General features: G+C 36.4%; 3 protein-coding genes across 4 annotated transcripts in view; 2 read left to right on the forward strand and 1 right to left on the reverse strand.

Moving 5' to 3' along the window:
* Positions 1-3,764: 3,764 nt before the first annotated feature.
* LOC140324258 (guanylyl cyclase-activating protein 1-like) lies at positions 3,765-14,401 on the reverse strand. Its single transcript, XM_072401993.1, has 4 exons — positions 13,877-14,401; positions 12,023-12,172; positions 7,054-7,144; positions 3,765-4,644 (listed from the first exon to the last, which is right to left on the reverse strand). Exons 1-4 carry the CDS (start codon positions 14,072-14,074, stop codon positions 4,517-4,519), a joined length of 567 nt encoding a protein of 188 aa, XP_072258094.1. The 5' UTR covers positions 14,075-14,401; the 3' UTR covers positions 3,765-4,516.
* A 6,996-nt stretch (positions 14,402-21,397) lies between these two features.
* On the forward strand, positions 21,398-53,509 carry GOLGB1 (golgin B1). Its single transcript, XM_072401994.1, has 16 exons — positions 21,398-21,512; positions 27,181-27,284; positions 29,171-29,338; positions 31,725-31,838; positions 32,112-32,414; positions 34,674-34,784; positions 36,598-37,831; positions 38,430-38,491; positions 39,685-44,696; positions 44,824-46,612; positions 46,725-46,868; positions 47,691-47,822; positions 47,937-48,028; positions 48,784-48,909; positions 49,464-49,557; positions 50,349-53,509. Exons 2-16 carry the CDS (start codon positions 27,198-27,200, stop codon positions 50,478-50,480), a joined length of 9,600 nt encoding a protein of 3,199 aa, XP_072258095.1. The 5' UTR covers positions 21,398-21,512; positions 27,181-27,197; the 3' UTR covers positions 50,481-53,509.
* A 1,987-nt stretch (positions 53,510-55,496) lies between these two features.
* LOC140324261 (src substrate cortactin-like) overlaps positions 55,497-72,089 on the forward strand; it is a 23,216-nt gene continuing 6,623 nt past the window's right edge. Inside the window, exons 1-12 of one of the 2 annotated variants that reach the window (XM_072401997.1) lie at positions 55,577-55,638; positions 57,133-57,188; positions 58,884-58,967; positions 59,450-59,523; positions 60,456-60,585; positions 62,068-62,178; positions 62,428-62,482; positions 63,949-64,004; positions 65,774-65,828; positions 67,582-67,692; positions 69,344-69,454; positions 70,689-70,744. In XM_072401997.1, the coding sequence (XP_072258098.1) occupies positions 58,884-58,967; positions 59,450-59,523; positions 60,456-60,585; positions 62,068-62,178; positions 62,428-62,482; positions 63,949-64,004; positions 65,774-65,828; positions 67,582-67,692; positions 69,344-69,454; positions 70,689-70,744 (843 nt within the window). In that variant the 5' untranslated portion in view covers positions 55,577-55,638; positions 57,133-57,188. Of the gene's footprint in view, positions 55,639-57,132; positions 57,189-58,883; positions 58,968-59,449; positions 59,524-60,455; positions 60,586-62,067; positions 62,179-62,427; positions 62,483-63,948; positions 64,005-65,773; positions 65,829-67,581; positions 67,693-69,343; positions 69,455-70,688; positions 70,745-72,089 lie in introns of both variants that reach the window. The other variant, XM_072401996.1, reaches the window with a different exon arrangement.

Here is a 72,089-nt window from a genome sequence, read left to right on the forward strand (position 1 = left end):
TTTGGAGTTGTGTATTCAGAGTCCTAGTTTCTCAAAAAAACAGAAAGCTACTTTGATCAGTTTGTATAATATCCTGAAGCATTAGGGAGCTGCACAGCTGTTGCATCCAATTCTCCTTGCTGAACGGCTTCTTCTTCAGAACATGCACAGAAAATATAACATTTCTTTACATTTCTATGAAGAGGTTATCCACTGATCGCAGGGAGAACAAATGTGTAGAAGCCTGATCTGTTGGTGTAGTAGGGAAGGGGGTAACCTAATTAGTAACTGCACTATGGAGCCTAAAGTTCCCATTTTTTTGTTTTGTTTTCCACTTTTAGAGTCTGATTGACACTTTTAGAAATTTTAAAACGTGGTATCAGATTTTGTTTTTTAGGAGATCAGACTTCTAAACTTTTGAGAACAGAGGTACCATAATACCTGTAAATTGGTGATTAGAAACTTCATTTTTTGAGAAGTATACACAAGTCATACACTATTGTGGTTAAGTACAGTACTTTGTAAAGTGGCATTCAGGGCAATAATCACAATAAGGATGAAATAAACACTAGAGATCTCCACTTTTTTCTATGGCGATTTCTAAAGGTCCTTATAAAATGTCCATCAGGCCTAATCGTCTTGTTCTTAATATGGCCAATTTCATGAAAGCACTGGTAAATAGTACACACTGGTGATAATTTATAAATGTTCCTGCTAACAGCTGACTGCTATTTTATAATTATGGTAATTTCAATATTACTTATAAATAAAGTTACTGTTCAGGCAGATCACACCTTTATAAATGTAACCTAAAAAGTATATTTGTTCTTTAAACATTACCAATGAAATATTGCACACTTGCATTTTAATGCCAAATTCATACCAGCATTGAAGAAGTTAAATGAAGAGTTTGCCAAGCTCTTACATTTAGCTTTTCAATACCAAACACTGTTGTCATGGTAACTTCCCGGATAACTAACCTGACATTTCATTATCTAGATCTCTTTTCTGCAATCCCTCTACACATTGCAATAAACAAAATTATTTCATGAAATAGTTCATCAGTATTTTATGTTTACAAATACAATCCTGACTTTAGCACATTAAAGAATGTAATTTAAACCATTTCTGTATTAATAACTTAACCACTACATTCATAGGCACATACAATAAGCCTTTATTATAAAGTGTGAAGAGAAGTAGGTCTGTCGATTGAATACAAAGTCACCATTGATGCCTTTTCAGACCTTTGAATTATGGAAACTAATTTAGCTGCCAAAGGATTTGCATTTATGAGTATTACATGACTGAATAGAGCGATGCTTTATAATCTCCACCTGAAGTGATCTATTGACAGAAGATGGAGTAGGAACATTAAAAGTCTGAAACACTTGAAAATACACTTTGTGTATTTTTCTTTTAAAGTCTGTAATGCAAATGATGCATCGCTGATCATTTTTACTTTTTGGATGATCGTAATTATGTTTTTTATCACACTGGATCCTACCATGCAGGTAAAATCTTAGTTGGTTCCTGATTTTTGAAGTTTCGGGTCGTTTTCATACCGGTCTAGTGTACTGTGCAGCACATATGGCAAGGTGTGTTGAGCTATTGAGCTTTTCTTTTCACTATTGTGGGTGAAGCTGCTGGTTTAAAATAGCATTTTTAAATAGATTTTAAAAAACATTTCTGTATAGACTGGTTTTCTTTCAATAACATCAACTGTTAGGTTCACATCAACTAATAACATCAACTGGAAACAAACAATTTGTTATTTGTTTTTTTTTTCATTATAAAATTACAATTCCTTAAAACTTCCAACATATGTGTATAACTATTATACCCAACATTAGATGGGTAGCTTTGTTGTCTTTTTTGCTCTTTGGGAGGTACAGTTTGTGTGTTTTTTTTATTCTTTCTTTACATTGCCTGGATATACACTAAAAATGTTTGTAAATCCATGCACTCGCTTCCAGACTCAAGTCACCAGGCTTAATTACCTGTGTTCCCTATTTTACAGCATTGTGCATGAAAGTGATCAAAATACATTTCCAATGGTATCTGGTTCATGACCACATTGCCAAATTACACCTTCAGAGTGCCCAGCAATGGCTCCTGATTGGTGGTTTATCCCCAAAGTTCACAGATTTTTGACTAGACTTTTTAGTCTCATTTTCACTGTTACAGTGTTTGCATCTCTACATAGCTCGTATTATTTTAGCCAAATTTTGGAGCTCTTCTCTTATCCTTATGTCAAAGACAAACTCATTTGGATAATAGTAAATTATAACCTTTCCTATATTCTAAAAAGTTTCCCTGTTTTAAAGAATGTGGGATTCATGGATACACTATTCAGAGTAATATTTATGGCCTTACAAACTAAGCCAATGCCCACCCTCCTTTCCTATCCTTTATAAGTAATTTTGTCATCCCATGTGATTTTAGGTGATTTTACCATCCCAATTTTATATGGTTTGTGAATAGCTGATGTTATCTATTAGTTGTCCTCTGGCAAAATACTGCTGATTTACACCTTTTTCATACCTTTTTAACATTTTTATATACCAAGTACAGATATTTGAAGTGGGTGTCTATGTGCTTATTGGCAGACTCAAGGTTTGCATTTTTTTCTTAAAATCAAAACTAAAAACATTTATATTTGCAAGTTAACTAAGATTAGGAAATAACTGTTTAGTTAATGTTTATTCAAAGCGTCTCTTTAAATAATTCAAAATCACATGCTCTCCTCCTTCCTTTCATCCCTTTTCAGCTCATCTCTCTCCCTTTCTGCCAGTTAGCCACTAAACTCCATTTTATTGTTTGGTGACCTTTTAGCACTTTAAATGCATACAATCTCCACCTATCTTAGACCCTGCCAGTCCATCATTCCATTGTTGTAACTTGAGTCCCACTCTTGCAGTTCTTTAATTATTACCTTTATGACATGTCTGTAATTTGCAACCCCTATTTAATGTACAGCACTGCGTAATATGTTGGCGCTATATAAATCCTGTTTATTATTAATAATAATAATAATAATAATATTAATAATAATAATATTCCAGTGCATAGCACTTATCACAATATTGTCCTTCTCTCTCAGGAGTCGTTATGAATGAAAGTGGGAATTACTGTTTGCTTTTGAAATTTACTATTGTTGGCTCATGTTTCTTTATATATACAAAAGAAGGCAAAATGTATAATTGTTCTGATACAAAATCAATGAGCAGTTCTGGCAATATTAAATGCTGATGTAAATATAATGCTGACATTTTATGGTGCTGGCCCTAAAGCCGCATACACACTTGCAATTATAGTTGTTGGAAAGGATCTTTCACAATCCACGATGCATGAACGATGCTGTACATACATCACCGTTCTGGTCTATGCAGAAGGGAGGGGAAGAGCAACAGAGTGTCACCTCACTGCGCACTCTTCCCCTTCACTTGCATTACGATCGGTCATCATCCATGGATCCGCCGTGGCGGTTGTTCAGACGATGAATGACGCGCGCTGTAAACACTTCAGATTCTTGTCCGATATCGGCCCTGAGCTGATGGTTAAAGACAACCATTGCAAGTGTGTACGTAGCTTAAGTCTGTTATGTTTATCTATTGATGATTCAGTGAAGTCAGAAACAGCCAATATTTTCAGGGCTTTACTAGTGGAGCTTACATGTCTTCTTTAAATTAAGGGAAGGCTTGCAGCTGTAATAAAACTGATATTATAGGTATAGGGTTCCTATAAAAAAAAATTCAAGTAGAAAAAAATCAGGGACACTCACATGTCTTATATTTACATTTTATGTAATAATTGAGAAAGCAGCATTGTATATACAGCTTACAAAAGGCACCAACATAACAAAATAAGAAATCTGTACATTCCATAATACATAGCACTAGATGTAATTGCTGTGTACAAACAACACTGCTGTTTGTGATACAGCTTGTTGATAAAATCCATCTTGGTCATGTGGCAGTATTTACATTTACCTTACAATTTCTGCATATTTTTACTAAATTAATATTTTAAAGCTTAAATATTGGTTGTTATTCTCTCTATCATTCATTTTTGCCTTGATCTTTTATACAAGAATATGTATAAGCATTTGTTTCTCTGGTCTCTTCCTATTACTTACCGCACACAAGTCTGCATACAGCCACCAATACCTTCAGTACTTTATTCAATACATAAAATTTGCCTGACTTGATGGCACCTTACAAATTTCCACATAAAAATACCACATTCATCCTGTCATGTCAAACATTGGGAATGTTTTATACCAACAAATGTAGCATTTGGCCAGTCCTTGTAGAATTAGGAGGAATGGTGAAACATAAAATGAAAAATGTGTTTTTTTAAGTGTGCCTTTTGCTTTAAAAAATAAAAGTTTCAATGCATTTGGTTTGACTTGCAAAAATGTCAACCTATTAGCATATTGGTGGCTAATCTAACATGGATGTGTGGATCTTTTTCATGGTGGCAATACATTCATTGTATAGATGTAATACACAACACAATTTGCTGGCCATCTGACTTAGACACTGTGTCGTCGGTTGTTAATCATAGTCATGATGTGGGTCAGATCCAGACTTTTCATCATCACATCCATAAATTCCTCATCTTTACGAGCTCCTTCTACAAACTCTTCAAGAGACAGTTCCCCTGTGAAAGACAAAACTCTAGGTAAAAGCTGAAATGATGTTGGTAGTCACACCATGCAATACATGAATTAATCAACAAAAATATATTTTTAGGGAACACAGTAACTATTTATGTAGCTCTGTTATGTGCAAAGGGAGACCAATTAAAAATGTTCGGACACTAAAACCAAATATTAGGCAGTAGCTTGAGGGTGGAAAAAAGTTCATTTAAATGTTTTCAAATAATTTTAACTAAGATCCTTATTCAATTACATTAAAACACTAATACTGCAAACAAAACTATGTGGTAGCAGATGAAATTGTTGAAGATGTTTCAGGGCTTGTTCAGTCCAATAAATGCCAAGAAAATACCCCAGCATTTTTTATGTTCACATAGGCAGGGCAAACAGCTTGGTCCAATCACCATGGAATGTGACAAGATAGATGGGAGGTGTGAGGGTTGTGCAATCATCTTGTTCTAGTTGTATTGCCGGGGTGGAGATTTTAAAATGGCATTGAATATGAAAGACGGGTGGTGTCAAAAGTTTACACCCTTTTTCACTGATGGTTGTTTCAGCCCGATATAAATTATATTATTTATGTCCATGGGAACCTGTTGTCTTCTATTTTCAAAATATGTACCTCATTGTCCTGGAAAAAATGTCCGTTTTAATTGTATGTAAGAAGACTGCTGAGCCATGATCACACAGGAATGTACAATTTGTCCTCCTGTATTATTGGGCCATTTATTAGTTGGAACGTTGTTCTGTCCCCACAATGTACGGGTCCTTCCATTCTTCACTACGCTGCATTGCATATAGTGAGCTACTTTGTTTGTATCCTCTCTGGTATCCCACTAACCCAACTCTCTCTTCTACAATCTATTATGAATGCTGCACCCAGACTCATCCATCCTTCCCACAGCTCCTCTTCTGCTGCATCTCTTTGTAGTTCTTTTCATTGGCTTTCACTTCACCTTGGAGTCAATTTCAAGCTCCTGTACTTTGCCTTCAAATCCCTCCACAGTTCTTGTCCCACTTACCTTTCTGACCTGGTAGAAAAATACTCCCCTAGCTGCTCTCTTTACTTCTTCAATGACCTACTACTGACTTTCTCACTCATAACCTCATCACACGCATGGCTTCAAGACTTTTCTAGAGCTGCTCCAACTCTCTGGAATGGTCTTCCTCGTCCATTTCGGCTTGCTCCTACTTTCTGCTCATTTAAAAGAGCACTCAAAACCTATTTTTTCAAACTTGCTTATCCATCTTTCTCTGTCTTTTAAATCCCTCATTACTTCCACCACTACATATCTCCCCTCCTATTGTGTGTTACTTCCCCCACCTCCTAGATTGTAAGCTCTTCGGGGCAGGGTCCTCTCCTCCTCCTGTGTCACTGTCTGTATCTGTCTGTCATTTGCAACTCCTATTTAATGTACAGCGCTACATAATATGTTGGCACTATATAAATCCAAATTAATATTATTATTATTATTAATATTATTTGGGTGTTGGGTATTTTGGATGTGCAAGCTTCTACCTCAGCGTACTTCTGAGCTTAAAAGAAACAGGAATACAAAATTTGTTAAAGGGTCTGCTAAGATTTTTGACACTGTAGCTACATTACTGCAGTTGGAGGCGGATTACTATAGTACTTAGGTTACCCTTTTTCAGTTTAATGGTTCTTTGTCTTTTTCTAGATCTCTTGGATGTTTTAATAAAAGTACAGTCTGGGTGGTCACAACCTTCTAAAGGCTGTGGTTGTTGTTACCATCTAAATTCAATATTTCAGACTTCTAAAAATCCTCAATGTTCTAGTAAGTAATGGTAGCCAAAAATCAGATAATGTTCTGTGTGGGTAGGTTTACCATAGACCTCAATGTCCAAGTCACCCCCTTGCTGACACAGATCACACAGTCCATGAATGGTGAACTAGTGTTATTCATTTAAAAGAGTTCAAAGCTCTTTTTCATCTCCTCCATGTACTGATAGGCTACAATGGGGGATAGTGGTAATTATAGAGCACAGCAGTGTTTCTGTCTTTGGATGCTACAGGGAACATACTTAGCCTGGCCTGAATTCTGTTGGATGGCATCTGTTTTCCACATAAAATGCTTTTTGAACATCTCAACTTCAGCGATTCAACAACAATTCATACCTTCAATCATGTGGGACAACATTGTATATGTACCGGTATATGGTACAAATTTTACTCTATGTATTGGGGATTTTGGCCCTCTGGATGATGAAGAATAATATGCAATTATCCCCATATAAAAAATGTTCATATGCACGCTGTATTTGTGAGTGAACTTGTAATATTGAATCTGTAACAAGTAACATTTACAATTGTTTTTTTTCCTTTTTGCAAAGACAAATATTAATTGGGAATATATTTTATCTTACATATACATCAACAAAAATTCTCTCACCATCTCCATTTACATCAATCTTGTCAAATACACGATTGGTAAACTCTTCTGCTGTTGTGTCATGATCACAGCCGTTAATCGCTCGTACTGCCTATGGAAGAAAATAAAAAATAGAACTTAAATAAAAGTTAATACTGATCATGCAAAACAAATGCATTTATAATTAGGGAGAAAAAAACAAACTGATCACTTGCATTTTTTTATTTGAATATATGCAAAAATATTTGTTTAGTCTGCAAAGAATCAAAGTGTTTGTGAGTCAGAAATGTATGGATTTGTGTAAATTTCTATAGATCAAATAGATGTGCACAAAAACATTTAACACAAGAAATGGATTCTTCTGATTTATTATTAATTATCGATATATATAACTATCAATTCCTTTTTTACATACAACATGTTATTATTATTTTTGTTATTACAGTATTTATATAGCGCCAACATATTACACAGTGCTGTACAAAGTCCATAGTCATGTCACTAACTGTCCCTCAAAGGAGCTCACAATCTAATGCCCCTACCATAGTCCATATCTTGTAAGAGCCTGGCAGGGAGTCCCTGACAACAGTGGCCATCCTTTCCATAATCATGGACTCTGGAAGTAATACATTATCAGATTAACTGTCAAAGAATTCATCAATTAGAAGGAAATATGACTAATTAAACTACATGGGATGGGAGGTACACCAGGGAAAACTTAAAAACAACATTAGGGCAATAGTTTTTTGTCCACAGAGCCAGTAGATGTATTTGGCACAAACTGAAGACAGGATTTTAGGAGCAGAAACTGATCCGAACTTTAAAACATGGTGATGGAAATGATAAGGTTTGGGATTTTTTTCAGTTATGGGCAGCTTGCACTCCAGTCATCAATGAATAATATAAAATGCATTAAATAAAAGTGTGCTTAATAAGATGTAAATAAGAATGTGTATTTTACATATGTAAAATAAGTTTAAGGTTAAAAGGAAATTGATCTTTTAACACAATAATGGCCTGAAACATACTAGCATATATACCAAGGAATAGCCACAAAAGAAGTGATCCATGGTTATGAAATGGCCTAGTCAAAGCCCTGATTTGAATTCCACTGAAATATTGGAGTCTTGCCAAATTCATCCCAGGGAGCTCCTTTAGGTGTTTTAGGGGTTGTGCAGCTACAGCTACTTTCCTCCATATATGGTGGGAATGTCCTGTAGTCTAGCTTGTGGATATGCGTGTATAACATCTTGCGCACCATACTGCAAATTACCATACATAAGAATCCTTGGGAACTGTGGCCTTCTGACTTTTGTTATGTTTGTTTTTGTGCGTTTATTTTCTTTTTTATTGGCATTGTCTGTTTTGTAATGTCTGTATTGTTGAATTTTTGGAAAATTGAATAATATTTATTGAAATAAAAAAAAGAAATATTGGAGGCTTTGAACTAGGCAATTAGTAAAAGTATTCCCCCAAAACATTGTGGTTGATTTACTAATATAGCTTAGGCTGTTCAACTCAACAAAGTGAACAATTTGAAGGAAAGTTCCTTTAGCTTAGTAATAAAATAAAGTTTTGCTGACTTCAGTCACACAATTACCTGCAAGCAAAAATGTGTGATTGGTCATATACATGTGATCATTTTGCAAAGTGATTTTTTTCATTTCAGAGTAAATAGCTTCAACTCATTTAGTAGATCTGTCTATTGTAAATAAATCAATTTCACATGAAGCAGCAGTCAAAAGTTTCACCAAGTCAATGTCTTTTCCACAGTACACCATGGAATCTACATACATTTTTTTTGAATATTTGATAGCAAAGAAAATGTTCTTATTTTTATTAGATTATATTATCTATCTGTATGTACTGTTTAAATATAGGTTAAGATGGTGGCCTGTTTAAATATGTCAAAAAAGTAAATCATTTCCATGGCTGCATTTATTTTTTCATATGACTGTATACATAAACCACCCCATGCATCACTTTTTGTGGGTAATTTCTGGGGCTTGGCATTAAGCCTCTTTACTAGCACAGGAACATTGTTTCTGTCTGCACAGTTTATATTTAGAATGCATTGTAAACATGCCTGAACTATATACACAGGATAATAGCGTTATGTGACTTGTTTTTCATAACTGTCAGGCTACTGGGTCACTTCTAAATTAATCTCTACAACTCTGTCCTTGGCAGATTAATGCTCCTAATAGGAGATTAATCATAACTCGCCTTAAATCCAGCTAAATGGACTGCCCAACAGGCACCTTCAGACATATGTACACACATTAAGCAAGGAATAGATACCAGGGCAGACATAGGTGTGCCATTAGGCTGATGCAACAAGATGGTAGTAGAGGTGTCATAACCTATGAACAAGTAATCAGTATGAACTGTACTTGGTGAAAGGTGTCTAAAACAGTTAGAAACTGTATTGACATCCTTTTTGTTACCTTCAAATAGGTTTTGTATTCTGGTACAAGTCTATGGGAAATACAAAACCCACTTGACGCAGGTCAGAAGGAGGCCAGCTACAAGCCAAATGCACCCGTAATTAACTCTCACTGATCTCAGAAACATCTCAAACTAATGCCATCTGCAATAGTTTAAAGCCTGTTTATCTTACGGAGTTTGTGACAAATCTTTAAACACTATAATTACAGAGATTTCCTTTCACTTTCTGGTTTGTAGTCTCAACAAGTAGTGAAATTATATCTTTCCAATATGAGGGATATCCCCTCTTAGACAGTTGTCACATAAGAAAGTGTGCCCATTGGAAGATTTCCATTCTAATCATGGCAACTCAACCCTTACTATCATACTCAGTGACACTGGTGATCAGGACAATGCGAGAGAGTCAAACCCCCCAACAGGGACACAGGCAGCAATAAAAACCTTAGGGTAGCTCTAACTATTACCACTCTATACACTCTACATCTCACACTTGGCTCAGTTTATTATTATTATTATGATTAATATTAAACAGGATTTATATAGGGCCAACATATTACGCAGCGCTGTACATTAAATAGGGGTTGCAAATGACAGACTAATACAGACAGTGATACAGAGCTTACAATCTAGTAGGTGGGGGAATTCACACACAATAGGATGGGAGATATGTAGTGGTGGAAAGTAGTGATGGTTTCAAAAGACAGAAGAAGATGGGTAGGCAAGTTTGAAAAAATGGGTTTTGAGTGCTCTTTTAAATGAGCAGAATGTAGGAGCAAGCCGAATAGTTTACAACTCTGATAATATACAAATGCAGTAATGTATTTACATTCAGTATAGAAGAGCAGAATAACTAACATACAATGATGTGTGTTAAAGTACAACAATGAAGGTAATTAAAAAGGACTCTTATGATGAAGTTTGTTAGTTGAATTAACACAGCGGTTTCTGTTAATCTCCCCTCCCCTGTAAAAGTTTATTACCTGGTGAACCCAACAGTAGACCTGTGTTTTTTTATTTTTTTTTACCAGAGTCACAATCCGGTTTGTTCTGCAGTAAATTCACTGCAGTGTTGTCACCCTATGGACAGGGTTTAAAAGAAGTTTAAATAAGATATGAACAAATTAGCTAACTCCAGTAAAAATATTTTAACAGTTTCAATGTGTTTTTTTTGTTTGTTTTTTGTATAAAGGTTTAAACTATAATAATACAAGCTACATGGCTACAATGCACACCTATTATCTTTTTTCTGATCCTTGTTACTGTGATTTTTTTTGCTGTACAGCTTGGTCTGCAGGTAAAGGTGTAGGAAAATATAAATAAAGGCATATGAAATAGAAGAAATTAATTGACTGATTACCATCAGAATGAGTTTTAACCCCATGCAGCTACCAAAATAAACATTTTTCCCTATAGTGGGCCTTTAATAATGGAAACTGATGCCATCAAAAAGGTATAAAACCATTTGACAGTAGTAGTAGTAGTGATAACACAGAAAAATGGATCTATGCCATAATACATGATCAAAATGTTTGGCAATGACACATCACATATTAAGGAATGGACCTACTCATTAATATAAAAATACAACAAAAAATAGTTACTAAGTTTATGTATAAAATAGGAATAGTTTTGGAATAAGTTGGAATCCCTCCACTACTACCATTGTTCTTATATAATTATATAATACGTAACAAATAACATCATTATAAGAGTTATCAAGTCCGATAAGGCAATAATGTCCGGGTACCAGTACTGACTCATTACCAGGACTAGACTTTTTTTTACAATAGGTGTAGGCTACAGTTACCTAGGCACAGTGAAAACAGTGCAGAGTGAAACTGGGCAGGTAGCTCACAGATTTTCAAAAAATCACCTGTTTGTATCTAAGTACATGGTTTTACAAAACTTAGGGTACTTTTGTATGTTTGATATGATTTACAACATGAGGTGTATTATTTCAACAGTCCTTACAGGCAATCCCCTTTTTCCAGGTGGGTGACTTACTGGGCAAAGAGGCAAAAGCCATGCATTTAAAACCCAAAGCAGCAATGACATATCCCATATGCACAGTCCTTAAAAGCTCATTTTAAAGTGGACTTCCCACAAAAATGGCCGGTTCTTATACGTTTTAGGCTCTCTTCCAAAATCAATTGTTAGTTGGTGAAAAACATACATGAAGATAATAAAATGTAGAATTTTTCTTACCTTAATCCTGTGGAATGCAGAGCAGGCAAAATCTACAAGACACTGCAGTCCCTAGATTTTGGCTCCTTTATATTCCACGGGAATCTTTCTGGAATAATTATTGGCTAGGCTTTTTCTTACTTATTAGAAGTAGGTTGTTTGGGAAAGGGGAATTCGGCATAGACCCGTGAGCAGATCTTCCATTGTACTGAAAGGTCTTGTTGAAGGAATGTCCAACCCAGAATACTGGTCATTTATTAATATATATTATATATTGGTGCTTTTGAAAGATAAAGTCTTGAAACATAAGCATTCTGTATATATTATTTTTCTTGCAAGTTATGAGACAAACTCTAACCTTTATTATATTTAGCAATTCATGTCGGTCAATGCAACCATTTCCATCCACATCATAGAGCTTGAAATACCAGCGCAGCTTCTGCTCAATCTTCCCTCGAAGAACAAGGCTGAGTGCTGCAACATATTCCATAAAATCTATGTATCCATCCTGCAAAAGAAACATTATAATCAAAAGTAATAAGATACATTCTTTGATGTTTACTTGTTATAGCAGCAAAGTAAATTAATGTTTTGAGGTTTTGAACATTTTACGTTGTGGAGATCTCAAATCTAACTTCATTTATGCTTTTTGGATCTTGGCTCAACCTACTTTTTAAAAATCTGGGAAAAAAATGTATTATCCCATTTTTCCAAAGTATATCACACTCACATATACTGTATGTTATCTACTCAAGGTAAACAACTTATGAGATCATATTTTCTTCTAAAAAATAATGCAGAGGCATAGCTATCTGCAATGTTCCTGCTGATTCACAAGTCTGTAGCATCTCAATCAGAACCTGGCTACTCCTAGTCCTATCTGGACTTGTGCATCATCGTGTTTTAGTACTTGTTTTGACTGCCATATAGGTGCCTTTATTTGTAATTTTTGCATTTGAAATATTGAAGCTGACCACTCTTATGACTACAAATACATTTGCAGTGTTTTATGAATGCACAAGTAAGGTTTTGTTAAGCTTAAATTTGAAGTAAATGAAGTAAATGGAGAGAGGAGATGAGGACCAGGAGAGCAGACTCTGCAGGTGCTCACATTTATACATGGAACAGCAAATGGTAAAAGTTTCTAACCCTAACAGTGACTGGTCAGTGGCATCTGCAGGCATCAACAGAAACAAGGTCACTCACAAACCTGTGGATGCCTGCAGATGCTAATGGCTGGCCAATGTCAGGATTTGAAAACTTTTACCACTAACAATGTGATATGATAAATATTCATGATAAACATTGATCTCTTCACTTTAGTCCCTACATTGGAGAAGCTTACATAGTAATGTTTGTACTTCTCCCTGTACTGTCCATGTATACAGCTTGGACATATTCAACAATAAAATACATAAGACACTAAAGGATTCACATAATTCTCTCTTTTAGTCCTAACAGTAGTCAGTGCTTATATGTACAGTTTTTGAGTTGTAGTCTAGTTTAACCTATGTTTTATATCAATATAATCTTATATTTATGAATTCCTAAAAGTAATAATACAGCTACAGCTACAGCTACAACTGTTTTGTATATTTTTACTGTATGCACAGAAGGACATATCTTCTTTAAGAAAAGGGAAAAAAAACAGCTATCAAATCAAGAAAATTAATAATTGGACATAATACATTTTTGAAATTTTAAAAAATAAAGATTCGTGACTACATGTTGTTGCCCATAGTCTGACCATCATAGACCATTATATTAGAGACTGAACACATGCATACTCATCATTAAAGACAACCTCAGCCTGGGCTTGAGGGCACTCACTTCAATTTTCTATTCCTCCAAATTGTGTTATGTCCTCTTTGGCTAAGATCTATACAATCCAAAGCAGGCACCAATAGACCTTTAGAATTTCAGTGAATGGGTATCACCAATAACAAAAAACTATCTGTCAATATTTAGCTAGCTACCTGGCTTTTGAATTTTGTCCAAGTATAATTGTCTGAGCCCTTTTTTTGTGTTTCTAAATGATTTGTTGAATAGGGGAAACAGCTATATATGAACACCCACAAGGACTTTTCTTTGTGTATAGTCTGTGAATTAAAACTCTACTAACACACTTTATACTTGTTGATTTATTTACAAAAATAATTTCACTGTGGATATATACAAATCTGTGATTATATACAAATGATATGTTTCTCACCTTATTCATATCAAACGTCCGAAACATTTGCTCTATGTAGCTGTTGGCATCTCCACTTAGTCCTCGCAAACCAAAAAATTGCTTAAATTCATGTAGAGTGAGCTGACCAGATGGACATTCGATCATAAACTTCTTGTACCAGTGGTGAATCTCAACTGCTTGTAGGTCATCCACTGTGCTGCTGCTGGTGCTTCCCATTGTTGATTATTTCACAAAAAAATAGCTTAACCCAAAACAAGGTCTATGTCTTCTTTAGTTTCACTAGAAACTAGATGACTGCAGGTTAAGGTGGTAATCTTGGCACAACTCTTGTTGAAGTTTGTGAAGATAATCCACTTGCAAAATTAAACAGATGTATTTATGTTCTTTAAATCAAATTTTTGTTATCTATGTATCTCACTTTTGTGAAATATTCTCCTTTCTTAAAGACTAAAATTGAGTGTTCTTGGGTGATCTGTATTCTGGGGTCTCTCCTTTTACTGGCAGTCCCCTCAGCACAGTTCCCCTCTAACAAGTCCTCCTGTTGCTTTGTGTCAATGCTTTTAAAGTGACCCATGCACCTGTTGGCAGTCACAGGGTGTTTAATCCAGTTTGATACCAACTAAAGAATATCCTGAGCCTGTACAAGTCTCAAGGTTAATCTTAGACTTTGAGAGATTATGGTTTTCATATCAGAGCCCATGATATGTCGAGTGTCTTGGTAAGTCTCAACAAAAACAACCATCCACAACTATGTCTTTAGCATTCACTACATACTGACAATACTGGTTAAAGTTTTCTATTGTGCCACACTGAAATATTCAATGCCTTAGTGTAATATGAACCTCGACATTAAAAAAAAAAAAAATCTGTAAAACCATATATGTAATAAATGAGTTAAAAAACCTGTTTTACAAAATGCCATTAAGTATGTTTACCAATAAAAATATGTTTAACAATTTTGAATAAATCTGATTTAATGTATTTTTAATATATTTTATTTATTAAGGTCAACTGTTGAATTTAAAATACAATAGTAAAGAAATCATGTCAGACAGTACAAGATGTGTGATATACATGGAGTATAATCATTGTTTATAGAATAGGTAAATAATAAGGTTTGACAAGGTCTCTCCCCATGTTTAATGGTTATACAGACTATAGGGAATAGTGGGCTCCTTGTAAAGTACTATATTTTGTAAATTAAGTCAGGGTGGACAATTGTGTGATCTTTGGATGCCCCTGTAAAATGACCAATATAATTTATTGAGGGTCTCCCTCCATAATGCTGTATAAGAACCATGAGGGGTGGCAGAAGCAGTTATTTAATTGAAATTTAGTGCAGTGGTCAAAGGTAACTATAAAGCTCTCCCATATTTCGAAGAACAGTTGTGTTTTTAGATCCCTCTAAAGGGAGGCCTCAGTCGATTCAATTTTAAACTATTTTTGGAGCTTTGTTTAGAAATGACAAATTGAAGGTGGGGAAGGTAAGAATCAACAATGAACATGTAAAAATAATAGTAATTTTTTATTAATGTATGCTTTTAGCCACATGCTTCTTGGCCATTAAAAAGTATTAATTTTACGAAAAAAAAAAAACCTAACTATTTAGGAAACAAAGCTATATTAGACCATGTTCACATTGCTGTTTCCATGAAGGCCACTTATTTCCCCACAGCATGAACACCACACATTTAGTATGTTTGTCAAGTTGTTGTTTGCTTTGGGGCAACATTAGAGGACACAGGCAGGGCCCATATCTGTTTCCAGGAGGGTCTGAATTCTGGGCACTGGTCCTCCAGAACCACCAATACTCCCGGGCCCTGTTTATACGGTTAGGTCCATAAATATTTGGACAGAAACAACTGAACCCAATTGAGCATGCATTTCACTTGTTGAAGACTAAACTTCGGACAGAAAGGCCCACAAACAAAAAGCAACTGAAAGCCGCTGCAGTAAAGGCCTGGCAGAGCATTAAAAAGGAGAAACCCAGCATCTGGTGATGTCCATGAGTTCAAGACTACAGAATGTCATTGCCAGGAAAGGGTTTTCAATAAAGTATTAGAAATGAAGATTTTATTGTCAGCGTTTTAATTTGTCCAATTACTTTTGAGTGCCTGAAATGAAGTGATTGTGTTAAAAAAAAACCTTTAGTTCCTCACATTTTTATGCAATCTTTTTGTTCAACCCACTGAATTAAAGCTGAAAGTCTGCAGCTCAACTGCATCTGAGTTGTTTCATTTAAAATTAGTTGTGGTAATGTACAGAAACAAAATTAAAAAAAAGTTGTCTCTGCCCAAATATTTATTGACCTAACTGTATATTCCATATAATTTTCTTCTTAGAATTTTGCAATACTTTCCTTATTTATTGACCAATATTTTTTGGTTTCCAGTTTGGCTAGAATAAACCTTTGTTTTATGCGCATTGTTTTTGGCTTGCACCTATTATTACGTTTGTTAAAGCAAACAATGTTTGTTTTAGTTTTGGATCATGTAGAGAAAGGTAAGGCACTCAGTTACGCTTATACTGTTGTCTGTTGGCCTAATATTTTCCACACTGATACCTGTAAACTTTTAAGTCTACTTCTACCAATTAAGGCCCAATAGTCAGCCCATGAATAAAGAAATACATTTACAGTCATTTTATGTGTATTACTTACCTAACCCAAATATAGTCATATTCATAAAAGCCCAATGTTATAAATGTGTATAAAGGATAAAGGCTTTTTCTATTTCTCAAATTTTAATTCAAATTTTAACTAAAATAACCTTTTTCATATTGGAGTTAGTTACAAAATGAGTAAATCTTGAGTAAAAAGTTGATTCACACATTTTCTAATTGAATTCAATGTGAAAAATGTGTAAACAAACGTTGGGTGAGAGGGGAGGAAGTATATTTAAATAATTGACAGGCAGGTAAATTTGTTTTAATGCAGAAAAGACATCACCTGTCCCCTTCTGCAAGGAATAACTTGCCTGCTCAAATTTTTTAAAATTTTAGGTTTAGAATTTTGTTGCAAATTTTTCACTTTTTTGTTTAATTGCCATTCTTATTGACGTGTTTTCCCAATACCCATTTAAGTAGAACTAAACCCACTATACTCACTTGTCTACCTTCCTTCGCAGGGCGCCATCATCTTCTTCCTTCTTCTCTTCTTAGTTGCAATCTTTGGCCATATTGATAACCTGATTCAGGATGATGTAACCAGGTATTCTGAAGAACATGCTTGGAGTTTGCATGTTCAGCCCGTGTTTATTTGGGTTTCCTCCAGGTACTCGTGTTTCCTCCCACATTCCAATAAAACATGTGGTTAGGTTTATTGGCTTCTACCCAAAAAATTGGCCTTAGACTGTAATAAAGACATATGACTATGGTAGGGAAATTAGATTGTGAGCTCCTCTGAGGGACAGCAAGTGATTTGGCTTTGGACTTTCTAAAGCGCTGTGTAATATATTGGTGCAATATAAATACTGAATAAATTTTTTTTTAATAATATTAATAAAAATAATATCCTGGCAACCAATGATTTTGACATTTCCACAGCGTGTTTAGACAGGTAAGAATGCTTGTTACAGAAGGGACACTTTATCTGTCTCTTTGTGCAATAAAGCCATGCCTGATAAAAAAAAAAAAAAGCAGAACTTTAGTTCACAGACATCATTTTAAAATGCCTGGAAAAGCATTAATGGTGCTCATATGCAATTATCTAAGCACTTAAAAACGGGTCTATGATGGGAGAGCGTGCAGGTTTTGTACATATCGGGGACATGGTCTGGCCTTCAATACAAGGACCCCACTGGGGGGCGCACCGGCCAGAACCGCGGACCACCAAAACTTTCTTACGGACCTCCCGTGGCGAAATCTCTGGCATGAGGAAGTTTGCATGTTTCTATCATATACTATTTAATGTACAGCACTGCATAATATGTTGCCACTATATAAATAATGAAGAAGAGAAATAGAGAAGAAGAAGAAGAGAAATAGTGAGCCGGGTTTGTGACAGCTTTGCTGAAGCTCTTACCATTCCTCTGCAGTTCCTTAGCACCACCTAGAGCTGGACAAACCCAGCTTACAGTTCATTTCTTCTACCTTTCTTACTTTGATGAATGTACACATTTCTAGCTAATCTGACTGCAAGTTTTTAAAAGCAGTTATTTTCCTGTTAGTACACAAATACATTTCTGATGCATTTACAATGTATTTTATTCCAGCGAGTTGAGTTACTGTTATTTAGGGGTCCATTACTACAGCAGTGAGTCTGACATTCACTGAAACATTCCTGGCGGAGAATCAATTACTTTAATTAAACACATGGATCTGGACCATTCTTCATCAGAAAATGCACAAATTCACTGCTTTATAAAGAGACCTTACACTGATTTAATCTGAAGACAAAAACATACTGTGTGTCAACCAAGTTTAATCTCTTACAAATTCCCCAGGCATCTTGGACAGTTTGGCTAGGTGCACTTGGTGCAATGGTTCCCGTCTGATAATAGGCTAAGGGCCGATATCAGAGGAGAATCTTGCATGTGTAGAGTGCCCGTCGTCCATCGTCCAAACGACCGTCCTGTTGGATCCACGAGCGATGGATGACGAATGATTGTAATGGAAGTGAAGGGGGAGAGTTCACAGCGGGGTGCTGCTCCATCATTTTTCCCCTCGCCTCTTCATAGAGCGGAACAGTGCTGTTAGTACAGAGCTTGTTCATGCATCGTGCAGTCATTTGTCCTTGGAAAGGATTGTGAAAGATATATGTGTACACGTGTCTGACTACAAAGCAGTCAGATTAGTACTATAGAAAAAAAACCTTCTCCTCTCTCCACCTTAAACCTAAAAACAATTCAGCTTTCCATCATTTCAATAAATGTCTTATATCACCTGTAATGTATTTGCTTGCCTGCCTATGTAACCGCTTGAAATGTGTACCTTGCGGTGCAGTGACCAAAACTGTGCTCCATGTTTAAAATGTCTACCTAACAGTGCGGTGACCAAAACTGTGCTCCATGTTTAAAATGTTGCCATGCAATACCATATTTGCATCTAATTTTTTACCCCTGTCCTTTAAAGCAGAACTATATCTGAAAATTCAAACATTGAAATCTGGCCGGTCCGGACAGGCAATGTCCTTTCTGCAATAAAATAATCTTACTAGTCAAAGTGTAATTTTTTTAATACACTCACCAGTCGCCATTCTGTCATGGGTGCCACTAATTTCTTCCTCATCTCTTGTGTGTGTCCTGATCTTCGGCTATTTTGATTGGCCCAATCCGGGACGACATTCCAGCTGTGCATGGGCAATTCAGTCCAATAGCATGCGCAGATTAGTGTTATTTTAAAAGAAAACAGCAAACAGGCAAACGAAGGTCTGAATCCAATAAATACTTTGTAGTTTGTGGAAAATAATGGGCGTATGTTACAGGATTTGGTGGATAAATGTACATTAGCTCTTTTATAAAAAGGGTGAATAGTACATGCATACAACTTTTCTACTGAAGGACAAATGTTGGGTGAATTTTGGGGGTCTATTAATAAAGCAATGAATCTAATTCTCCCTGGTGGAAAATCAATGACCGTCATTGAAACACATGGACCTGGAAGATTCTCCAAATAGAATGTTTTAGCGATTGTCAGATTCACCGTTATATAATTGGAATGAAAACAGAACAGAATTTCTGCCGGGTGAATCTGGGAGAATGTTACTGATCCTTCAGTGAATTCTGCTTGGAAAATCACAATTTTATAAAGAGCCAATATTAAAAAGTGAATCTGGCTTTGGAGACAGAATTCAAGGCAAATTTGCTGGTGAAAAAAGTAGAAATAGTCCCCTTTGTCTTCTAAGCAGTTCAACGCTGATTTCCAATGTCCCATGAGAGTTCCATAAAATTTTTATTAAAACATTTTTTTTTAATACACTTATAAGGGTCAATCTGGGCTGATGGAGTTAATAAGTGGGGAACACATTTTACTTTATATGTTAGTTTGACGTTATCTTTCCTGGTCCCATTCTAACGGATAAAATAAAGCCTTTCTGTTTTCATTAGCTTGTTTTAGACCCAGGGACATCACCAGGGCGCTGTGGTTCCTTATGCACAGAGATCATGTCTGCTCGGAGAGATTTGCAGGGTGTTGTATATAGCTTCCTGAAAACATCACCGCTCCCTGCCTCACTACTCATCTCAAGATTCTTTAACACTGTATCAGGATAGAGGATGATTCCTGGGAAGAGTTCTGCAAATATGGGAATGCTTTGATTGGTGTGTCAGCCAGGAGGAGTGGGCATTACTGGGCATCTGTGTGTGAGCTGCCCTAGATAATACCCACATTTGATGCAGAGCTTCTATGAATAAGAGGAAAACCTAAAATCACAACCTGCATAATCCACCTCTGCCCTCCTCACACACACACGTTTATGTTACAGATTTAGGAGAATTTACTTCAAGGTCTGTAGTCCAGTGCAGGATCAGATCATCCACAAGGAAACCTGGGCAGGGAATATACCGGGTGAAAAAGCAAAAGCGGTCTTGTACCTATTGCAGTTATCATCAGTGTCAGTCCAAAGGATAGCGAGTGATATTCTGCCTCTCTTCTTCTCTGATCCAGAGACCCTTCTTTCTCTAACCTTGGCAGATAAATCTCTAATGCAATTGATTTTTAATTTTAGTGTCAGGTTTTATATAATAAATATATAAAAGAAGCCCTCACTTACCTCTGTAGCTGTCAGCACTGGGCGAATTTCATCCTCAAAGTTTCTAATAAAGGCACTAAAATCCCGACTTGTAACCCTTCCAATGTAAACAAACAATAAGTAAACAATAAGATCACTACTGCATTTCTGTTATATAGTGAGGATGAATTTCTCCACAGTGCCTGCAGCTGCATAGACCAGTGAGGGCTTTAAACCTCACTTAATTCTGAGACTAAACTGCTCACAAATTCCTGGAAGTTCTTGTCATAGCGCATGTCAATGAGTTATATACGCCATGTTTAGGTGCCCCCCCCCCCTGTGATTGTCATTCTGTTTTATGGTCTTCCCATTATAAAAAATGATTGGACATTGTCCTTCCATCTCCATGTGCTGACCTTGTATGCAGGTCTGTCATCTGCAGCCCCTATTCATTGTACTGCACTACATAACATGTTGGTGCTTTATAAAGAAGACCCGCCCCCAGCCCTCCTAATTGCACACAGACCCCAGCGAGGTCACACTGCCTCTTTGTTATTGGTCAGCCACGGGGCACACTGCCTTCTTGTTATTGGTCATCGATAGGACATGCTGCCTATTTGTTATTGGTCAGCCACAGGGCACATTGCTTCTTTGGTATTGGTCACCAAATTCGTTTAGCTTGCACTGATTGGTGCCCCTGGACCTCCAGATTGGCTCTCACTTCATACTGAAGCGAGCCTTTTATTTGGCACCTCGGATTCGATGCCGAAGGTCACACATGGGGCGGGCTAGACGTGGAGATGAGGCACTATTGGTGGAAACTTAGAAGGGGGCGGGCCGTGGCTGCAATCCGGAAATGTTCTGTTGCTGATGTGGCCGGAGGAGGAGTCGCTACTGAGAGGTAGAGGAGGAAATCTGTGATCACAGGGGAGCCGTGTACACCGTGAGGGGAGAGACCGAAACTGGTTCACGGTGATCCGGGGAAAGGTAATGGTGTCCCGGGAATGAGTGCTGGGCTGCATGTGTCCCAGTGCTCGGAAATCCTGCAGTGTTGTGTTTATTTACATGGAAGAGGTGGCTGCCTGCCAGCATGGTGACCCCCTGCATGTATAACATACACATCCTTTATTATAATATATATATTGTGTGTGTGTGTATTATACATTACTGTGTGCTGATATACCCCCCTGCATGTATACCATACACATCCTGCATTATAATATATATTGTGTGTGTATTATATGTGTGTGTATTATACATTACTGTGTGCTGATATACCCCCCTGCATGTATACCATACACATCCTGCATTATAATATATATTGTGTGTGTATTATACATTACTGTGTACTGATATACCCCCCTGCATGTATAACATACACATCCTGCATTATAATATATATTGTGTGTGTATTATACATTACTGTGTGCTGAGATACCCCCCTGCATGTATACCATACACATCCTGCATTATAATATATATATAGTGTGTGTGTATTATACATTACTGTGTACTGATATGTCATGTATAACATACACATCCTGTAATATAATATATATATAGTGTGTGTGTAATATACATTACTGTGTGCTGATATATCATGTATAACATACACATCCTGTATTATAATAGCTGATATACCCCCCTGCATGTATAACATACACATCCTGTAATATATATATATATATATATATTGTGTGTGTATTATACATTACCGTGCGCTGATATATCATGTATAACATGCACATCCTGTATTATGATATATAATATATATATATATATATATATAAAATGTGTGTATTATACATTACTGTGTGCTGATGTACCACCCCCCTGCATAAATAACATACCGTTCCTGTATTATAATATAAATATATATATATATATATATATATATATATATAATGTGTGTGTTATATACAGTACTGTGTGCTGATATACCCCCTGTATGTATAATATACACATCCTGTATTATAATATATATAATGTGTGTATTATACATTACTGTGTGCTGATATGTCATGTATACCATACACATCCTGTATTATATTATATATAATGTGTGTGTATTATACATTACTGTGTGCTGATATGTCATGTATACCATATACATCCTGTATTATATTATATATAATGTGTGTGTAATATACATTACTGTGTGCTGATATACCCCCCTGTATGTATAACATACACATCCAGTATTATATTATATATCATGTGTGTCTATTATACATTGCTGTGTGCAGGTACATGGTATCTCCATTATTGTGTGCTGATATATCATGTATAACATACACACCCTCTATTATAATAGCACTATATATGTGTATATTATACATACAGCACAATGCAGGTAACTATTAGAGACGAAATAAACCCAAAAACTACCCAAAACAAAAAAAAATCACACTTCCCTTCAATCCCACAGAGCAGTCAATCCGTCGGGAGGTTTATTCCATCGGGTCCCGCCTCTCCCCGGTATCCGTCTTCTCTCTGTTCTTCCTGGTTCTCCTTCCTGCGTCACCGGACGTATGCGCAGGATGGGTAGACCTAGATTGGAAAAAACTTTTCTTTCCCTTTTGGCAAAAGGGCTCCTTTTGCACATGCCCTAGATGCTCGGCATGTGCAGAAGGTGCAGCCCAGAGCCCCCGGGATGTGACATGGGTATCCGGGAGGCTCTACGCTCCCATTCATTCTCGATCGCCTAGGCCTTAAAAAAAAGCGTGTTGCACTTAAACACAAACTAACAGAATTTTTACCTTACATAAGTGTTGTCTACCCTTTTTGTGTAAAGTGAAAATTCTGAGTTTAGGTACGCTTTACCTATACCATTGTCTATACCTGTGATAAATGTAATCACTTAAAATGGGCCTAGATAATGGTTTCTTGGGGGCCCAGAAAAAAGTGGAATGGGGCCCTCCTATTGTGTGTTACTTACCACACCTCTTAGATTGTACGTTTTTCTAGGCAGGTTCCTCTCCTCCTCCTGCGTCACTGTCTGTCATTTGCAACCCCTATGTAATGTACAATGCTATGTAATATGTTGGCGATGTAAATAATGTTTATTAATAATAATAATATTTGATTGTTGTCAGAATGGTAAAAATCAGTACTATATGCAATAAATTCAAGAAAGAGAAAAAAGTTTTTTTTTTTGTGGCAACAAAAAACTTTTTTTTATCCATATATTATTTAAAAAAATAATCCATAACAGGGAAAACCCAAATTACTATAATAGTTTAGTCCTGGACCCTCATTCTCTCAATGGACTGCAAACTAAGTGGTGGTCTGCTAATAATCACATATATAGAAATTGGTTCCAAATGACAAAAGACAAATACCAATGATAGTGTATTATTATTATTATTATTATTATTATTATTATGATTAAACCGGAGTTATATAGTGCCAACACATTACGCAGTGTTGTACAATAAATAGAAGTTGCAAATGACAGACAGATACAGACATAGGAGGAGGAAAGGACCCTTAACTGAAGAGCTTACAATCTAGGAGTATTCAAAGGATAAACTGATCTCTAGTTTCGACGTGTTTCACCTTTTGTGTTTCCTCGGGATAGAGAGAGCCATACCACAGATACACAGGGACAGAGGAAAGGAGCCTCCCTGGGGCAATTTGATGAAATTAAAGTTATATGGCCTCTCTTTGGAGACCGATCTTAGTATATCTTCAGACGTTTATTCGGAAGGTGATTGGCCAGGGCTTCTTTCAATGACAGAGTATTGTAGGAGAACCTGAGTGATCCAGCAAACCTAAAATGGATCAGGTCCTGGATTGAAAATACTTGCAAAATAAGAAATCTATTCCAGATTTACTGGATTACCCAGGTATTTCCTGGCTAAAGGACATACAGCTTCATCTTTCCCTTTCTTCATTGGTTTTAATGTGCCCTTGCCTGGCCCTTCCATTTTTTGGAATGTTAGTTCTTTCAGTCATAGAGGCCTATTATCACTTGTGGTATAGAAATAGCTCCAGGCCTGACCATTCCTCCAGACTGACATCCACCCATCAAAGCATTTTGTAGAACTTTTCTTAAAAATCAGCCAATTTCTTACATCAGCACTCAATGCTCCAAGGAATACTGATATGGTTGATGTTCTTTGGAAGCTATATATGGGGACCCTACTTACCCTCCCACTGGCCATGATCTGCCTGCATTGCATAGAGAAGCCCTCTACAATAAGGTATGCAATAAAAGCAGGGTTCTTTAAAATGTTATTAATATGCGAATCAACAAAAAGAGGGGATACACGGGAAGACAGAATAGAAATAGGTTCACTCTCATATTTTCAGATAACTGGTCTGGGATGACAAGGGAGTTCATTCAGTCCCGATAAGTGCGTTGGGAAACCAAGATTGCAGCTCAGTGATTTTGACTGCCTGATCCCAATTTTTTTAAAAGTTCAGTCCCACTTTAATGGTATTAGTAATAAGCAGTTCAGGTCTTCTTTTGGCCATGCTGCTGCTTTAAAAAAACAAAAAAAAAAAGCATTTTTTAAAAAAGCATGTTTACATCGAATCTCCTGAATATATGACACAAGAATAATACAATTAAAGAGGAACTAAACTGAAAAGTGCCTTAAAAAAAACTGTTACCTTCAATCCAGAAGGGCGGTCCGATCCATCCTGGGGTATCTTGCATTGGGTCCTGCGTCATCCCGGCATCCGTCCCCGAGCCGGTACTCCAGGCGCTGCCATCTTCTCCTCTTCTTCCTATATCAACAGACCCAAGTGCAAGATCGGGTTATGTAGGATGGAAAAAAAACTTGCCAATCTCACTGTGCATGTATGAGATTAGCATATTTTTCTCTTTACATGAAAAAGCCCCTTTGCTCAGGAATGCGCAGAAGGAGCACCCAAGAGCCTCCTGGGATGTGTGAGGTAGGAATCCTGGGAGGCTTTGCGCTCCTATTCAATTAGAGGGCGGTGCTGCACCCTTTTTTAAAAAAAAAAATTTTTACTTAACGTAAAAAACTTGTCTCCCCTTTTATGTAAAGTGAAATTTCTGAGTTTGGGTACAAAAAATAGTGTGTGCTGTCACATGATCATTAACGTCCCTCGCTTCCAGTCACAAAGTTTTCTCTGCTGCGTTAAGCATAGACAACCTTTTGTAAGACCCCAGACTGCACCCTGTGACCTGCATTTAAATATTGGACTGTAAAATGCAGGCCATGGTGTGTAATGTGGTATACTGGTGTGTATTGGTACCATATGTGGTACACACCTGAGATCCTCACCCAATTTGAACAGTCAGGCGAGAATCAGAGGTGTACAGCTGTCACCTGATGTCGTTCATGGATCTGTCCTGACAGATCTATGAACTACCAACACAGAACGATCGTCCATAGAGAAGAGCATAGTGGTGTGCTGCTCACTCGTAGAACAGAATGTCACTGAGTGTACATCTGTCACTTTTTTATCTCTAAAAATTTTCATGTAAGATTGTTTCCAGCAGCAAAAATTGCAGACTCCTTCTTTGCAATGCAGGCAGATTATGATTGGTGAGAGATGCTGGCAAGTTGGCATATTGCTGTACATAGTTTTCTGAAAATAGGAAGATGTGTTAATACCCACTTGTGATGCTAGACATCCATGATTGAAAGAATCCAATTCATAAAAGTTGGTGGCTGTGAACAGTTAAGCTGGGAAGGAGAGGACAAGAGGATTCTGTATGTCCATCATGCAGGAAATAGAGGAATGTTTTGAACCTAGCTTTTTTTAGCTGTTGATAGCCTTACTAGAGAGGTTCCCCTAACTTTTACCCAGTGATATCTCTGCCACCAGGACCATCAGGACAAAGTTATAGTGGCTGTAATAATTTGCCAGTCATTGTAAAAATGTAAAGACACCTGCCTGCACCCAAAAAAAGCCAGTGTGTGCCAAGTACCCTGGGGTAACCTTTTTTGGGGTGTTTTTTGCCAGCACTCTCTAGTTGTGTGTTTGGTGTAATTTGTTTTCCAGATTTTACTGGGTCCATATATATTTTATCATTTGCTGGAATACAATACTGATAATAAATGTGGACAGCTGAAGTTTCCTATGTACCTGTTAGATGTAACCCCCTAGGGTGCCACTTGTTTAGAACCTGTACCTAGAGAATTGTTTCTCAAATTCTGGTCCTCGTGGGAGGACTGACAAGTCATAGCAGGTCCTATGTACAAAATACCTAAAAGTAGATCAGTTTGTGTTTTTCTCCTGGCAATACGTCAGCATTTTAATTTCTTAATTTAATTTGTCCTAGCAGCTAGATATGGAGAAACTGATTGGTTAGTGAAAAATGCAGACATTAATATTTGGCAGATCACATGAGGTCTGTTGTCTGCAATGCCATTACCAGTAAAGGTTTATGAATAGATAATATTTTATTGAATGCACAAAAGCTACAATCTACAAAATTCCCATGCGTGCTGTTTCTCTATGGCATTTGCACTTCGTTACCTCTGCACTTCACAATATTACAATGTCTGTGTTTGCTGCCAGTTCTATTATATTCACAACAATGCAATACCTAAACTAGCTAGACAATGATCACACTGCCAGTATTGTTGTCGCCACTATAAATTTCTAAATGTGCTCCTTTATTAACTCTTTTCTCTTTTTATATTGTAATAACTATGTGATTCTTGCTTTTTAGGCCGGATTCTACTCGTAATGCTTAGTCGTCTTTCTGGACTTGCTAACACCGTCCTACATGAACTGTCTGGTGATGCAGAAGGCTCTGAAAATGCGCAGGTGTCTGTGAGTAATGTCCTAAATTATGATTTGGTGTAAAATTACATTCTATTTTTGTCATGCAGAAATCAACTGAATTCATCATTTGTATTCCTCACTTACATTTGCCTTGTGGAAAGTATTTTCCGTCAAGTTAGTGCAGTAATGATTTAGTCACACATTTAAATTTCCAAACCATAGACAGTCTGGCCTATTCAAATAATACTCTTTCATGGACATCGGGAAACCATAACAAGATTCTCATGGTCTCATATGGAGAGTAAAGGAAAGCACTGCTTTCATCCAATAGGCAACATGTCTAATGAATGAAATGTAACAGAGGGCCTTGCTGTAGCTTTGGGAACTAAGGTCCCAATTGAAAACATAAATAGCATCTAAAGCTAAAAATCAAAGTTGGTTTAAGTCCAAAGTCACTTCTAATGTACATTTATAAAGCAGCAAATGTGACTTTTGCCAAACGTCAACTGCTTGTGACTTAATCAGTGTCATGTAAAACACATCTACCACATTCATCTTTAGTGAATATATAATGAAAGTCACAATCGCTGCTTTATAAATATCCCCTTCACAATGAACACAGACAGGGAAACTGTTGGATATAAAAGTTCAGTTTAGAGCTCATCAGAGCTTTCCATTCTTTTCTATGTATATGTTAGGTCTGTGATTACACTGTTAAGATATTTTTTTTTTTTGTTATTTGTCAGTTATATATTAACTTTTATGTTCTACATGCTTCCTGAAAGCAATGTTCAATATTTAAGGTGTGTGAAAAAAATATTAATATTTTCCTTCAGTGATTTAATTTTATAGCACACTCATATAACTTGTGGAATTATAGTAATTAAATATCAGATGGTTGTTAGGAATGGGATGTTCCCCTGATTAATGGCGACAAATTGGGCACTTTTCTGTGAGTACACAGAAACATTCCAGGTTTGCATTGATCTAGGTTCTTCCACTTCCACAGCACTGGTGGTGATTCTGCTTACTGTATCGTTGTATGTTATATCATGGAAGCATAAGGGTGGTGTATGTAAACTCAAAAACTTTTCTTCATTATGTTTACTATAATGCTTTACAGTATGTATAACTTTTTTTTTTTAAACATTCTTTATTTAAAATTTTTAAAACGGTACAATAAAAACCGGGGGCAAAGTTTTTTTTTTTTTTAATAAGTTTATCAGCCAATGTGTATACTTTTTTTTTTTTTTTTTTTACATTGTCTACCTCTCCTGTTTTTTTGTTTTGTTTTTATGGGCTCCAATCAGGTTCCAACTAGGGATCTAGGGACCTCCAGAATACATAGCTTACCTGACATAGGTGCTTTTTTTGTAAGGCATATAACTGGGCCCACCAAATAATTGTTCATATTTTCCTGTGAGCTTTTTTTAACCTTGGTGATAATGGCTAAATTGTTGCTGGAGGACGTGCCAGTTGTTTTTTGTATCCCTCTCTGAACCAACACATGATTTTGTTTAATACTGCAAGCCGAAACTTTTTCCAGGATGTCTTTTTTACCAGCTACTGAATGTCATTATTAAGCTCATATCATATTTTCGTTGTTTTCTGTTGAGCTGGTTAATTGATATCTGAGAATAGAAAGCCCCTCCCTATCTGTAATAATCTGTTTTTTTTTTTTTTTGATAGAATGATTTTATTTTTCTTTTGCACAGTTCAAATAGGATTGAACTATTTACATCTGTCCCAGTGGTTTTTCAGCTTGTTTTAGAGTCATCAGTTAATGAGATATCTTTATATAATATAAAAAATTGCACTACTACTGTAACACAGGGGAAATAAAAAGCAACAGGAATGTTTGAACTGTGTGTTTCTATAATGTGATGTTGGCAGAGAGCTCTGAGTGACAAAAGTCTTTGTTATGCATTATACAGGACCCAGTGGCAGAATCCAGTACAGGAGAGAAAATGTCAGAGGACCAGATGGAAACATTGGCTCACTATGAGCAATTGGTGATTCAGCTGAAGGAGCTCATCCAGCAAAAGGATGCAGAGATTCAGCAAAAGAATACTGAGCTTCAGCAGAAGGAGACACAGCATAAGGTACCAGAGTGAGCAGATCTTTAGAGTTATGAGGAATAGGAAGGTTTTATGCACCTAAACCTTTTCCTGTTTTATAAGTTCAATTACTTTATTTGTATTAGATTACTATGTATGTTTTTTTCACTTGCTAACATGAAGTAGCAGATGTTTCTCGATCAGTGGTTTGTTTCCTGAAAACTTCAATTTAAATCTATTGGTAAATACTGTTTCAGTGCTGAAAAAGTTATTGCCTTTACCTGGGATCTAAACCTATACAGCAAGACTGTCTATTGCATTCAATCAGTAATCATCACCTAAGGGATCTCTTGGCATTAATTAGACTTCTGACTGGACTCCATTGGTTTCTGCTTATTGCACATTGACAGTTGTGCCCATTTGCCTATATATACTAGGATCTAGTATATCACTTGTCATTCTTGCTAATTTTTTTACTTTACAAACTGCACACCCAGAAGCTGGAAATGAGTTAGCAGGGCAGCAACCATTTTTATTGTTTTGACTCTACTGGTCAGCACAAGTATGATGATAACCTTTTTTTCTGACTTTCCATTTCTGCATTCTGTACTTGTTTTAGGTCCATGATCTAAAGTATGGAATCCAGTAACTAATGCAAGGTGTACACTATGCATGTTTTCTCTCAGTAGTATTTTTGTTTCATCTTGTGATATCCATATCCTTTGGGACTGACTTCAAGTTTTAAGTGTATTCTGAATAATTGTGTTAAAACTGTTTTATTCTTACAATGTCCTTGCAGTGTAGTTCCAGAATTAAAATAAGAAGTGCATGGTGATGTCAGTAATATTAATGCACCAAACTTGGCTCGTTCCCTTTCACTTAAAATGCCCCTACTTTACCCCTTGTATCCCCTGTAATGCCCCTTTTTAACGCCTAGGCTCACTTTAATACATAAATGAGTGCTTTTGAAAAGTATGCCAATCTCTGTTTTATTAAGCATAACCCTTTCCTGGATAAACTAATGACTGTCAGAACACCACCCGGCTCTTTTGGGAGGTTATTGGAGAGTTGGGTCACAATACAGAGGCTGCTACCCGACTTGGCCAAGTGGAGAAAAGGAGTGAGAATTACACTAGTGCAGCAGCAAATATGATTCTAAGATCTATGAGATTTAGTCTCTTTTTCAATAATAAATAACATTGACCTTTGAAGGAAGTCCTTGAAAACATGTTACAGTGACTCCTCCCTCAGATTGAAGTTTCAGACAAATTGTGTGTTAACTCAAGCAGGTCTGTTATGTTTCTCTTTAGTTAGCCAGTAGTGCTCTGAGAATCCTCTGTCATTCGTATATTATTTATTTATAAAGCAAAATTTATATACACAGAAACATATATAAAATAAGTTTAAATATAGCTAAAATATCATATAGGTTTCCTTTTTATTTGAAATTCACCTTTATATCTATCATTTCATACACCTAATATAACCGAGGTAAAGCTGTGCAAATACTAGTACTTTGGTTTTACAAGCTTTTGGTTATCCGTATTTGCTTCACATACTGCTGTTTTTTTCCATCATATCCTTTTGTGTTGTTTGCATATCCTGGGAGCATTGTTTGCGTATTCTAAAATCATTCTTGCCTACTCTTTTGACACATGTTGACCTGGTGTTTGTTTTTTTTTCTTTTCTGTGGCACTTGCCTTGAATAAGGTTGCTTTGGTTGCACATTATATCCAATTATAGATCATATTGCTAATGTGCTGAACTAAGTCCTAACTGAAGATCCAGTTCTAACAAATGGCAAAATTTCCCCCACCAAATTTGAAAGGAAAGGAACTTATACTGTATAAATTACCCTCTAATTGACCCTAGGGTCTACAGCACATTATACTTTTTGCACTGTCTGCACTGCGTTTGTCAAGCACACAATCTTTAAAAGCCCCTAAATGTGACCCAGAGGATAGAAAGAAACTTCTGTGCCATAACTGTGTTTCAAAGAACTTGCACTACATATTGTAATTAGTCAAAATTGGATATGGGAGTTCAACAGATACCTTCTGTTACCACAGACACCTGCTGCCTGGTATACATTGGCAGGTTTAGGTTTTTTTTTTTTATCAATTATTTGATTATTGATAATATCCTGGTCCTGGCTTGGGAAAAAAGTTGCATAAAGCTCTGCCTGTGAGAGTTATGCCGGTCGAATGACTGTAATGGAAAAAGTGGGCAATACTTAGTCTTAGTTTGGTAGACATAAAGGCCCTATACCATAAGATTATCAGTCCTACCCTATTTTGAAGTTAGCCCAGGAACCTGATAACCACACTTGACCCATATATTCATACACTTTGGGGTTGTTTTTACCACTGGTAAAATTATAATTTTTTTTACAGTAGACTGTAATCTGTGTTTCATGTTTACTTTGTTTCAGTTGGAAAAAGAAGCTTCTGATGCAAAAATTACCAAATTAAAACTTCAAGCTAAGGCTAAACTGACAACACTAAACAAACAGATCGAGGAGCTCAAGAAAACCGCACTTAGTCAGGTATATGCTTTTCTCAGCTACCGTATCACCTGCATGAGCAAACCTTCACTGTATAAGCTTTGTGTTTATATTTTTTATAATTTTAAGTTTCATGTATAAAATGTCTGATTAAAGAACTGTCTGCATTTCTTCTTCCTAATAATCGGTGAGCTTTTTACCTATGCAGTATAGAATATGAATGGGTGATTCATTTCTAGTTTAATACACAAGTGCCCTCTTATTCTTCTCTCTGTCAGGCCAAATTGTTCATATGTTTCCATTCTTGCCATTCAGGTAAATACAGATGGAAATCGAGATGCTATTAGTGCAGGACAAAAAGAAACATTGCAGAGTGCACAGAACAATGAGGAAAGCACTTCAAAACTGCAGGAAAACATTAATGAGCTAACAAGACAACTTCATGACAGTCAGAAGAACGTTAGTGAGCTAACAAAACAGGTTTCTGAGAACCAAGAGGCTATAGCCACGCTCAACCATCAGCTTCAGGACAGTCAAGAAACTGTTTCTGATCTTAGAAAAGCACTTCAAGAAAGTGGAGATGCTGCTAGAGAGCTGCACAAGAAACAGGAAACCGAGGTAAGAATACCCTACATGAATGGATTAAAAGAAATCTGTTATTGCAGAAATATGGTGTTGTCATGGCCTATTGAACTTCAATCCCTATCCTTGAGTCACTGACCACTGAAAGGCATATATACAAATTCCATATCCCAGTACTTTATATGCACATACCTTTTCCTGGTCAGTGACGCATCAAGCAATGAATACAAACTAAAGTTGAAAACCTTGAAGCATTCACCCTCAAAAACAAGTATAATAAAAGCTAGAGTTTGTATAATTTTTAAATGAAAAAGCAGGTATTAGGATAAAAAATGTACAAATGTTGCAAGAGTTGTAAATAAAACTAACAAAAGTTCACATGGATTTCTGTAACAAAATTGTTGCCTATTTGGTGATATTATACTGATAACATACTTTTGTGCTTTACTAACAGAGGAACAGGTAACCACTGCAGTGCTGGGATATGCCTGTGTTTGTGGTTCACTCACTTCCTCCACAGTAAATTTTCTATGATCATTTTCCTGGTAGTTGAATTGTGGGCGTTTGAAGCAAAAAACTGTATTCAGTGTTCTCAGTAAGTGAAAACATTAGTGATGATATGAAGAGGTAGATGACCAAATTGAGTCATTAGAAAATGAGGCATTAGGGATCAATGATGGCAGAGATGGATAACTGAGAAGGTGGTAGGATTCAATGATGGTAGAGCTTGATGTGAAAAAAGGTGGCAAGGATTAATGAAGAAAGTACTGGAAAGAAGGTCTTGAAAATCTGTGTCCATTGAGAACGTAAGAATACAGCAGGGCAAAGGAGGAAGTGCTTGTAAAGCATAACCACGAAACAGCATGGGATGATGCACAATGGATCAGTGATGGAATATTTATATATATATTATGAGATAAATAAATCATTTCTGGAAAGCCACTGAACAGTGTTTCCCCTTAGTGATTGAAATAGCCTTTGGTATCAGTACTTTTGACTTGTGCCATGTAGCAAAATGTTCTTCCCAAAATAGAGATAATACAATCAGTCTCTGGACAGAAGTGTTCTAAAAAAAAAAAAGCAGTTGTAAGCCAACAATAATTTGTTTAAATCCAGTTCAGATACTGTAAAGTTATTCTCAAAATGGTTTCTAGTGTTTTAGGAGAGATGAGAAAATCCATTATGATTGAACTTTGCATTATGTAACTTGATAATTTACATCTTTATCACTGGGCCTCTTGTACACAGTCTGGAGCAATGGAAACTGAAATGGTTACCATATCCTTTATGGCATTTTTTTCTGGGCAGGCTTAACTGTTTTTTGCGGGAAAGAGCCACATTTTCTTCTTCATTCAAATTTTGTTAAAACACTGTTTGTATTAGATTTCGAAGGGTGGATGTAAATTCCATAAAAATTCTCAGAATTATTTAATATGATTTAAGAGCTCTTTCTGTATCAAAGAAGGGAACCCCGGACTAGACAGAAACACAAGCCAAAAAAAGTAATTTGATGTATCAATACTCCTTCAGCCTTGTGTTCCTTGCAAAAAAGTTGAACTTTCCTTGTTTGTTCTTATTTGGTAAGGCCAGTACCTGGTAAAGCGAAGCCTTCTTTTTCGTTGTTGGTCATGTAGTGAGGTCCAAGATGTTCTGAAGAGGAAGTGCCTTCTCTCCCAATTTTAGACTTTGTATCTCCCCTTAAATGGCCTAAGTGCATAACACAGCTTTATTCTTATTTTACTTGATTCTTTCTTTGATATCTCCTGTGGACAGTTACAGACCACAGGACCTGTTAGAATCCGTTGACACTTTGTTGGAATTCCTAGGTGTGCAGAAGGCTGACTGAGCTTAGATTCTTCCTCCTAATTGTAAAGCCCTTCTTTGGCATGTAGAGGGGAGCAAAGCATCGATTAGAGGAGTGATTACCACTAACATAGTTATGGAAGCTCTTGCTGAAATGGCTGTTAATGTGATGGTCACTGTAATTTTGGATCCAGTATGGACATAGGCAGTGATAAGACAGCAATAAATATTCCCTGCTTTTATATTGCCAAATAATAAGGTAAAGGTTTGCTCTATCTTTTCCTATCTACCATTGGAATTTTGTAAGTTTATGGTTCCTTCAATCGTTTTGATGTGCTTTGATATTTAATTAATTTGCCTTACAGCTGCACTGTATGGAGTGACAGTACTTTCTTCACAAGACAGCATGCATAACTGAAATAAAAGCCTAGACTCTTAGACACCTTTTTTTTTCTATCTGCTCACATCTTCCATGTTTACTTCTGTCATTAGATTCGACATCTACAAAGAAAACTTGAAGAACAGGATGAGGCCCTTAGCTCCCGCACTCAGGTGGTGCAGATGTTGGAGCAGGAGTTGCAAAATGCTGAACTTCAAAAACAGGTAAACAATCACATGTTCCTAATTACATTTTTGATTGTATATGATCGTGTCAGACGTTTTAGATAGTGAATTAAAATGTTTTAAATAATCAGTTGCTTCTGGTGAGCATAGCCTGAGGCTTTTCTGGATACCTTTCAAAGGGACATGCAGATAGGTGCATTAAGCAGCAGCCCTCAGCCTAAACACACATATTGATCTGTTTACATTTTACCAATTTAAGGATAAAGAAGAGTTCTATTTCATAGTGGCTATTGTGTTACTATTCAATCGTACATATAAATTGGTCTGTAAAATGAGTCCCTGGAAGGATGGACAGGGATGGACACAAGAAAGTACAGAAAAGTACTAGTTTATTTTGCCAGAAATGTTGGGTTCATGTCACTGCAGATGAACAAAACTCACTAACAGCAGCATTTAAGATCCAGCAGAAGTTCTTTTAATATTCAGGAAAGCTGTGAAGCCTACCACGTTCATGTGTGCTACCCAACCCCCTAATAACAGGAATTGCATGAACTATTAATTTTCAGTGGATTTGCAGGAACTACACCAATAATATTTATTGCATTTATTTGTAATTTGGTAATTATAAATGAATTTTTATTTAAAGGGGTTTTCTTTCGTTGTATTTGTGGTTATTAGGGGCTTGGGTAGTACACATGAGAAGGAATCACAGCAGGATTTACAGTTTTCTTGAATGTTTGAAGGCCAGCCTGTGTGACAGCTTTGATTCCTTTCATAGATACTGTAAATTGTTCTCTGTTTTGGGGATGTCTATATAAATTAATGTATATGTGTATATATATAATTATGGACACATTGCAGCAAGAAATAGACCAAATTATTCTTACAGATCCCTGCCCCCTCAAGGAGAGTTGAATCATTAGTAAGCAGGTTTGGGCAGGAAATACCACCAGGTGGTCAAATTAATAATATTATTATTATTATTAATATTATTATTACACAGTATTTAAATAGAGCTGACATATTATGCAGCACTTTACAAAGTCCATAGTCATGTTACTAGCTGTCCCTCGAAGGGAATCTAATGTTCGTATAGTCAAATGTCTTTATTATAGACTAAGGTCAATTTTTTTGGGGGGAAGCTAATTAACCTAACTACATGTTTTTGGAATGTGGGAGGAAACCGGAGTACTCGGAGGAAACCCATGCAAACATGGTGAGAGCCTGCACACTTCATGCAGATGGTGTCCTGGCCAAGATTCTAACCTTGGACCTAGCGCTGCAAAGGCCAGAGTGCTAACCACTAAGCTACCGTTGTGCATGTTAATAGTCCTCAGGCATCCACTCATGCCAAGGTTATCATTGTCTCTTTTCAGCAATCCCTCTGTTGTTTTAGGGTCTGTCTTAACAGACAATGATGTTTTGTAGTCTGCTTTCCAGGAGGCAGAGATATCCTTATATCGAAGTCGTATTGATATCCGTTTCTGTAACTTACAACAGATACAGTGAAGTGTATCCACCATCGGAAAGGACATGTTTTATTTGTAGAATTACCAGTTGAAAAATAAAGCTTAAAAAATGAGTTTTCCAGTCTTTAAGTGTGGTAGCTGTGTTCATTTTCCTATTAGACTTTTTTTTTAACCTGACAGTCCTGTGAATAACACATTTACTGTTCTGGAGGGGCAGGATTCATTCCACTATATCTGTCGAGGAAGCCATGATTGTCAAAGTAACCCTAGCACAGGATGGTTTCAAAGACAGCTTTGATGGGTGATAAATAATTTGGTGTTCTTGTGTCCTTTTGATTTACTTAATCTTTTTTTTTTTTTTTTTTTTTTTTTTTTTTTTTAAGGTTCTTGCTGAGCAATATCGGGAAATGGAGCATGAATTACTGCTTCAAAAAGAAGGTGCTCAGAAAACCATACAGGAAAAGGACAATGTATACCAAATCCTAAAAGAAGAGCTGGATAAAGAAAAAAGTTTTAACAGCCAGTTGGAATCTCTAAGAGCAGAAGCAGAAAGAGGAATACAGGCACAAGATGAGCTAGAGCAAGTCAAAAAAGATTTGGAAATGGAGCAGGAAGCCAGGAAGCAAATAGAAGAAGCAAGACAGCAGTTGGACATTAAAATACAGGATATGGAGCAGCTCAGAGTGCAACTGGAGAGAGAAGTTAAGGAGGAGTTAGAAACTTTGAGGGCAGAACTAGACAGAGAGAAAGAAGCTCGGGAAGAACTAGAGCAGCAGAGGTCACATTTGGAAGAACAGAAAAGATCTCAAGAAGAGGTGCAGGCAAAGAGTAGAGAAACTGATGAAGAGGTTCAACAACTAAGAGCCGAACTGGATGAAAGAAAAGAAGCTCAGGAACAATTGAAGATTGAGTTGGAACAGTTAAAAAGTAATAATGAGCTGTTGATGGAGAAAATGAGGGTTAATCAGCAAAATGTTGAAATATTTACCAATGAAACAGATCATCTAAGTACTCAGTTGGAACATGTTAGAAGTGACCTGAAAAATGGCAAAGAAAGCCAAGAAGAGCTGTCAAGACTGAGGGAAGAACTACAGAGAGTGCAGGAATCACTTGTTGATCTTGATCATGTAAAAAATGAACTAGAAAAGGGGCAAGAAACATTACTAAAATTAGATTTAATGAAGCAGGAATTACAAAAGTTAAGAGAAGCTGAAATTATGGTGGACACATTGCAGCAAGAAATAGACCAACATAAGCTTGAAAAGGGAAAAGAAGATCCACAAGAGGTTAGTGGAACCGACACTGGTATTAACAGAGATGAATTTACTCAATGCAAGATGATCATTTCTAAAGATGCAGTAAATGCAAAAGAAATCATTGAAACAGATGGACAGAGTGAAGGTGATAAAGCAGTAGATGCAAAAGAAACAACTGAAATGAATGAACTTAATGATTGTGACCGAGATAAAGCACAAAATGCAAATGAAAAGAGTGAAATAACCATAAATGTTAAAGAAGAATTGGAAACCGATGGACAGAATAATGTACAAGCTTCTGAAGAATTACATCAGGTTCCGGATACAAGTTCCAAAACCCAGTTTAAAGAAGAATTTTTGGGTAAGACTCCTAAAATAGAATACTTCTACATTACACTGAGACATTATAAAGATTCTCACTTTGCCATTCGGCATCTATTTAATACTCACATTTTTCCTGACCCACTTGTACTTGGCACTCTTGACACTTGTACTTGTTGCAGATGCTGCAAAATAACCATATCTGCTCTCTATGGTGTGCGGTAACAGGGTTTATATTGTCATTCTTTCTATAGAGTGACCATTTGCCAGCCTGGCAAATGACTACATCAAGGGAGGAGGTCACTGTTCTTCCATACCTGGAAGAACTGTTTATTTTGTAGCAGCTGCAGCAAAAGGACAGTGATGAAGGCACTACATAGGTGAGTATAGATGGGTCACTGCATTGGCTAGCAAGAGACTGTCACTTGGTAATCAGATATTGATTCTGTGTTTTTGCTCTTGAAGGCCAGTATAAGGATATATGTTTATCTATACCTTACTACATTTAGGTTGTAAAGAAAAAAAAATTATGTGTATGTATGTGTGTCCAGTTAACTAACCAAAATGGTTTTAAAGCAAAATGTTCAACATATTAAAAAGGATTTTATTGTGTAACTAAAACATTTTTTCTGTTTTAGATATCCATACCCAATCACTTGCAGAAGAACACCTGCAATCAGTAAATGTCCAGCTGCAGCAGGTACGAAAGCCTATATCTGTATAATTCTGTTTGATTTGTACCAGCAAACATGTCTTTTACTGGATAAGATTGAATTTTTCTGTGAACATGATACATTTGTCCAAAAAGGTTAATTATGACTGATTGGAATGCATTTCTTACAATAATAATTCCCTTAAAAAGTTAGGTTCAAGTTAGTTTCAAACTATTTCTCTATTGCTCTCATCTTTATTTTGGTGCTGGTGGCAGTGTTTTTTTTTTTTTTTGCATTTGCAATTGAAAAATATTTTACATTTAACTTACATTTGTCCGTATCATGTACTTTTTTCCTCTATACTCTAAAAGAGATATAATGGCAGTTTCCCTATTTCAAGCTGCACAGCAGCAGTAGTAAGGCCTCACTTTTCAAAGTTCATGTTATATTCCAAGAACCCTGAAAAACTATGTTTGGATACCACAGGGATGCAATAAGTGGACTCAGCTTTCCATAAGTTCCTTATTCAGCTGTATTTGATTATCCTTTTCTTAAAAAAATTGTGATATTTTACTACTACCCTAAAAGGATGCTTTAAAGCGGATTAACATACAACAAAAAATGTGGGCAGAAAGAAAGAGATGACCACCACCCTTTGCTTTTTGCCCACATTTTTTATTGTATGTTAATCTGGTTAAGAGTATCCTTTTAGGTTAGTGGTAAATATCACAACTTTAAAAAAATAAAATAAAAAGGAAAAAACAAATACAGCTGAATAGGCTCCCCATACATATCAAAACTCCATAGTTCTGTTTGTTCCAAAGATGTGTTATATTACAATTAGAGTTTTTTTTAGATATCATATGCACAACTGAAAAGTATTTAGTAATATTGTTACAGCAAATGTTTTTTGTGTTAATTCTGCAATGCACATTTGGACAAATAGTCAGCTGTCTGACCATTGTCTTGCACACCCAGTTTAGTAAGAGACTGTCTTGTTCTATGTGCTAGAGTTTGGAGCTGGTGCCCAGTTCTAGGGGCCATAAAAAGATAACCAGAGAAGCAACATAAGGAGATGTTACACTTCTTTTGTACAAAACAGATTAAATATTTAGTCTTTATTTTCGGAACTTGATCGTATAAAAGGCAGATACAGTATGAAATGTATTGTAAATAGTGCATTGCCCTGAAAGTTATTTCTCCAATAATGATACATCCTTGTCCATTTTACATTCTGCAGTCATCATTAGTGAAAGTTCAGTCGCATTCTGTATACCAGGAGTTGGCTGTTGATGTTGCGATGGAAGACCTAAAGGAAAAACAACTCTCTATTCTTATGATGGATCTTGTGGATACTCAAGAAGAAATAAATATGTTAAAAGGACAACTGAAAATGGAAACCATGCCAACAGAGAATTTGGAGGAATCCAGTGATTTTGACATTCGCTCACTAAAAGAGCAGGTGAAAGAATTAAAATACCAGTTGGAGAAAGTATCCTTTGAGAGGGATTCTATTACTGTAAAGCTTCAATCGCTGGTACAATCTCAAAAGCCAGCAGAAAGTATTTCACAGTTTGGTTTGGATTCATCTGGGCTACAAAAACAGCACTATTCTGACTTTGAAAGTCAAAATATATTGGCAGAACAAGTAATCAGTTTGGAAAATGAGTCAAAGTCCAAAGATTTAAAGATTATTGCATTACAGAAAGACCTTGACAATATGAATTTGTTGCTTTCTGAGCAAAATGGTGTTATAAAGTTACAAGGAAACCAATTGGACGAGAAAAGCAGGAACCTTGAAAGTCTGCAGGAAGTGCTAATCCTTGGTCAAGGTAAAGAAGAGAGACTTTCTGAGGCACTTGCAGCTAATGAACGTGAGATATTTTCTCTCCAAGAGCAACTCTCTAAAAAAACAACAGAGAAAGAATTCCTACAACATTCTTTAGACGAAAAAGAAAACCAGATTGCAGAAGTGAGCCATAGCTTATCTGATAAGGTGGTTCTTCTAAATGAAGAGAAGTTTTCCATGGTTAAAGAGATAAAAGCCCTAAAAGAGCAGTTGAGCTCTATTATCCAACAAAGCGGAAAAGAGGAGGAATCGCTGGAGACCTTAAGAATAGCCAATGCAGAGCTAAACCTTCAAAAAGAAATGCTTACTCAGGAGAAGTCTGGTCTTCAGGAGATGTTGGAATCCATTCAGATGGAACTTGGGGAGGTGAAAAGTCAGTTGGAAAATGCATCATCTAGTTATATCCACAGCCAAGAAATACTCAAATCTGTTGAAGAAGAGAGAGAAATGTTGCATGCCCAGCTGGAAGAACAGAGAAGTAAATGCCTATTTAAGCAAAACCAACTTGAGGAACTGCAGACACAAGTTGAAAACCATAGACATAATTATGAGCAGCAGCAGCTTTTAATTGAAAAACACCAAAGTAGCCTAAATGATATTATTTTTTTGCAAGAAGAGAAAAGTAAATTAGAACAGCAGCTAAAGTATTTTATGGACAGACAACCTGAAGATGATGGTAAGGCAGGATTAAAAGTAAAAGAGGAATTGCATATCAAAGCAGAGCATCAGAAAAAAGAAATTGAGCAGCTCAAAAGAAAGTTGCAGGCTGCATTAGTCAGCAGAAAGGAATTATCTAAGAAAGTGTCTAAATTAGAAGAAGATTTGGTAAAACATAAAGCTGAAAAAGTTTTGGACCCGGAAGAGACATCTGGTATGCAAAACAGTAATCTAAAATCTGACCAGCAAGCGTTACCCAATGATGAGTTACTTAAAACACAGCTATTAAGACTTGAATCGGAACTAGAACATGTAAGGAGAGAGCTGACTGAAAAAGATGCTGCTAATGATCAGCTTCAAATTTTGATTAATGAATTAAGAGACAAATGTAGACATGCTGAAACTTTAGCCAGTGAACAAAATGATGTACCGAAATATGAAAAACCAGATAGTTCATCCAATCAAATAAATGTAGAAGAAAAAGACAATATAGTTCTACAGCTCGAAAACCGAGTAATGCAACTTGAACAAGACAAGGTGAACCTGCATAAAAAGGTCCAGGAGGCTCTTAATTCTCGCAGGGACACCATTAAAAAGTCACAAGAGAAAGATCGTCACCATCGTGAACAATTAAAGCAGCAAAAAGAAGAGTTTAATCTCTTGCATGAAAAGCTTGAAAGGTTACAGATGGACCAAAAATCAGATTCAGATACTGATAGAATTTGTGAAGAACAAGCAATACAAACAGAAATACCTTATCCAGTAGAAAAGCCAAGTGTTGATTCTCCTCATGGAGCAGAGGAAATATTGCCAGTTTGTGCCTCACAGGACAGTTCTGAAAAATCTAACTGGGGAGAAGAATGGGTAGACTTTTTACCAGAAAAAGTTGAAAATGCCTTAGTTCACATATCTTCAACGGATACAACCCTGGATAGTTACAAAATGCAACTAGAACTCTTTCAGTCTGAGAAAAGAGAATTGGAGGTAAAATCCTTGCAATTGCAAGAAAAACTTAATGAAAGCCTTGACAAGGTTTCACATCTACATGATACCATAGACCATTTGAGTTCACAGCTAGAACAAGAAAAAGACAAGTGTCACGTTCTAGAAACACAAGTTTCTGATTTAAAAACTGAGCTGGAAAAAAGTAAACAAGAATTGTCTTCTCTTCAAGAATTCACAATAAAGAATATTGAAGATGAATTAACTACTAAAAAGGAAGAGATTGGACAACTTCACCAGGAGTTAGAAGACAGAACTACAGCTCTTAGGAATGCTAATGAGCTGATTTCAGAAAAAGAGAACTTAATTTTGTCTCTAAAATCTCAGATGGAGTTTCAAACCAAAGAATATGAGGAACATTGCAAAATACTTGAAGTGAAGATTCAAGAAGTACAACAGAAACAAGATGATGATCTTGAGGAAGAAAAGGGCAAACAGCAACTTCAGAGAAAGCTTCAGGCAGCACTAATTTCCAGAAAAGATGCACTTAAAGAAAGTAAGGCACTAAAGTTAGATCTGGAGACTTTGAGAAAACAAAAGGAAGATCTAGCTAATAGACTACAAGTGGCTGGGCAATCAGTAAGTGAAATACACCTTGAAAAAGAAACTCTACTAAAAACCTTATCTGCCCAGAAAGAAGAACGGGATAAACTAATAATGGAATTAGATAAATGTTTATTGGAAAATCAAAACCTTGAAGCTTCTTGTGAAAGTCTGAAATCTGCTTTAGTAGGAATTACACAAGACAAGGAAGACTTGAATAAGGAGTTGGAATCTTTGAAAACGTCACATGACTCAAAGACATCTGATTGGCAAGACAAACTGTCTGACCTTCAGAAAGAGTATGAAATATTGCTGCAGTCATATGAAAATGTTAGTGATGAAACTGACAGAATGAAGCGTGCAGTGGAAATGGTGAAAAAAGAGAAGCAAGAATTGTTTACAAAAATGAAAAGTGTTGAAGGTGAAAGAAGAGATTTGGAAAACCAACTGGAAGAGTCACAACAGGAGATAGAAAATATGAAGGAAAAGATGAGGAAATTTGCTAAATCAAAGCAGCAAAAAATACTTGAACTTGAAGAAGAAAATGATAGATTAAGAAGGAAAATGGATCAGGCAACAGAGGTACAAAAATCTGCTGATTTACAAGAGAATGATGCAATAGATAAAGACGAGCTAACAAAGTCCCAAACTGAAAACAGTGCTTTAAAATTAGAACTGGAACTTGTCAAGTCTGAAAAGGAAAATTTGACTAAGGAAATGGAAACATTAAAACTCCAACTGGACAGTGTTGAATTAGACTTGCAAAAAGTTCTGGAGGAACGTAGTATGGAGACACTAGAAAAGGAAGTTATCAGCAAAACTGAAGCTATTGAGCTATCACATCCAATACCTGGTTGCAATAATGAGTTGGTCAGTGAAAAAATGGCAGCTTCAGAGGTGGTTACAGATAATGATGAAAAACAAGAAACAAACTTGGAGAAAATTTCACAGCTTGAATTAATTATTGAAAAGTTAGAATCTGGTTTAAAGGCGAAAGAAAATGAAGTTGAGGAACTGAACAAAGCTAAAAATGTTTTTCAAGAAGAGAAGCTGCATTTAGAATCTTTGTTAAATAATTCACAAGATATAAATATAAAAATTGAGAAAGACCTTGCAGACCTGGAAAAGAAATATCAAATGGTTGTTAATGACCTAGATAAAGCAAATGAGCAGAAGCATACCTTGGAAGTTGAGAAAGATGAGTTGGAAGAGAGGTTGATGAATCAAATGGCCGAGCTCAATGGAAGCATAGGAAACTTCCAGCAAGATGCTGTGGACCTGCAGATAAACAATGAAAGTTTGCAGCGTGAGTTAGAAGACCTTCGACTCAGACTAGAAGAGGAAAGGAGACAAATGGAACGACAGAAAGCAGAAGCCCTGTCTGAGGTTCACAAAGAATATGTGGAAAAGTTAAAATCAGTACATCAAGGTGAAAAGGGCAAGAAAACCCAGTTAAATGAGCTACAGGAATTGCTTAAGGAAAAACAGCAAGAAGTAAGACAGCTCCAGAAAGACTGCATACAATATCAAGAAACAATTAGCCGCCTAGAGAGAACATTTAAGGCCCTAGAATTTGTCCATAGTGAGTGTGAAAAAGAAAAAGTTGTTTCCAGTGATAGGGTTGCAAAAGCTGTAGCAGACACCAAGAAGGCCCAAGCTGATCTAACATCTCTTCGTGTGCTTCTTGATGACACTCAGAGTGAAGCTGCAAGAGTTTTGGCTGAAAATGTAAAAATCAAAAAAGAAATACGATTAGTTACAGAAAACACTGTGTTTACTTTAAAAAGGAAGGAAGAAGAATTGGAAAAGAAACTTGAAGAGGAGAGGATGAAACACCTAAAAGAAATGGCAAACTTACATGCTAAGATACTTTTGCTACAGCAAGACAAAGAACAGTTTGAAGGATCCATTAAAAGCCTACAGGGTCGTTTGGATGAGAAAAGCCAAGAGATAAAGGATCTACAAGGGAACCTAAACCAAAACCTAGCAAAGCTTGCCGCATTCACTCATAGCATGTGCTCTTTGCAAGATGACAGAGATCGTGTTATAGAAGAGTCCAAAAAGTGGAATGAGAAATTCAGTGATGAACTGCAGAAAAAGGATGATGAGATAAATGATAAGGAAAGAACATGCATGGATCTTAAAAATGAACTTCAGCTGGTCACTTCCCAAGTTGATGAACTTAAGGCTCATATAGGCAGGTGAGTGATTACTAAGGTGCTTGTTTGACAAGTTATGACTATTTTCTTTGTACCTGTTTGTTAAAACCCTGCCTATTTTGTTCACACCACTTGCTTTTAGGTTTCATTATTTTTCTTTTTTTTTCAGGCTACAGTTGGAGAATGAAGAACTAATTATAACTAAGCAGACTGAGGCAGATAATCTTTCTAAAGAAAGAGATTCTCTTCTAGAGGAAAAGGCATTTCTTTCTTCCAGTCTGGAGGAGGAACAAAAAATGCACTTGGCCTGCCAGGAGGATCTAAAACTGCACATCCAGGAAGCAAAAGATAGGCTAAGCCAACTAGAGGCCCTGAACATAGAAGTGACACAGTTTCAGAAAGAAAAGGAGGATCTGCTGCAAACAATACAACGGTTAGAGGCAGAAGTCCAAGACTTGAAGTTGCACAATGAACAGACCCAAAGTGACCTGCAGGCTTCCAAGTCTTTAACAGAACAGCTTCATAAAGAACTGGAACAAAAAGAGGAAGATGTAGTGCGCTTGCTCAGTTCTCGTGATGAAGCCGTTAGTTCAGCTGTGGGGGAACTAAATGAGCTTCATACAATTCAATGCAAAGCTCTAGAAGAGCGACTAGAAGAAGCTGAAAAGGATAGAAAACACATGCAAGACAAATTAGAAGAACTAAAAACTCAACTAATAGCCAACCAGGAAGAGGCTGACCGAAGTAAGGCTCAGTTACAGGCATTCACTAAATCTATGTGCTCTTTACAGGATGAGAGAGAACGTCTGTTCAGTGACTATCAGCAATTGGAGCAACGCCATCTTGATGCAATTCTTGCCAAAGATGGCCTAATCCAAGAGGCAGCAGCAGAAAGCAACAAGCTCCGTGAGGAGTTAAGATTCCTTCGAAGTCGCACTGATGATTTAAATGCACAGAATGCAAAGTTAAATGCTCAGCTGGCTCGCTACCGGGAAGACTTAAATGAGGTGATCTCACTGAAGGATTCACAACTTAAACAGTTGCTGGGGGAAAAACTACAGGAGATTGAAAAGTTGCGCAGTGAACAAAATAACCAGGAGCTGCTGCTAAATCATGAAAAGGGACAGAAGGATGCTCTGCAGCAGGAGTTGGATGAAACTAAGAAGGAAAAAGAGATAAGTCTAGAAAAGGTTGATAGTCTGACACATAGTATTACAAAGCTACAAACTGAAAATGAGGCTTTCAAAAATCAGTTAAAACAGGAGGAGGAAAAAGTACAAATGCTAAAAGATGAGCTGCTACAAGTGCAAAAGGATTTGGAAATCATCAAAGAAGAAGCTGTTCACATTCAAGCAGAGGCTGAAAAGCGAGTGCAGCGTGCAGAAGATGACTTGAACAAGAAACTTCAGAGTATACAGCATGATACTGGCATACTGCGTAATGAGACAGAGACGGCAGAAGAAAGAGTAGCAGAACTAGCAAGGGATCTCATGGATGCAGAGCAGAGACTGCTAAATGTAAATGAAGAAAATGCTTCTCTTAAAGCACAGATGCAAGCATTTGGAGGATCTATGAGATCTTTGCAGGACAGTCATGATCTTGCTCAGGAAGAAATTAAGAACTTGCAGGAGCAGTTGAATGAAGTTCTTGCCCTAAATGAAGATCTTAGTTCAGTAAAAACAGAAAGAGACAATCTCAGTTTAATGTTTTCAGAAAGCAAAGAGGAACAACAACGGATACAAATTCAATTGAAAGAGGTTATGTCAAGCTTGAAGGTACGAGAGGAAGAAATCCGTAGAGTGACTGCTGATTTTCAGGCTTCACAGATGCAGCTTCGTAATATGTCCAAAGCAATGGGAAGCCTACAGGAAGATCGTGATAGATTGCAAAGTAGTTTGAAGACACCACCTAGGGAAATAGAGAGGACTTTGCAGAGCTCATACCAAAGAGAAAACAAGGTATTATAAAAATGTATTGTCTTTGTCAAATATTAGAACATACCCATGTTTGGATGTAACATATATGTGCAATAGGTGATCACAGTAATAAATGTCAGTGTATGTTTTTTAGATCTCCAATGATCATTCCAAAAGTTCACAACTTAAAGATCTTCAGAACACACATGCAGAAATGCAGAATCTACGCACTGAACTCAGCGACACTCTTGCTCAAGTACAGCACAAAGAACTGCAAATACAAGAGCTCAATATAAAGGTAAGTAGTAAAGCAGTGGGACATTGCCTAGGATAGCAAAAACATGTATACTAGATGCTGGATACAACCTACTTGTACATTTGTAGCAGGCAGGTTTTTTTGGAGAACAATTTAATGTACAGTGCTGTGTAATATGTTTTATACATTTTGTTTATTAATACTAACAAAAGCTCTAGTGAGGCTGCCCCTAACTGAAAACAAGACACGACCCCTTTCTATAGGGGCCCAGAGTATAAGATTAAAAGATGAAAAGTCTCAAGAGAGTGCCAGTCAAAAGTTTAATGAAAGTTGTGCTCACTGAAGGAATCTAAAGGAATAACAGCGAACATGTTTCTGGGGCAACAACATTTTCCCTTCATTTATATGGTGGCTTTAGTTACATATAAGGCCTAAATTATTTACATATTGTTTGTAATCGGAAATCAGAAACCATGACTTTTTACAAGTGTCAATTACAGCCCTAATTTAAGGAAGGAAGGCAGCAAATGTTGTACATGCTGGTTATAGTGCATTTCTCTCTGAAAATCGGTAAAATAGGTCATTTCAGACATTGTTTAGAAGAACATTATAGTTTGTAGATTGAGATATTAGCTATAAATGTAACACAAATCCAATGTGTCCGATGTACGTTGCATTTCCTTTTTCCAAACCAGTCCATGTATTATCATTCTTCAGCCAGAAAGCTTGACATGAGACGTTTCTTAAAAGATACTGAAGGTAGCATATCAACTTTTGGTTTATTTAATAATAATAATTTTGTATTGCATGGTATTTTGTAGACTGCAACCTTTTAGCTTTAATATTCTCTATCTATTTCTCCAGTTTTCTCAGTTATTAGAGGAGAAAAGTTCTTTATCTCACCAGCTGCAAGATAGCAACCAAACCCTGAGAGATGCTAACAACCGGTGTTCATCTCTTGAAAGACAGCTACATGAAATACATCCCAAAAATTCAGTAAGAAAAGATACCTGTGTACTAATAATGTTAAACTAGTAAGAAGCTGTTCATTTGAGCTTCTTATAAATATTTAATTGTTCGTTTGTAAAATTGTGACTTTTTTTTCTGGAGGCTTTAACGAGTGATTCTGCTCCGGGCGCTCCACAAGAAAAACAGGAACCCCAAACTGAAGCAGATCGTCAACTTTTGGAGCTTCAGCAAAGGTAAGATATATTGCTATATATATCTTATCTTATATCTCTATAGCTTATCACATTCTTTATTAAAGTTACAGCTACCACTATATACCATATCGGGGATACCCTATCTGACCCACTTTATATTGTTGTCAGTATTAAACATTGCTTTTTTAACGTAGTCCTGTCATTATCATCTTTAACAAATGCAAGTAATATAATAATAATATAATAATAATATACATTATTTTATTTTATTTTTTTTGGTGGGTGGGCAACAAACTAGGCTAACTATTAGCTATTTTTTTTTTTTTTGAAAGAATTATGTTGTTTAATATGTGAGAATACTAGGCCATTTCAGGACGTCAAGAAGGCACACTAGGCCAGAAGTAACAAGGTGTCCAAGGAAAGGTTTTTTCCAACCGTGACTGCAAGCGAGCACCCTCAGTCTTCTGCTCATCTGCAGTGTAATCTCTGTATGTGTGCACGTGCTTGGCATCAAAATGCCCCTTGAGATTCGAATCTTCGAGGTCAGCCTTCCGAAGACTGGTAGCTGCGCATTGCTTCTGCTCTTTAGGCATAGTAATTGGGGTTACTGTGCGGGAACTGGATGATATTGATGATATTGTAGGAATTCAATTAGTACAAATGCAACAATAAATAACTAAGGGGCCGGACTGGAATAGTGGCTGTGCAGTTTTTTGCCTACCTCTGCCTTACAGTAATTAAGCAGTGAAGTGGCACATTACGTCTTGACTTCAATTATATTTTTTCCTGCATAGATATCTGGAGCTGAAGCAACAGAGTACTGAGCACGAACATGTCAGGTCAGTCCTGGAGCAACAGCTGAGGGAGGAGCGCCAGAGAGCAGAGTACAGGATACAGGAACTGGAGGAAAATATCAACAGGTGAGGAAGGCAGATGGCTGACAATCTAAATGCTACTGTGAATTAGGAGAGTTTGGAAGGTAATGGTGCCCAGGACAGGTGGGATAAAGCAAGTATAAGGTATAGTTTAGGAAAATTGGTGTCAAGTCCCAAATGTACAGTTGTGTCCCTCCCCGATACCCTTCAACTCACTACTTGTATGTACACTGCTATAGACATAAGTTGTAAATGGTTTGATGAATTTTATTTGAATAAAGTTTTGTAAGTTTTATATTTTTGTAATAAAAAGCATGCATACAGCAGTTCCTGGTATTGGTATTCAATGAAATAAAGTTTGCTTGTTTTGAGTAAATATTTCTGTGTGTGCTGCTATAAGTTATTGACACGTGTAATATTATTCTAGTCAATAAATAATATAGTGACATCATCTTCAATAGCACTGTATAGTATTTTGATTTTTGATAAGGTTCAGTGTTTCTGCTGTAACATTTTGACTTTATTTGCAATGAACCGAAAGTAGGTAAAACAGGGAGAAACAATATATATATTTTTTATTTATTTAATTTCTCTTACAGATTGGGTTCACAGGATTGGTCAGTCCATGAGGATCCAGTTGCACCACATGAGTTGTCTTTACTGGTGGAGCCACCAGATGCACCAAATGTTAAGGTGAACAAGCAAAATTTTCTTTCTAATCAGGTTGTTCACATATAGTATTTAGTTAGCATAATTCTGTTCATAGTGCTGTCATTAAACATTTTTCCAGCTTTATTTCCACTGTTTAAATTAAACTGAATTACCTCTTAAACATGTAATAAATTTGCTGTGAACCTGGAGCAAAATGTGTTGTATAAAAAGTCATTATAGGTAAAATAAACCTCTGAGTATAGACACATTAAGACTGCTATTATTGATAAATTATATTATATATACTAAGTAAATTGCTGACCTAGAACAAACAATGCAGGCAGACATGTCAGAATTTCTGTTTCTCATACTTGTTTTAGGTCAGTGACTCTCTAGGTATCAAAGCAACAGTCTTTATGCTGCAAAACAAAATAAGCAATGGCAGGAATCCTATTTTCTTTCTTTTTGTCCTTGGAGGTTCCATTTATAGTTAAACAAATAAGGGCCCCTTTGCACTATGTGGACTTAGGAGACAGTGTCAGACTTCAGGTGAGATGTTACTGGAACGGTTAGACCTAAAGTAAAGCTAGGAAAGGAAATGTGTGTTTCCTAAGTAAATATGATAATATAAGAGGTTAATTAGAGGTAATTTCAGACTACTGCATGAGGCCAGTCTTGGTTCCTTCTCTTCCCCAAAAGTTAATTTTTTGAAAATGAATCTGAATAGTTTGTCTCCTGCTGTAAAAACATTTATTTGCTTTTGTTTTCATTCCCCAACATATATGTCCATCACCAACGATCTTTAATAATTCTTTTGCTTTTTTTTTTCCCAGACAAGAAGCTCGTCTCTGAAAAGACTTCTTCGACTTATATTCTGCTCTCGCACCAAAACCCCTCTTCTTGTTTCCCTGTATTTCTTACTGATTCATGCACTACTGTTCTTGTGCTTAACTGGGCATCTCTGAGAGTATACGCTTTAACTACAGAGAGATGAAATGGGAGTTGAGGAGCACCATTCCAGTCCTTATGCTGCATATATTCAGGATCTAAAGTTAAAAGCCATGACTAACGCCAAGAGGTTCCTATTCTTATCTAAGCTGTGTCATCACTGGTATGGCATGGCATCATATCTCAGACTCAGGGCTATACCACTATCAATTCTGAAGAATGATGTTAGCGATATCACGATGCAACATACATCTTTGTTTGATACTGCTATCTAAAAATGTCAGTATGCCTTGAAAAGGTTTTTAACTCCTTTAACTACTGGCAAGTATAGAAATCTAGCCCAGTTCACCTCTGTTGCCTTTTCCACAACTCATAGACTGGCTTTATTCTCTGTCTGTTCTTAGAAATTATCTAAATTCTGCAGGATGTTGTGTCCTCTCCTTGATTGTATTAAATTGGATGGGAGTTGTGTAAACTTGTAAATAATCTGTTTAATAAGAATGTTGTGTATTTATATATTATCAGTTACTGTTTTTTTTTTTCTTTTGGAAAAACTTCCAGAAACCTTTTTATTTATTATGCACATATTATGTTGTATATGTGCATTTTTAATCTTTAATTCCTGTCTGTGTATGTATTTTCCTATCAATACTGTTTTTTTTTTAATTTTATGTTTGGTTATTTTTGTCCTTAAGGGTAATTTGCACATAATTTTCTTATATTACTATGATTTTTTGCATCAGGCACTTACAGGTACATATAAATGGCAAAGCCTCGTTAACATGTAACTGCTATTATCTTTGGGTTATCTGGTAATATGCACACAATAGTCATAACAAATAGCTGGCCTAATATTCTCTTTCAGGAACTCCTAGAGCCATGCACATCAGGCTTCATCTTTCAAATGGGTTTGTGGTGTGGGAGTTACTACACAAGAGCTCCAGGATTTTTAACCAATTTTTCTAATGAATTTATCAAATCAGTTTTTTAATGCAAATTTACAATGGCAAAGACTTCCCCTAAACGGACTGAAGTGATTCATGTTTTAAAAATAACATTAGAGTATGAAAAAGTACTTGTTTGTAAAGGTGCATGCTTCTCAACTGTTATCCTTATCCATTCAACCCTGCTTGGCAAGTCAATGACCTAAAACTGGTATGCAGATTTGGATTTCACTGCATACATAAAAATTCTTGCTCACCTACTCACACCTAGTAGTTAAAGCAGAACTGGTTGACGGCCCATAAACCTGTGCCTTTAAAACAAGCCAGCAATGGCAGCTCCTATATTTTATTCTGATTGGTTCATTTTAAATAGTTAATGCCTGTTGATGTGAGTTATGTATGCTTTTCCTTTAAAATGATTTTGTAGCTTTACTAATACAGTAATTTACTTAAAAATCATTAAACTGTCATAAAAGGATGTCCTGTCATATGAGTAGGGAGACTGAGCAGGCTGTTTGCATGTGAGGAGGGAGAAAGGAGTCCAGTGCAGTAAGAGATATACATTAGAGATTTACAATAAAAAAAAAATGGTTTGAAAAACACATACTTGCAAAGATGAGAGGAGTAGTAATGCCTGGGGTCAAGGTCTTATTCCATAATTAAGTTTACTAGGACTATTGGGTTGATCAGGGATCGATAACCAAGTGTTACTTTGTATCCATGCTGTTTGCACCATGATCTCCAATGTATGAATATATATTGTATATATGCTTAATACATATATAAATGTTCCCTATTCCTGTTTCCTTAGAGAGAGATGCCTCAATAATTATTATCCTCTAAATTATACATTTTATTTTTTGGTGATTATTTCTGTTTGCCAAATAATCAGTATTATGTTCTGAGCGTTTGTAAATGATTACCTTTTAAACTATTTCAAGATGCTTTTCCCATTTTCATATGATTTATCAATGTTAAAAACATTCCATCATGACACATAGCTACTGTATGTGTTTTCTTAGTCTTCTTAGGAAAGGGTTAATGAAGGCCATCAACAAAGCAAGTTGATATTGTGATAAGGATATCTTCTGGGAAAATGCACAGACATAATGCTGATTTTTGAATATCTGATCACACATTATAGGAAGCAGACCAAGTTAACAGAGGGGTTTTACATGTCACAAGGTCAGGTATCAAGACACGCAACAGAAGACTTGATAATTTAGCTTTCTAAATTACTTAGTCTTGCAGTGTTTGTCTCCTTATTACCATGAATCCAAAAGGTAATTACCAGCTTTGAAAAAGAACCTTCTTAAAAAGGCACTTTCTTACTACATGTTATGGGTGTATGTATTAGGAAAAATTTATAACTGCATACAAGGAAAAACCTAATGGTGTTAAAAACAACTTTTATATATTTTTTTTTCCCTTTGATCGAACCCTATAATCATTAGGACAGATTTCCTACCCAACCTACCGAGATGTACAGAGGCATTTGGCTTTACGAGTGCAAACTTGCTGCAATAGTGGAATCAGCCTGTCCATGCCATTCTGTTCATTCATGTACCCGGCAGGTTTACTGTCTGCCCCAAGCATGGATGAAACTGTCAGGACAGCACAGGTTATAGATGGTTATGTAGTTTGTAGCTGTTATTCTCCAGTGAGAATCTTTCAAAATCTTTAGGAGAACCCAGTCATTCTACAGTGACAGTCCCTAGTTACACCATGCCAGTGATTGTTAATAACCTATTTTTTCTATATATAAAATCACCAATCGTGTATTTCCAAAAACAGTAAAGCTGATTTATGAAAACTGTCCATAAAAATAGAGCAGTGATCATTTGAGTTTAAATGGGCTCATCTGTAATTCTGGATAATGAAATTATACTAGTTAATGTTGAAAATCTTTCTTCCCTTTTTCTCAGTTTTTATAAATTAGCCAAATTATATGCATTTGTATTGTCATTCCATTATCTAGGGGACACATCTTTTTTCTTTCATGATTACAAACTGCGACAGACCAAGCTTCTGATTACCTCTGTGATCACAGGACAATGTTGATGTCCACTTTAATTACAAATAAAGGTATTTTTTTTAATAAACTGGATTGTTAGACTTCTTTTTTTTTTAGTTTTTAGTTCTAATGTATAATATTGTCTGCAAAAAAATGTTTTAGGCTTTACTTAATAAAATAATGAGTTGCCTTTATCACATTAACAAAACATCCAGAAAGCAGGCAACGATGACCTAGCCTCTAATTCAAACTTTAATATTCCCTTTGTCTACTAACAAATATCAGAAGAGCAGCACTGTGTTCATTTCTTAAGTCCCACTGTAAACTTCCCCCTCTTTTTTTTCAAGCAGGTATCTAAAAGTCTCCAACTACAGCTAGGTTTGTCCAGGCCCTCCCTGGATCTTGCATGTGCAGTTATTTGTATGTGAAGTTTTTATTTTCCTTTAAACGTGTGATATACAGTAATTGTTGTATGATTTATTCCCCCGCTTTTGTCACTCCATGGCTCATTTCAAGGAGACCAGGAAAAGGTCTGAACCCATTTTTTTTTTATGGATACAGTGCTAAGTTTTTATGATCAAACTATAAATTGGAGACCACTGAAAGGACATACTGATCAGGACTGAAACAACAGTGTAGCTGGGTGATCTCCTTCAATAAACACCTATGTGACTAAAGCCTAAATTTACACATCAAATCAGGGTTGTATTTGCCATGGTAGCATTTATGGGTCCGTGCTTGGGGACTTTAAGACTCAAAATTTACACTAAGTGCTGCTTAATAAAAAAAAATTGGATCTAGTGAATATCACTGCTGAAGTCACCATAGAGAAGTCTGGTGTAATTCAGGAAACTATCTCCAGGTGTTGCAATATACAAGCATAACATAATGAACTCTTATGTGTGTCCTGAAATAAAACCTGGACTAACAATTTCCCTACATTTATACAAATAAGAGTAACATATACAGGAAAAAAATAGGTATTTTAATACAAATGTTCTAAAATTGTTACTGGCTTCTGGTAACAAATACGTGACTAGACAAAATGTCACTGAAAACTTATCTTCGTGTGAACTATAAACAATGCAAGGATTTTAGCAAATCTAATAGCAAATGTTTATCGTCTTCTGTCCTGCAGTTGGTGGTGTATTCATTGCCTACCATTTTAGGAAACTGCTAAGTTGAAGACCTTCATTATACAATCACCTGATCCCTCCTTAATAATGCTGGTGTTATGCTAGGTTTGATTTAAATTTGCAATGTGCTTTGCCTTGCATTTACAAGTGTTTAAATGTGATGCCTTGTGTTCTTTATAGAGGAAAAAAATGGAAATGTTGTTCTTCATGCACTTGAGGCCACTAGAGTGACATTGGCAGATTGGTGATCAAAGTGTCTCCTTAACATATGACACTGCAATTGGTAAAATATATTTTTTCACTTTTAAAATCTGATTGCTACTTTTAAAACACTCGATATATAAAAGAGAAATCATATTTCTTATGGTGGTGATCACTTCTGAGATCTCATACGTTTTCTTCTGCAAATGTGCCCCTTTAACTTGTCGCCTCAATGCTGGAATGCTCCTAATGGGACTTTTTGAGGGCATTTACTGTGTTTAAACTACTTTTCTCTTCCTCTTGTGTCTATAAGAAAGGAAGTAACTGCTCACAATATGATGATGACATAGAAAAAAGCCAGGATTTTAGTTTTCATCTACTTTATCTCAAATGATACTAAAGTCAAATACTTGAAGGTACTTGCAGAATCTTTTACACAAAAACAACTGCATTTTTTAAACCATACCCTTACAGAAAGCTTTCTGATGCCTAATTCTGTATTTACATATAAAGATAGTGCAACTCTGCAATTTGTTTTCTTTCTTTTTTCATAAGTAAGCACTACTGAGTTTATTTGAATGTCACCAGAAATCCAAAATATCTACTTATGAGATAAAGACACCCGTGGCCATGCTTTAAAAGCTAAGCAAATTAAAGTAAGATCTATATACTTTGACACAAGAACCACAGAAAGGGAAGTCAAATTTTAGAGCCACAAAATGAAAGAGAGGAACTGTGACAACAGGAAGTCGGCAAAGACGGAACAGTCAACCAACCACATATTATAAGAAACATAGCAGTTTTGACAGATCATTGAATACAACATATAGAAGAGAAAAACTTGCACTAAAAGACCAGGATACAACAGACCCTAGGAACGGTAAGAAAACAGTTACTCCTTAGGTTGGTAAAAATGTGGTCATGTATATATACTTGCCAATATATTTCAAAAAGATACATGCATGTTTCTACAGTAATAGGATGCACTGTACCCTTGGATCCTGTGTTTTGTATTTTTGGGTATTGGGATGATTATACTGCTACAGCACAGATAGTGGGGTGGAAGAATTGGGTAAATTTGTGCTTTCTGGTAGCTATTTGGGCTGTTATGGCTGGTTCGCTTCATTCTATGGTAGCCTCAGTAATACCTTCTTTGAAGACTTTTTCTATAGAGAAATGTTTGAAGCAGAAAATAGTGACAATAAATGTATCACAAGATTGCTCCAATGATAGAAAGCTTTTATTTCCTATGTTTTCAGTCCTATTGAGAATGCAGCTATCTTTCACAACTTAAAATAGTTCACCTAATCAAAATTTGTTCAAATAATACCTATAAGACCTTGCTTTTACAATTTTGTTCTATACGAATTGTAAACTCAATCTGGTTGTATTATATGCTGAATAATCTTTAATAAATGATGCCTAAACTGAGAGAAATACGGAGGCTGTCACTCGTGACCTCCTTCACATTTGATTGTCACATTTCAATTTCCTCCGTTTGTATTGCACAGAAATGTCAGCCTGGTAGCAATATGACTGTGCATCACATGAGGAGGAAATGGCTAACAACAGTAAAAACCTGTAGCTCTTTCTGTGAATTAAACTTACTTCTAAGACGTTTGTTTTTGATGTTAAAAATGGTAAAAACATGGAAAATTTTAAATGTTTGCTCCTGTGTGTTTAGATTTCATCATCTGATCTCTAAGAAGATCTAAAGCAGGAAAAGACAACTTGCTTGACGCAGTAGAAGCTTTTCCTGCTTTGCAGTGTGTAAACTGAACATTAATCTGCCTTAGCATTTTGTAAGGAAATAGAGTAAAACTATTATTAGTATCATAACAGTATTATTGCCCTACTTTTTATGTAGAAAAGAGAAATATTATCATTATCCAATATTTATATATCGCTGACATATTATGCAGCACTTTACAAAGTCCATAGTCGTGTCACTGCTTGTCCTTCAAAGGGCCCTTACAATCTAATGTCCCTACCATAGTCATATGTCATTACCACAGTCTATGGTAATTTTTAAGGGGGGGGGGGGGGGCTTTTCCTCTAGCTTAATATATTTGGATGTGGGAGGAAATCAGAGTACCCGAAGGAAACCCACACAAACACAGGGAGAACCTGTGAACTCCATGCAGATAGTGTCCTGGCTGAGATTCGAACCTGGCATCTGCCACTGCAAAGAGGATTAACTATCTACCAAATCAAATATAACAATGTTCCTGTTTTTAATATTTGTTATATTTTAATGCTAAAAAACATGATTTAAAGGGCAATAAATATAAAACCAGACACCTTATTATTATACTTGATGTCTTGAGCTTCCTAACTAATGGCCAAGACTTATGGTCTTGCTTCTCTTCCTTAGAATGTCACTCAGGATAAGGCCAACACAGAGGAGCTCCAATTTTGGCTGTTGTGAAGGTATAGCAAAGTTGAAGCCTGTCTGAATGTCAGTGCATCTGAAGACTCCCTGTGCGATCAGCTAGGTTTATTGTTTGACCAGTCTCCAATCATTGCCTTGGGTTTCCAAGGACCTTGATCCATCATATGATATATTTCCTTTTTGGTGGTGTAATTTTGCCATACAGTCTTCAGAAGTTGGCTCTGTATTATATTGGGAAGAAGGGATGTAGCACAGGGAAAATCCAAGCTAGGATTCTCTAAATGAGGCTTATCTAAAGCTGTATACAGTACAAGTAAATGGTGACCGGAAAACAGGTAATTTGAACAGGAAAACTTTCTTCCCTGTTGCAATAACTTAGTGGACAAATTTACTTTTCTTTTAAAAGTTCCCTACCCCTCCCTAAGCCCACCATGGTGCTAGCTTATCGCCATAGCTGATGGTGGCCTGATATATTGGTTTTATCTGAAGTGGCACAATCTAGTTAGGCTCACCCCACAACAATGCAATAACTTCAATTAGACCTTAATAGGACGCACCCATACCCATAGAGCAGTAGTAGAGCTGGAGTTAAAAAACATTTATGCCTTATCATCGGTCTTCCACTGTTATACAGACTCTTCTGCTGTGCTGAAAATGCATACTGACTATAAATGCAATGGTATACTGACTATATTAAATGCAGTAGGTATAAAATTGTTACTATATTGTTAAAATTGTCTATTTATGTGTCCTGAAAATACAAAATACACATGCAATTTTGGTATCTTACATGCTTACATAGATTCCATGCTGACTAAAGGAAATGACAATCTTTCCACTTCCTCCTGCAGCATAAATAAAAGCATTTTATGATGTCAGCTTACTGTATGAGGACCATAATAATGCAGAGGCCTGTTACATACTAACATTATTAGATGCATCCAATCATAATAAAATCATTGCACTCTGCATAAAACAATCAATATTTTTTACATTTGAAAAAACATGCTTTACGTACTATAACTGTAAAACAGGTGATTGCTGACATGGATTCACCAACTTTCAACTACTATGAAGTTGTACAAAGGGCAATACTCACGATGACTAACAGAAAAAACTATTATCTGGTTTTATCTTATACCTGACTTTATTGCCTTTATGACCCCTCCTAACATTGTAAGACCTCTCGTACACATAATCATGGGTTGTGAGGATGGGAGATGTGAAACCCATTTTCCCTCTGTTGAAAAAAAAATAATTTATAGGTTGTCCCCTGGACAGGAAGCGAGGGGAAATCTCTGTAAAAGCAACAAAGACCGCAAAGACAGAAATATAAATTGGTATGAGAGTATGAATATTAGAATACTAAAACCCCTGTTAGTTTTTAATTATTTGTTTCTCTGTTGCAGAACGTCCTCCTGCTTGGTAAAAGGTTGTTTTCAGCAAAGGAATTGAGGGGAAACAGTGAACATTAACAATAACGAACATTAAAAATGTATTTTAAATACTTGTCTCTCATATACTCAAAACTAGAAGAAGGGTTTTGGCTGGAGTTCCGCCCTAAGTTTATTTTAGGGGAGGTGAAGTTACACTTTTAGTACTTCCCAACTAATTTTGAATCATATGGTCTCATATATCATATACAATGTGTGTATTGAAAGTATATTGTTGCTGAATGAGATTCACCTATCTGAGTCAGTAAAGTCTCCATGTTATGTGTGCTTTTACAACAGATGTGGAAGGCAGCCGTGGGACACAATGTTTCAATAAATACGACCGAAGGTGGAGATGACTGGGAAACTGATCCAGACTTTGTTGTAAGTCAAACGCCATGAACATATTATTACAGCCAATAGATTTGTCATCTTTAAAGTGGTAAACCATTATTGGAAACCTAGACTGTTGCAAACCAGCTTTAGTAATAGCATTTTGATTGAATAGGGCAGACTAGAAGGGGTCACACTCCTGTATTTTTTTCCTTAACCCCAACCACCCCCACTGTAACCTCCCTTTGTAGTCTAGGCCGCATTCCCCCCCCCCCCCCCCCCCCCCCAAAGAAAACAAAAAACCTCCCCAATGAAGCCCCTTGTCATTACAGATGTTATCTTAGTACCTTTTGTGTGTGTTATAATGCCTGACAACATTTATCATTGTATGTTATTTAAAAATAGGATTAAGGTGTTTATAAGGTTTTTGGTAAACAGCATCATTCTATTTTGTTGTGCTGATAGGAATATTGAATAGATGTTTACATGCTACTTTTAAAGCTATATGTTGTATTGAATTGTACCTTCCTTAGAATGACATCAGTGAAGAAGAACAAAGGTGGGGGGCAAAGACCATTCAAGGATCTGGCCGTCCTCAGCATATAGAGTAAGTTCTCTTCTTTGTATGTACAATTGAACAGAATGTCAAGTTTCCTATAAAAGATGCCAGTCATGAGAAATATATGGAGACAGGCATTGCTGATCTCTCCTGAAAATGTTAGTTTTGGGGCTGCCATGCTGAGCCTCTCACTTTTTTTGACAAGCTGAAATAATGTGCTTATGGAGACTTCAACATTTTTTATGGCTTGTTCTAATTAAATAACCTACTGAAGGATCAGAGTGCCAGCCAGGCAACTAGAATGTTCAACAATGTCATCTACTCATCACATATCCCATGGGAGGGCTATTTAAAAAAATAATATAGTAATTGAGCGTCTAATTAACAGAAATTTTTGATACCCTTTATCTTATCAGATATGCAGATATTATTCTGTCTCCAGCTGTCATTAGCAGTTAAAATATTTATGACATTTATTACATTATTATCTACGGCAAAGCTTGTCCTGTTAAAATTATTTAGGCTGGCCTTATTCTGAAATTTCTAGTTGCTGTCTGTTTCTAAATTCATCATTTTATAGGAATTTATAACAAAAATGTGGCAAGCAAACTCAGGGTGAAATCAGAATTCCTGATCTGCATATTTGTTCAGAGCTAAGAGATTATTAAAACATTGGTTCAGCATGATGGCAATGAAGCAGCAGTGGCAGCCTCCATGACCTTTGTATGTATTTTCATAGGAAGGGAATCCAGTTGGAGGTAATTCCCATTGCATGCTGGAAAGAGATTCTACCTCTCAGGTGTGCTAGAAATGTGTATGCTTTATAGGAAGTGCTGGAACCACAGCATGGGGAATCGAAGTGTAGGCCGAACTGCTAAAGTATAGAATCCTTGTGATGGCAGACTAAAGCTGTTTATGACTTTGAAATACTTATGAGATAGAAAAAATGTATAGACAGTAAAAACCATTTTATCCTTAAGTATCAATCAGTTAAGAAGCAATGTATCTAAAGAGCATGAGCAGCTGAAGAAGAAGGAGTTACAGGAAGGTCCAAAGGCTTCATATGGCTATGGAGGACAATTTGGAACAGAAAGAGACAGGATGGACAAGGTGAGTCGGTATTCCTGATGTAAAACTCCAGTCCCATGTTTTTTCCCAGTTTTTGCTATGCTGTGTTGGGTTTACATCCTTGACCAGGTCCTTATGGTTTTGTCAGGTTAGGATAGTTTCCTCACTCTTCTTGTTCCAATGACAGCTAAGATTTGGTCAGTTGTGGAGGGATATTCAAGTAGTAACACTCGTTCTAGTAAAGACTGCTATTCTCCATAATTTTGGAGAGATTTCCTGCCACTTCTTCCCGGTGACAGAAAAGAAAACGTTCTAAATGACATATTAGTCAGTAGGTACCAGTAGATATGTGCTACATAAACTGCTTTGTGTATGGTCATCATGCATTTTACACCCGGATATAAAAAGGTTTCAACTTTGGTTCGAGGACAAGGCTGTGTTAAAATGTTAAGGGATAGACTAGAAAGGCTATCATACAAATCTATTTTTGTTGGTACAGAGAAACTTGTTGAAGTGTTTCTATACAGTACCTTTTTTAGTTTTGGACGCATGTCAGGCATTGGGACTCTATTAGAGAAATTTTACCTTCTTTTAGGAAGTACCTTACCACATGTCAGTTGTAAAATGTACAATAATACAAAGCTGGCCTAGGTTCCAGCATTTCCATTCTTTAGGTAATCCTTGTACTAGACAAGAAGTGAAGGAATTTCTCCAATCGAGCCTCAGGTTGCAGAAACCCAAATAACAATGTCTGTAAAGGTTATTTATCCAGGTCATGGTGTAGATAATTCTCGTTAGTCATAATTACCGTGACTCAGTCTTGTAATGTTAAAGAAATTCTGTAATTTGTCTGAACCATTTCTTCACTTCTAATGAGTATCGGGAGAGTGGCCCTGACAGGAGTTCTGATATTTTATTGATTCCCACTGTATCCAAAGGAAAAAAAAATTTGGGCAGTAGAAACCCTTTATGTTTTTTTTTCTGCCATACAGATGTCTACTGTTTATAAAAAGACTGACCCACTGGTTTTATTATTGCATTATAAATGATTGTGCCAATTGAAGCCCTGCGTACAGAGACCTGTTAACAAAAAATATGTTGAACTCCAGTTTAGGAATTTGATCCCCAATGTTTTGCTGTCCATGTCTCCACTATGTAGATTCTCCTCTTCTCTTTGTCCCGGGGACCAAGTGATAAGAATATAAAATTGTGTCACCAGATCAATATATATCGGTAAAACCTCCAATGGGGACCAGGTGGCAATTGTTCAAGTAGGGAATTTTCCCTGCCTTTATACAGATTTGTGGGCCAGGCAGAACAGACCTAACCCTAATCTTTTTTTTAAAAGATTTTACACACAACTTACTTATTTTGTATATTTTAAAACATGTATTGAGCCTATTGTACACAGATTGGGAATGGGAGCATTGTGGAGTGTGGGAGGAACTGGACGGATGAAACTAGTGTATGTGCAAACTGGAAACATATACAGTTTGCTGATATTTCCTTCTATCTCTTTTCAAGAGCGCCCTGGGTCATGACTACAGAGCAGAACTGGAAAAACACTCCTCACAGACTGATGCTGCTAAAGGCTTTGGGGGCAAATATGGAGTGCAAAAGGAGAGATGTGATAAGGTGGGTGTATGTTCGAGACAACCTGGTGTCTTTCCATGGTGAGCACAGCTGATCCTTCTTGTCCTAGCCAATAAGAAATCGTCACTTTTTTATCTATGCAAACAATGCAAACTGAAATCTGATTGGGAACTGAAGAATATTACACTCTCTAGAACTCCCTTGCTGTTTTGTTGTATAATTCTTATATCAAGTTCTGCAAACATATATATTATAAACTTGCCTTGTTCAAATTTTGCTTGTTTATTTTAGTCTGCTGTAGGATTTGATTATAAAGGTCAGACTGAACAACATTCTTCTCAACAAGGTGAGTTACATCTCATGTTATACATTTATGTTCTGCAGAAAGTCTCTAGGCTCTAATGACATTCCCTGGTGGGAATCAATTACTTCCATTAAAAAACATGGACCTAGATGACTCCCACCAGGGAATGTTTGAGGGAATATCTGTTTTATAAATAGTCATGTATGAGAATGTTAATATGGGGATCTGTCAATGAAATGACCTGTATAGAATACATGAACTAAACACCACCAACGGGGGGTAGACTGAAGGCAAAAGTGTAAATCAAAGTAAAGGACGAAAAATTGGGTCTGACTTGCTAGGTTGTGGACTGCAGTGATCCTGACCCTGATTTACCAAAGTTTGAAGTCAGGTGAGGATCACCCAGGTGTGAAGGAGTAGGTATAATTACTTAAATTATTATTATTATTATTATTATTAAACAGGATTTATATAGCGCCAACATATTACGCAGCGCTGTACATTAAATAGGGACTCCCCTGAACATAATTAGATGGCTGACATGCATATCAGTGTCCTCATTTCACACTTTAGTACACTTTGTTTCATTTTGCCTCATGTCACAATTTTGTAGTTCAACTCAAATTCCTTTTACATTACCCCATACTTTAGTAATTCAGGGTGAGGATCTCCAAGTCCTTAAGTAGTTAACTTTTTTAGTGGCCTGTAATTTAATGTGGCAAGTATTACCTATTAGAAGTACCAAACTCCCTTTTTATTCTTTATTTATTAACAAGACTGGCAAGTATTCAGATGACTGATATGTTATTGTGTTTTAGTGATATAGGTTGGTATAATAAATCAAAGGAAACTAATATTAGGAGCAACTTAGTCAACCTAGCTTTTGCTGAGGGGAACCTGAAGGTAGAATAGTGTTTAATGTTTAAAAAAGTTCTTTGATCCCTTTTCAAAGACTACATAGGCCTATTCTTGCTATCCCTATGACATAAATACCCATTTCATCTCTTGGCTATGATTAGATTTTTGTCATGTATTTACATTTTTTAAGTAGTTTTTATGCATTTTATATTATTGGAATACTTTTTATTTAACTTATGGTCTTTAAAATGTATGAAAATACCATCCAAACAAAGCCTAGTTCATCCACTAAAATAAGAAATGTGTCACTTTTGTATCTCAGCCATTTGGTAGAATGTAAAAATGCCTCTGACACCTAGAATCACATCATATTTTCGTGTGTAAGATTTTACTTCCTAATTTAGACCAAAAAATTCAATGTATGTCGTATATTAAACCTAATTGAGTAATACAATGTTTTGGGAGTTCAAAAAAAAAATTCTTAGTAATAAAATCAGTAAACAAGTCATAATAATAAAATACAGCATGTCTTAATAAATTGACCCATTGACAGTATTAAGCGTGTGTGTAATACATAAAAAAGTGAATGACAGAGACGGAAATGTTATTATTTGTATAAATATAATTTGTAATATTATCTCTCTGTACAGACTATGCCAAAGGTTTTGGAGGGAGGTATGGAGTTCAGAAAGATCGGGTGGACAAGGTAATATGTGTATATAGTACAATAATGTTTACTGAAGGGGAAGGTAATTGATTAGTAATAGAGAAAAGACAGCTGTGTGCTATGAAGTCCTTAATGAAATTATATGTACAGAGAAATCCCAAGATAAGAAAAGTAAATATAAAGAAGCAGATAACAGGATACATTTTAATACAATAATAATAATTATAATCTTATGTAATCAGAGGTATTCTAGAATTATTTGCAAAGTTAGACTTCATAAACACAATGTATTAATTGATCTTTAACTTTTAAACACTAAACTGTTTCATTCATAACATTGTACAATACATATTACAAGCTTCTGATGCTTTTAATAAAGCCTTTTTAAGCTTAATTCACAATTAGAAAGTTATCAACATAGTCAATGTATTACTGCACAATATGCAGGAGTTTAATAAGTCACTTCATTTTCTTTCCTCTGCATTAACCTTTTTTTGTCAGCACTAAAGGGAACCAAAAGTAGCATTTTCTACAGGAAATGTAAAGCAAGCATTCTGCTAACCCTAATATGTTTTGAGTCAAATGACTGGAAAAAATGTGGTCAGCTATGCACATGTACAGCTCAGTATACAACTGAAGCTTGTCCGGGTCCAGGCCTATCAGGATTGATGAAGACTGGAACCCAGACAAAGACCAAATGGGGGACAACGATACAGCACATTAGCTGATATATAAGAACAAATGATGAATAAGGAACGTGGCATATTTAGCGTATTTGATACTCAGATTTGTACTATACAACTGTACTATATTTTACAATTGTTTTAATTTATAATACTGAAAGTAAACCTATGAGGATATTGTCCAGAAAATGCCCCTGTACACTGGTGTTCAGTGAGAGAAGGACGTCCTTACATTAGTTGGCAGACCTTCCTATAATATTGGAATACCGCTTATGTTAGTGGTCACTGGTAAGAGTGTCCCTTTTACAGATAGATAAGGTTCATTGGTGTCAGTGATTACCTGTCTACAATGGGGCAGAACTTCAGATGAATGAGTGAGTATGAATTACCAACCTGTTGCTTTTTCTTGGACAAAGCAAAGGTTTGCTGACATCTAATATTTAAACACAAGAAGCCTTTTTTTCTGTTGCTTATACCTTTATATAACTCTCTAAATTGTCGTGTATATTTTTAAAAACCCTACTAGATTGTAAGCTCTTCAGGGCAGGGTCCTCACCTCCTGTATCACTGTCTGTATTAGTCTGTCATTTGAACCCCTATTAAATGTACACTGCGTAATATGTTGGCGCTATATAAATCATTTTTATTAAAATTATTAATATTATAATAACAATATTATTATTAAATAGTAAAAGAAAGTAGCCACTGTTGCCCTTTGACAGTTGAATATTTATTTCTGTTATCTAACATACATCAGACACATGATAGAATGTTTAGTAGATAGTATAGGCAGCAGAAACTGTGTTTATTGAATCATCTTGTAGTGTTCATGAGTTAACTTTGTATAAAAAGTAATAGTGGTCATTGGTTCCCTTTTCCTTCCAATATAATGAAATGAAATGATGTGGAAAGAGCATGTATTTTTTCTAGAAAAACTGAGCCACAGGCTAAATATCATGACCTCATGATGGAGTATACAATGAAAGGCAGCCATTTTGATGATGAACATAAGAATTTCCCTACAGAATATTTCCTAGACCTGGAAATAATATGAAAAAATGGAATAAAGTATGTTACTGTATGTCCTCTCAGGATTCAGTGCATTTACAGCTCTGTGTTTTTCAGTCTGCACTAGGATATGACTACAAAGCTCAGGTGGAACAACACTCATCTCAGCAAGGTGAGCAGATGGAATTAACGTTTACAGTATAAAACCTGCAAATTTATGGGCATGGCAGACTGAAATTAAAGTGTATCTGAACCCAACAACATGAATTTGTTATGTTACTATAAAGTATTTATATATCACAGAGCGTTATAGCATCACTATTCAAAATAGTAACTGTTCCTGCAATGGATCACTCTACTACTCACATGTTCCTAACATAGTCATGTCTACCTACCAGTGTATTGTAAAGAGGAACCACACACAAATACACACAAATATATGTTTGATATTCTTTACCACCTAATAATTTTTCACTAATTTTCCAACAAACATGATGGAGAAATGCAATAAAAATGTGAGTTCTGCAAACAGTATATTCCCAACCTCTACCTAAATACCCATTCTTCACTAAGGGGAACATTTCGAGCACGTAGTAAAAGCAAATCATTAGCTATTACTCACATCCAGTAAACACCGAGCATGATGTGTTCACTTTCCGAATTATGTGTCTTGCAACTTCCTCTATCTTTGCTTCCTGTATAACCATACACACTTACACAGCAAGTATAAATCTGAGGACTGTGCTGACATTTTTCTTTAAATTAAACTTGTTGTATTTGAAAGACAACAAGGATACTGCAGTGGATATGTTTAAAAATGTATCCTAGTGTCACAAGCAGGGGTTCTTAGATCACTATATCACTAACATGCAATTGCTCAGCCTTAGGCTGTAATCAGACTGGCAATGAGGTTGCAGTGCAGCTACCACTTCCTAAAGCCAGTGAACTGCTGCTTCCAGTAGCTTCTACCCATGGCAGCCCTATAAAGAAAGAATGGAGGCAGCAGGGTGGGGTTTAGTACCGCTCACTGCTGCCCACTGTTAAACGTTTTTTCTTTAAGAACCAGCACTGCTGTGCAAGTGCCAGCCGCCAGGAGGCATGTAGGATAATTTGATTCCGAGGTGAACCTAGCCTTAATAAAAAAAAATATGGAGAAGTGGAGAAGCACAGGTATGATCTTTGTATCTGAAAGCTTCATTTTCAGTCTGTACTGTAGTGTATCTTTCATTTATACCTGTGCAGATTGCAGCCTAACCGATAGACCAGGGGTGTCCAAACTTTTTGCAAAGAGGGCCAGATTTGGTGAGGTGAAAATGTGTGGGGGCCAACCATTCAGCCTGACATTCATTGAACCATTAACATTAGGAATTAGTGTGGGCCTGGTCTGCGCGGGTCCCGCACAGCACACGCCCACCAGGGTGACGTGGGGGATTCCCTGTGCACGGAGTTCGGTGTCAGTGCGGGCTCTGTGCAGAGCACATTCTTGGATTCCCGCACAGCACACGCCCACTATAATGGCGTAGGGGATTCCCTGTGCACACACTCCTCCTCCTGGGGACTCCTGTCCTGCTGATTATGCCCACTCAACTCTAATGGAATATAAAATAGCTTTTTTGAACGAGTGCATTTTATACAGTGGTCAACAGTGCTGGCAGGCCACAAATTATTGATTAGATGACAGAGGCTGCGGGCCGGTGGAAATTTAAACACAGGCCGCAATTGGACCCCGGGCCGGACATGCCTGCGGTAGACAATGGAGGAACAGTAAGAGGATAGTGTATGTGGATTGTAGACTGAAACATTCACCAGCAGTTTCTCTAAAGTACAAACAGAATCGTAATTATGTATTTTCTAATGACATCATCAGTTATTTTCATGTTATTCTCTTTATTTATTTCCCTTCATGATTTACTTGTGACCTTTAGATTATTCAAAAGGATTTGGAGGTAAATTTGGTGTGCAACAAGACAGGCAAGATAAAGCAGCTCATGGCTGGAGCCACAAGGAGGAAGTACAACCACATCAATCTCAGACAGGTATGTAGACCACTGTATGGCATTAGCCCATTATAGGTACACATCCATGATTCTATGATCTTCATACATCTACACAAGACTAAGTATTCTGAGTAATCAAGAATCTGCTTTTCTCATGACTGGATAAGGTAAATAGTAAGCAATAGGAAAATATTTTTTTCAGGGAAGACTCTTAACTTTTTTTTTAAATCAAGCTCAATGTGAACACACATAAAGGATTGGGTCAGTCTCTGCAGCATCAGGAGTTCTTCTGCAACTACCATACTAATGTTCTGATGTGATATTTACAAACGTACTTATAGCCAAAGTCCAGCAAAGCATTCTCTTTAGGACCATGGAAAAAATAACTTAAGTTTGATTGGAGTCATTTTGAATAAGTTGCCTTAACACAACATATGCTAACATGCCAAAGTTACAATCCGGTAACACAATGCTTTGCAGTTGGAAGATGTGAAGAAAAGTTTTGGATAGAGTGGGGAAAGTTTTCTTTTTCAGCTCTTTACTGTTGTCTGTGTCCCCACTGGAGGTATTTCTCCTCACCTGCCCAGTTACTGTGTGTTCAGCATAATAGGATATGAGAATAAACATTTGCAGCTGAAACACAGGAGAAAAAAACTTTAGAATCTAAAGTTGGATTAGTTTCTTGGTGTAACGATACGTCCCTGTAGAATATTTTGTCTTTGAGCTCTCTAACACAGAGGGGACTTTAGGGTCACCTATAGTGAAACAGATAGGTTGGGGTAAAGCAAAAGCTCCATGTCCAAGAGGGTTTATTTCTTCATAGAAATCCTGAGATAAACTAATACATTTTGAGGTCTATGACATCATTGAGGCTTAAGTGCTGATTTATATAAAAAGATGAACCTACGACTTAATGTGTCAGTTCGGTCTTTACAATCAAACACAATAACTCACTCTTAACAAAAAAAGTCACCAGCCAATCTACAATACTCTCCAGATGTACTAAACTGAACCCAGTAATACCAGGTCTGGATAAATTTATCGGTCTGATCCGTTCCAGCTGTCATCATGTCTTCCATATGGTAAACATCTGCCACCCTCCTAAGCCAGTGCCCAAGGGATGGCGGTTTGTCATACTTCCACATTTCAGGAATGCATGCCTTTTGTGGCATTCGAGAGATGTTGTACTAAATAGTTTTTGTATGCCTTTTTCAATATATCAGAGACATGAAGTAATGCCAAAGCTGGTTTATCTTTAATATTAGGATCTGTGAGCTTATGGACAAGGTCTGCCACCGTAGACCAGTAAGTAGACAAAGAAGGGTACTTCCAAAAAATATGCAATAACGTATCAAGAGCCGATCCACATATCCAGCAGATATTGTCAGTATGGGGATAGATCTTAGCCAAATAGTTTTGGACTTCTTAACCTTTAGTGCGACACTTGTTTTCCCCACTTCATTCGGCAATATATATATATTTTTTCTAACCTTTCCTTACTCTTAAAATGAAAAAGGTATCTTGGCTGATACTAGGTTTTAATTTAGTTGTCATCTCATATTGTTTTATTCTGATCACCTTTTCATATTTTATACATGGCAGATATATTTTAGTAAATTATATATGTTTCTGTTTGTTATTGCATTTAGAATTCTATTTATATTTGTTACATTTATCTTGGCTCTAACAGATCATTCTCAGGGTTTCGGTGGAAAATTTGGTGTGCAGAAAGACAGACAAGATAAATCAGCTCACAGCTGGAGCCATAAGGAGCAAATACAGCCCCATGAATCTCAGACAGGTAACATCCAGACCCAACTGATCAGGGTGTTGGCATGGTACACCTATCCAATAGTCAATATGATAATATTTATTTGTGAATTTTAATACTGTATTATTATGCTACTATACCACACTATGCTTGTGATTGGTGGCCTCATAAACTCTCATAAAAATGTAGTATATTAGAAAAAAAAAATCAAACTTGTGTTATGTTGTTTATGTTCCAAGTATTCTAATGGATGGTTTACATTACCCAACATTAGGGCATCATCAAACTTCTTCAAACCTAAAACCCATTGTGTTTGCTAAAGGTTAACATGTCTGGGAAGCTGTCATTAAATGAAATACCTGGGCTCCCATTCCAAAATCTGGTTGTCAAGCTTTTACCCTTTAGGTTTACATCTAAGTCATTGGGCCAGAACAAGCATGAAGGCACTTTTAGGTGCACATGTACAAACACAGTATACAGAATCAGCATGCCAGCCAAGAAATTTTTACTCATTTTGTGAAAGAATAAAAGTGTATGTAAAACCAAAATATTTTTAATATCTTTATTGCGATTAGGTGGAAATAACATGTGCATAGTCCAAAACTACTAAAACATTTTTTAGTTTTGAATAGAGTAAGAAAGAGTTAAAAAATCAGGTTAATTATTTGTTGTTTATGCCTACTAGAAAGATTTCCCTTCACTTCCTTTCCTAAAGCCACAACAGAAAACTGGAGAAAAAACTCCAAAGCAAACAAACGGTTTATCCCAGGGAGTTGCCATGGGACCAGGTGTTTCTATTGGAGGATTTCCATTAAAGTGAACCTTTCTGGAAGATTATGGAAGCTTCCATTTTTTCACTGAAAGGAATGTTAATTGCCGCCTCCCCCCAGATCTCTGTATTACCTTTTATGTAGCCTACTTTTAGCTATATAAAAGGTTTTGTAGGAAGGAGAGGTGAATAAGCAAAAATATTACTATAAAATGTTACTTTAGTGATAGCTGGGAGTCTGCTGACTTCACATTTAGGAAAAGGGGGGGGGGGGGGGGGGTCCAGCAGCAGTCTTCCGACTTTTAGGAAAACTTTTACAGACTAATAATATCCAGATAATCTTATTGCAATATTTTTGCTGAATTTAATGCTCTGGGTACAGGATCTCTCTAGGTGCCCATTGTGTCACTTCAAAAAAACTTTATTAGAAACTTTATTACTAATTATGCAATTACTATACTAAATTTGTTTGTTAATGTGTTTGTGATTACTCAGATTATGCCAAAGGGTTTGGAGGGCGCTTTGGAGTACAGTCTGACCGTGTGGACAAGGTGGGAAAGTCACATTCCAGTAATGCCTGATAGAAGTTTACTTTGTGAAATTGTATCATTTCCAATAATTAATTGTATGTATAACCTGTGAGTCAGGAAATCTCCTAACAACAGTTGTGCTGTTTACCCCCTATGTTAATTGCACCCATAAAACAATACTTTATTTATATTTAAATATCATAAAGAGGATAGACTGACCAAGTGACTTTATTAAGGTGTGATAATAAAAAATCTACCAACCCTCAACCTATCAGCTAAGTGACTGTTGGGTAAATAGAAAGTTTGGTAATCCACTCTTTTTCAAGTGGCAGGAAGAAGAACAGTTTGTATATTGTTCTTGGATACTAATCTATTAAATGCAATGAGCTATCTGCTTTTTCCCCATTTACTTCAATTGATCACAGTGTTTGAGCAAAAAGTGATAGTACAGGGCAGTATTTCTCTCATCTTTTTAACATAAGGAAAACAACATGAAATAATGTTCGGATCTTCAGGGAACCTCTACTATAATCACTAGATCCACAGCTCAGTGTACATTAGAGTGGTGGTCATTTGGAAGAATACCTCCTACATTGGTGGCCAGTGGGAAGGATGTCACTCATACAGATAGACAAAAAGATCATTGGTATCTGATAAACTGACCTGAGAGTCACAAACTCCTGATTGCTCAAGGAACCCCTAGAATCATCTGGAGGAACCCTGGTTGAGAAACACTGGTATAGGGTATAGGCAAATGGGAAACCCGTTATGAGAGAAGCATTGTGACTACCATTGCTGACCTTCTCCTATAAATGCTCTTTGCTTGTCTGTCATGCTGACCCTCTTGCTTCATTACTTTTAGTCCCTTTAACAAATATGCAAGTTATGACCTTCTTGGCATATTTGGTCCAAATAAAGAAAATATTACCACAGATGTTCTAGACAACTAGTATTTTCGGAAGGAGGTCTTTAACAATTTTAACAGTCAAGGGCGGACTCTTTTACGAACATCTTAACATGCAGGCCTTGTAATAACCTTCATTTTATAATTACTATATCCACAGTTCACAGTATTAGTGTGGTGATCAGTAGGAAGAATGCCACTTACATTGCTGTCCAATGCAAAGTAAGTCACACTTATAGGTAGCCAAAAAGTGGTAACTGACTTGAGAGGGCCAAATTTCTCATGGGTCAAGGAATCCATAACGAGGGGGAACCCCTAACATAGCTCAATGAACCCTGGATCGAAACCTCTCGTCTAGGGTCATCCAGTGGAATAAAAGCAGTTCCCTACAATGTTAACAGGGTCCTTCCATGTAGGCTATATCTTTGCAAGGAACGAATGTATATACCCAAACAGGCCATA

The sequence above is a fragment of the Pyxicephalus adspersus genome, chromosome 2 (assembly GCF_032062135.1).
Source record: "Pyxicephalus adspersus chromosome 2, UCB_Pads_2.0, whole genome shotgun sequence".
NCBI lineage: Eukaryota > Metazoa > Chordata > Amphibia > Anura > Pyxicephalidae > Pyxicephalus > Pyxicephalus adspersus.

Excerpts from the sequence above, each read along its gene's own strand:
- LOC140324258 (XM_072401993.1), bottom strand. The coding sequence starts at position 14,074 with ATGGGAAGCACCAGCAGCAGCACAGTGGATGACCTACAAGCAGTTGAG. Across the intron at positions 12,173-13,876 it reads GGACGTTTGATATGAATAAG|GATGGATACATAGATTTTAT; the intron begins GTGAGAAACATA and ends TTTCTTTTGCAG. Across the intron at positions 7,145-12,022 it reads AATTGCTAAATATAATAAAG|GCAGTACGAGCGATTAACGG; the intron begins GTTAGAGTTTGT and ends TTTCTTCCATAG.
- GOLGB1 (XM_072401994.1), top strand. The coding sequence starts at position 27,198 with ATGCTTAGTCGTCTTTCTGGACTTGCTAACACCGTCCTACATGAACTG. Across the intron at positions 37,832-38,429 it reads GTTTAAAGAAGAATTTTTGG|ATATCCATACCCAATCACTT; the intron begins GTAAGACTCCTA and ends TTTCTGTTTTAG. Across the intron at positions 46,869-47,690 it reads TACAAGAGCTCAATATAAAG|TTTTCTCAGTTATTAGAGGA; the intron begins GTAAGTAGTAAA and ends CTATTTCTCCAG.